Source organism: Arachis hypogaea, chromosome 3, assembly GCF_003086295.3.
Source record: "Arachis hypogaea cultivar Tifrunner chromosome 3, arahy.Tifrunner.gnm2.J5K5, whole genome shotgun sequence".
NCBI classification, from domain to species: Eukaryota; Viridiplantae; Streptophyta; class Magnoliopsida; order Fabales; family Fabaceae; genus Arachis; species Arachis hypogaea.
The window spans coordinates 112,244,765-112,313,296 of NC_092038.1; the positions used below are offsets into that span (position 1 = coordinate 112,244,765).

At 37.3% G+C, this 68,532-nt stretch overlaps 1 long non-coding RNA gene and 2 other non-coding genes across 3 annotated transcripts; 1 reads left to right on the top strand and 2 right to left on the bottom strand.

Annotated features, from left to right (window-relative positions):
• Nucleotides 1-21,176: 21,176 nt before the first annotated feature.
• Nucleotides 21,177-25,646, bottom strand: LOC112790920 (uncharacterized). Its single transcript, XR_003196979.1, has 3 exons — nt 24,624-25,646; nt 24,424-24,540; nt 21,177-21,507 (listed from the first exon to the last, which is right to left on the bottom strand). It is a non-coding gene; the product is annotated as an uncharacterized lncRNA (long non-coding RNA).
• A 6,780-nt stretch (nt 25,647-32,426) lies between these two features.
• LOC112793016 (small nucleolar RNA R71) lies at nt 32,427-32,534 on the bottom strand. The gene has a single exon (XR_003197728.1). It is a non-coding gene; the product is annotated as a small nucleolar RNA R71 (small nucleolar RNA).
• A 21,637-nt stretch (nt 32,535-54,171) lies between these two features.
• Nucleotides 54,172-54,275, top strand: LOC112793901 (small nucleolar RNA R71). The gene has a single exon (XR_003198588.1). It is a non-coding gene; the product is annotated as a small nucleolar RNA R71 (small nucleolar RNA).
• Nucleotides 54,276-68,532: the final 14,257 nt, after the last annotated feature.

Consider the following 68,532-nt stretch of genomic DNA (forward strand, 5'->3'; position numbering starts at 1 on the left):
GAAACTAGAAACACACTAAACAAATGCCACACGAGAGTCAAATCCGAGAGATAAAAATCAAAATACTGCCTAAGTTTTTATTTCAGGGGTGTATAGTTCTTAAAATATAACTAATTACCAAATGAAACGCAGACAACTCGTTAGTTATTCAAGAAAGTTAAACACTATCGTGTTATTTGCTTGTAGTAGAGGCTGTCGCTGTGCATGCAAATCTTGAAGAATAGAAACTCCAAGATCTTCTGTCTCAAACATTGTTCTTCTATTGTCCTCAATACATTTCTTTAATTTTGATTGAAAGAACTTTTGATGATTCTAAATTTTAAATATAGAAGTAATCAATTCATCATGACCTCTTATACTCCATACTCCAAGACTACCTATTCTAGTATAAAGTTTCTATATTCTGATTAGTTTTTTCTTAAGATGTTTCATCCTATTATATATGTGTACTCCTCCCCTGGCAGAAAATGACTTACATGTCATAAGATAGAATATATATATATATATATATATATATATATATATATATATATATATAGCCGACACAAAGCACTTACAGGCCTGATCGCCAAGAAGTCCCTTTCAATTTGAGACTTTTGGTTAACTGTTTCCCAATAAATCGAGCTTCGATGAATCATCTCCAGCTCACTTTCATTCCAAAAAATCCAAGATCAAAAGAAATACCATAGTTAATAATATAGTTTATAATAGCACAAGGTAATGAAATGTGTAAAAGAAAAATAAATCAAAGTCATACACCATTGGTGGACGAAATTGTGATACATGAGTTCCAGGCACTGTTAGAGAAGCTTTTTCTTTCCACAACTCCGTTCAACTTAACCAGCAAGTGTACTGGGTCATCCAAGTAATACCTTACGTGAGTAAGGGTCGATCCCACAGAGATTGTTGGTATGAAGCAAGCTATGGTCACCTTGTAAATCTCAGTTAGGCAGATTAAATTGGTTTATGGTGAGTTCAAAAATTAATAAATAAATAGAAAATAAAAAGGATAGAAATACTTATGTAAATCAATAGTGGAAATTTCAGATAGGTGTATGGAGATGCTGTGCTCCTCTTGAATCTTTACTTTCTTATTACATTCATCCAATCCTTCTTACTCCTTTCCATGGCAAGCTGTATGTAGGACATCACCGTTGTCAATGGCTACATCCCATCCTCTCAGTGAAAACGTTCCTATGCTCTGTCATAGCACGGCTAATCATCTGTCGGTTCTCAATCAGGTTGGAATAGAATCCCTTGATTCTTTTGCGTTTGTCATCACGCCCAGCCTTCAGGAGTTTGAAGCTCGTCACAGTCATTCAATCCCAGAATCCTACTCGGAATACCATAGACAAGGTTTAGACTTTCCAGATCCTCATGAATGCCGCCATCTATCTAACTTATACCACGAAGATTCTGTTGGGGAATCTAAGAGATATGCGCCCGGCCTAGAGTAGAACGGAAGTGGTTGTCAGTCACGCACGTTCATATGTGAGAATGATGATGAGTGTCACGGATCATCACATTCATCAAAGTTAAGTGTAACGTATATCTTGGAATAAGGATAGAAGAGAATTGAATAGAAAGTAATAATAATTGTATTGAAACTTGAGGTACAGCAGAGCTCCACACCCTTAATCTATGGTGTGTAGAAACTCCACTGTTGAAAATACATAAGTGAAAGGTTCAGGCATGGCCGAATGGCCAGCCCTCTCCATGATCAAGAGACCGAATAGTCAAAAGATTAAACTGTCAAAAGATGTCTAATACAATAGTTAAATGTCCTATATATACTAGACTAGCTACTAGGGTTTACATGAGTAAGTAATTGATGCATAAATCCACTTCCGGGGCCAACTTGGTGTATGTTTGGGCTGAGCTTGATCTATCCACAAGCTGAGGCTTTTATTGGAGTTGAACGCCAAGTTATAACGTGTTTTGGGCGTTCAACTCCGGATCATGACGTGTTTCCGGCGTTTAACTCCAGACAGCAGCATGTACTTGGCGTTCAACGCCAAGTTACATCGTCAATTTCCGAATAAAGTATGGACTATTATATATTGATGGAAAGCTCTGGATGTCTACTTTCCAACGCCGTTGAGAGCCCGCCATTTGGAGTTCTGTAGCTCCAGAAAATCCATTTCGAGTGCAGGGAGGTCAGATTCCAACAGCATCAGCAGTCCTTTTGTCAGCCTTTTTCAGAGTTTTGCTCAAGTCCCTCAATTTCAGCCAGAAATTACCTGAAATTATAGAAAAACACACAAACTCATAGTAAAGTCTAGAAATGTGAATTTAACATAAAAACTAATGAAAACATCCCTAAAAGTAGCTTGAACTTACTAAAAACTACCTAAAAGTAATGCCAAAAAGCGTATAAATTATCCGCTCATCAACCATATAACAAGAACAATTTTCACCATGTTAAAAAGATAAAGATCATTACTCTAAAACCAAAATGAAAAGAAAACCTGCCTTGTTATGCAATTCCTTGATGTGCGGAAAACGATCCGACACGAAACTCACCGGCAAGTGCACCGGGTCGCATCAAGTAATAAAACTCACGGGAGTGAGGTCGATCCCACAGGGATTGAAGGATTGAGCAATTTTAGTTTAGTGGTTGAATTAGTCAAGCAAACAAGTGTTGATTGTGTGAATTTGTGTTGACAGGAATTTAAATTGCAGAAAATGTAAAGGGGAATGGGGGATTTGCAGAAATTAAAGAGAACTGAAAGTAAAGGAGCTGAATCTTAAAGTGCAAGTAATGTAAATTGCAGAAACTTAAATTGCAAGAAATGTAAATGACTTGAGAATTTAAAAGGGGAATGGGATTGGATCTGCAGGAATAACACAAGGAAATTAAAATAGAAACCAATAGATCTCAGGACCCAAGAGACTAGATAACTAAGTCTAGATCTCAATGCCTTCCTAGATCCCAATTCAGAAAACAATTGCAAGAGAAATTAAGATCAAGCAGTGGAATAAAGGAATTCAAATATCAATTTCTCAAATGTGCAGTAACTCAAAACAGAGAGATCTCAGGATGGAATTGAAACAGAATTTCTTCAATTCTCCAACACCCAAGATTCAAACAAACTTTGCAGGAAAGTAAACAAGAAAACCCAGAGGAAGAGAATTCAATTCTCTTCCCAAAAAAACTCTCTCCAATGTCCCTTGCTCTCTCCAAAAGTTTCTCAGCAAAAATCCCAAATCAAAAAGCTATCTAAAACTTTAAATCCTAAGCTATTTATACACTTTCTTCTAATGATCTTCAAGCCTTGAATTGGGCCTTGGCCTTGATGGAATTGGGTTGCTAGTGGCCTCTGTTGATTGCTCTAGATGCTGGGAAGAAATCCACTTGTGAACCGGGCCATGTAACTTTCACGTTTGAGCCAACGTCTGAGGTCAAACGTTGACTCAAACGTTGCCTTGTGAACAATGATGCAGAGGCCCAAAATGCTGTCATCCACGTTTGGCTCAACGTTTGAGGTCAAACGTGAGCTCAAACGTGGATCTCCCCATGCCTCTTTTTGGCCAACGTTTGGCCCAATGTTTGAGGTCAAACGTTGGCGCAAACATGGCTCAATTAGCTCATCAATCAGGGGTGTTCTTTCATGCTCCTTTTTGCCAAAATGTAGCCAACGTTTGACCCAACGTTTGAGGTCAAACGTTGGCTCAAACGTCGCTGCCAAAAGCTCACTCTGCCTCCTCTTAGGTGCCAACGTTTGCCTCAACGTTTGAGGTCAAACATTGGCGCAAACGTCACCTTCAGGAATGCCATTTTTCTTCTTTTTAGCGCCAACGTTTGCCTCAACGTTTGAGGTCAAACGTTGGCGCAAACGTTGCATTGGCTTTGGCTTTGCATGCTTTAATGCATTTGGCAAAGAAAACTTAATAATGCATGCATCATTGGCTTTGTTAATTAGTTGTTAATGCATTGGCCAATTTGTCTTAACGGCATTAAAATGAAATGCATGCTTTCATTAGCTTTACTAATTAAATATTTCAAGCATGCATTCATTATGTTTTAATTAATAAAGCCAATTGCATTAACGTTGAAAAATCATTAAATGCATGCTTTCATTCGGCCATAGTTAAATGCATGTATGCATAAGCATTAATGCATGTCAGTTCATGATGCCAAGGAACAAATGGTCATAGGCCACGCTTTTTCCTTCCTTAGGCCACGCTTCCCTTGTTTCTTTCTTTTCTTCACCTACAAGTAATCAAAACAACCAATCAAAGTATCACAAAATTCATAAAGCTTAAAATTCATTTAAAAACCAATTAATTTTAGCTTAAACCTCATGATTTTGTGTCAATTTAAAGGATGGTTGATTGAATCCAAGTACACATGAAATTCTACCCAAATGGCTTACTTATGGCTCAAGAAAGTGCATAAAACCTATTGAAAACAAAGGAAAAAGACTAGTGAAACTAGGCTAAGATGACCTGTCATCACAACACCAAACTTAAAGCTTGCTTGTCCTCAAGCAAGTATTGAATTTATTAAGAAGAAATAATGAAATAGAAGAGGATGTTTATGCTAGCAGAGTATTATTGGTAGCTCATGGGGTTTTATGCATATATGTGGCTACTCACTTCTTATTGACAATTAGGCCTAGAAAGTCTCCTCCAAGTATCAAGCAACACACTGCTATGACCTCTCATTATTCCTTTGTCCTTGGTTACTATTTTTTTCTATAAGCTTTAGTTCAGTGTCATGTGTAGCAAGCTCTTTTTTTTTTCTTTATTTATGCTTGACACATTATTCACTATAGACACTTGGCTCACATTCCTTCTTAGAACATTGATGCCCAGCACCTCTTTGGGTTACTAAATGCCTTGTAGTTAGGTTGCTCTTAATAGTGGACTTTCAGTTGATAATCCCGGGTTAGTTAACCCAAGTTACCAAGTGTTGATGCACTCCAAAGAACTTAATAATCCAAGCAGATCCTAGTACAAAAACACCACAGGCATATATTCTAAGGTTCAAGCTATTGGTGTCTAGCTTTATTCTTTCTTCTTTTTATTTTTCTTGCTGCCACTTTTGGCTTTTCTCGTTACTACTTGTTTTTCTTTTCAACCAATGGACTTTTATTTTCGAGATTCATAGACAATGAGCTACTTTCTACTTAAAAGGAGAATAGTCTAGTTCTTTTATTCACTAAAAGTGAGCTACCATACAATCACACATACATGCCACCACTTACTATTATTTGACTTCTAGCTAGCAATGAACCATCTTACTTCATGTTTCAAACATTTCTTTTTATTGAATTAAAGATGCAGGGGACAAAGCATGCATTTAGTTAAGTGAAAGTAAACACACAAGCACACACTTAGACTAGCTTACTTGTTGCAAAGAGTGATTCTACTTGTACTAAATGAACACTTTAGCAAGACATAAGTCAAAACATTTCTCAACAGCAAGAGTTAAGTATAGATACAACCTATTGGTTTGGAGTCCTCTTGTCCTTCCTTCTGTTGTGCTCCTTTTGAGTTATGATGCATAATATCTTCAAATGGTTGTTAGTTCCCTGTACAATTCTCAAAAGTTGCTTGCTTCTCAAGCCCTTAGGTGACTGGTTAGTATGCATGAATTGAATGTGACTTTTGGATTTAATTTGGTGTGGGAACACCAAACTTAATTCCTTGCCACTTCCTTTGATGCAACAGATTAACTATATGTAAAATCTTGTGTCCTTGCTAAAGGTTATAAAACTAAAACTAGAAAGCAATTAAATGGTTGAATGATTTGTCTGATTGCTTGGAGCTAGCTTTGTGCAGGAAGTGAGAATGTGCTTTTAAGTGAGATTTTGGTGGAACACCAAACTTAGAATGCTTCATTCTCTCTTAATTTGTTTTGGTGTGGAACACCAAACTTAGCTCCTTGCGATACATATCAATTATTCAACCTTTTTATTGAAAAAGCTATGAAAAGAAAACTACCTCATGTTGGGTTGCCTCCCAACAAGCGCTCTTTTAATGTCACTAGCTTGACATCCTTCATTCTTTGATCATGGAGGTTGAAAATCATAGTGCCTCAGCTTTTCTCCTCTTACTGTGAACTTCCTTCCAGTCTCCTCTTTGATGATCTCTAGGTGTTCAAGTGAAAGGACTCGGTTCACAGTGTAGTATTCAGATAATTGTGGAGACACCTTTATTGGTTGGGTGTTTAACACCACTTTATCCCCTGGTGAAAAGCCTTCAGTAGGGATTTTCTTGTTTCTCCACCCTCTTGGCCTCTTCTTCTTTTCTTTCTCAGAAGATAATTCATGCATTGGTGGTTCTTTATTTGGGGTGTTGAGGTTCTCATCTGGGGGTTTTGGATCTAGTTCCTCCCTGATTTCTTTGGTCTGTTGCACCATCTCTACTTCTTTCAATTGTGGATTTAGAAGTCTTGGATTTGACTCATTGAATGCCTCCTTCAAGCTTTGATCTCTGGCCTTATCCTTCATACAATCTTCTTCTTGAGTGGGCTCATGCAGGGTTTTAAAAACATGGAATGCTAGGTGCTCATCATGCACTCTCAGCAACAATTCCCCTTTTTCAACATCTATCAATGCTCTGCCCGTAGCTAGGAAAGGCCTCCCCAGGATGATGGGAGTGTCAGGGTCCTCTTCTATATCTGAGATAACAAAGTCAGCAGGGAGAAAGAATTTTCCCACTTTTACCAACACATTCTCCACAACTCCCAATGCTTGCTTAGTGGATTTGTCAGCCATTTGGAGAACTATTCATGTGGACTTTAGCTCAGAAATTTTAAGTTTCCTCATTAGAGACAAAGGCATCAAGTTTATGCTTGCACCGAGGTCACAGAATGACTTCTCAATTGTTATGTTTCCTATGGTGCAAGGTATGTAAAAATTTCCAGGATCATCTTTCTTCTCTGGCAACTCTCTTTGGAGGATAGCACTACATTCCTTTGTCATCTCAACAATTTGTCCTTCCTTCAGGGATCTTTTCTTTGTGAGTAATTCTTTCATAAATTTGGCATACAATGGCATCTGTTCAAGTGCTTCTAAAAAAGGAATATTGATGCTGAGTGTCTTGAATATGTCTAGGAATTTTGAGTATTGCTTATCCTCGTTTTCTTTTTTAAACCTCTGAGGGTATGGAAGTTTGGGGACACAAGGATTCGCTTCTTCCCTCTTCTCTTGTAGTTGTGATTCAAGGATGTTCTTGTATCCCTTTGAAAATTGTGCATTTTTGGTTTCTTGATCCTCTTTACTTTTCCCCTCTGTCTCTTCTTGTGGAACTTCTTTGTTGTGTTTGTTCTGATTGATGGCTTCCTTCTTCATAGTCTTCTCACTTCCCACTGTGATTGCTTTGCACTCCTCCCATTTTGTAGCTTTTCCTTTGCCCCTTGGGTGGTCTTGAGTAGCAATAAGGGATGTATTTGATTGCTTCTCACTCGTCTCTGCAATTTGTTTAGCCATTTGTTCCATATTCTTCTCAAGATTTCTGATTGAAGCCTCTTGGTTTTTGATTATAGCTTCTTGGTTTTTGCTTGTTATGGCTTGATCCTTCCGTGCTGCTTCCTGATCTTGTTTTGCCATCTCTTGATTTTTTATGAGTTTCTCCATCATTATCTCTTGGTGCTTCATCATCTTTTCCATCAATAACTCCAAATTGGAGATTCTTTGAGTGTCTTGTGACGCTTGTAGCTGAGTGTGAGATGTTGAAGGTTGATGGTAGGTGTTTTGGTTAGTGGTTTGGTTATTGGGTGGATAGTAGCTAGAATTTGGGTGGTTGTTTTGGGGTTTTTTATATGGATTGGGGTTAGTGTTCTGCTGGTTGTGGTTTTGGTTATTTCTTGAGTTGTTTTGGTTTGAGTTTCTTTGCCATGGTTGCTGGTTTTGAGTGTGGTTATCTCCCCATCTTATGTTTGGATGGTTCTTCCAAGATGGATTGTAGGTGTCACCATAGACTTCATTTTGGCCGGAGCTTTGGTTGTGCACATATTGAGGTTGTTCCTGCTGCTGATCTTCTTGGTTTTCTTCATTTTGTCCCCATTTGGTTGATGATTGGCTTGTGTTGACTGCTGCAACTTGGAGGCTATCAATCCTCTTGGCCATTTGCTCAAATTGTTGTTGAATTTGCTGCTGCATTATTTTGTTTTGAGCTAGAATTGAGTCCACTACTTCCAACTCTATCACTCCTTTCCTTTGTGATGGTTGGCGTTGCCTTTGGTGAGCAAAGAAATACTGGTTGTTAGCCACCATATCAATGAGATTTTGGGCCTCCTCTGCAGTTTTCATGAGCTGCAAAGAGCCTCCAGCTGAGTGATCCAATGCTTCCTGGGATTTCAATGTCAAGCCTTCATAAAAATTCTGCAATCTATCCCATTCATTGAACATTTCAGGAGGACACCTCCTGATTAGAGCCTTGTATCGTTCCCATGCCTCATATAAGGGTTCAGCATCCATTTGTGTGAATGTTTGTACTTCAGTCTTCAATCTAATAACCCTTTGAGGTGGGTAAAATTTGGCAAGGAACTTGCTCACTAAATCATCCCAGTTGTCTATACTGTCCCTTGGGAAGGATTCCAACCATTGAGTAGCTTTGTCTCTGAGAGAAAATGGAAATAATAGCATCTTGTAGATGTCAGGATGCACTCTATTGGTTTTGACAGTGTCACAAATCCTCAAGAAAGTAGACAAGTGTTGATTTGGATCTTCAAGTGGTCCTCCTCCATAAGAACAATTGTTTTGAACCAAGGTGATGAGTTGTGGCTTTAACTCAAAATTATTTGCATGAACGTTAGGAGTGAGTATGCTACTCCCGCAGTTTCTTGCATTGGGGATAGTGTAAGAGGCCAACACCCTTCTTACAGGCTGTGTATTGTTGCTTACTCCCTCTTCACGCACCTCAGCCTCCATGACCTGCAAGAATCACAAACAAACCAAATGAAACATGGACATTCTAATGCTAGAATGTGGTTAGAGGGTTAGGTGACACAATATGTCAAACAGTTAGTGGGTTAGTCAAAAATAAAGAAAAAGTGCTTGATCTAAACTACCACCTCACTTAATCATTGTCAATCTATTTCAATCCCCGGCAACGGCGCCAAAAATTTGATGTGCGGAAAACGATCCGACACGAAACTCACCGGCAAGTGCACCGGGTCGCATCAAGTAATAAAACTCACGGGAGTGAGGTCGATCCCACAGGGATTGAAGGATTGAGCAATTTTAGTTTAGTGGTTGAATTAGTCAAGCAAACAAGTGTTGATTGTGTGAATTTGTGTTGACAGGAATTTAAATTGCAGAAAATGTAAAGGGGAATGGGGGATTTGCAGAAATTAAAGAGAACTGAAAGTAAAGGAGCTGAATCTTAAAGTGCAAGTAATGTAAATTGCAGAAACTTAAATTGCAAGAAATGTAAATGACTTGAGAATTTAAAAGGGGAATGGGATTGGATCTGCAGGAATAACACAAGGAAATTAAAATAGAAACCAATAGATCTCAGGACCCAAGAGACTAGATAACTAAGTCTAGATCTCAATGCCTTCCTAGATCCCAATTCAGAAAACAATTGCAAGAGAAATTAAGATCAAGCAGTGGAATAAAGGAATTCAAATATCAATTTCTCAAATGTGCAGTAACTCAAAACAGAGAGATCTCAGGATGGAATTGAAACAGAATTTCTTCAATTCTCCAACACCCAAGATTCAAACAAACTTTGCAGGAAAGTAAACAAGAAAACCCAGAGGAAGAGAATTCAATTCTCTTCCCAAAAAAACTCTCTCCAATGTCCCTTGCTCTCTCCAAAAGTTTCTCAGCAAAAATCCCAAATCAAAAAGCTATCTAAAACTTTAAATCCTAAGCTATTTATACACTTTCTTCTAATGATCTTCAAGCCTTGAATTGGGCCTTGGCCTTGATGGAATTGGGTTGCTAGTGGCCTCTGTTGATTGCTCTAGATGCTGGGAAGAAATCCACTTGTGAACCGGGCCATGTAACTTTCACGTTTGAGCCAACGTCTGAGGTCAAACGTTGACTCAAACGTTGCCTTGTGAACAATGATGCAGAGGCCCAAAATGCTGTCATCCACGTTTGGCTCAACGTTTGAGGTCAAACGTGAGCTCAAACGTGGATCTCCCCATGCCTCTTTTTGGCCAACGTTTGGCCCAATGTTTGAGGTCAAACGTTGGCGCAAACGTGGCTCAATTAGCTCATCAATCAGGGGTGTTCTTTCATGCTCCTTTTTGCCAAAATGTAGCCAACGTTTGACCCAACGTTTGAGGTCAAACGTTGGCTCAAACGTCGCTGCCAAAAGCTCACTCTGCCTCCTCTTAGGTGCCAACGTTTGCCTCAACGTTTGAGGTCAAACGTTGGCGCAAACGTCACCTTCAAGAATGCCATTTTTCTTCTTTTTAGCGCCAACGTTTGCATCAACGTTTGAGGTCAAACGTTGGCACAAACGTTGCATTGGCTTTGGCTTTGCATGCTTTAATGCCTTTGGCAAAGAAAACTTAATAATGCATGCATCATTGGCTTTGTTAATTAGTTGTTAATGCATTGGCCAATTTGTCTTAACGGCATTAAAATGAAATGCATGCTTTCATTAGCTTTACTAATTAAATATTTCAAGCATGCATTCGTTATGTTTTAATTAATAAAGCCAATTGCATTAACGTTGAAAAATCATTAAATGCATGCTTTCATTCGGCCATAGTTAAATGCATGTATGCATAAGCATTAATGCATGTCAGTTCATGATGCCAAGGAACAAATGGTCATAGGCCACGCTTTTTCCTTCCTTAGGCCACGCTTCCCTTGTTTCTTTCTTTTCTTCACCTACAAGTAATCAAAACAACCAATCAAAGTATCACAAAATTCATAAAGCTTAAAATTCATTTAAAAACCAATTAATTTTAGCTTAAACCTCATGATTTTGTGTCAATTTAAAGGATGGTTGATTGAATCCAAGTACACATGAAATTCTACCCAAATGGCTTACTTATGGCTCAAGAAAGTGCATAAAACCTATTGAAAACAAAGGAAAAAGACTAGTGAAACTAGGCTAAGATGACCTGTCATCACTCCTCTTGCCATGGTAGATGGCAAATATAAGGATTCCACTGAGAATCCTGCATACAGAGAGAGATATTTTAGACATACAAGCAAGCTTCTAGATTTTACCAAGAGCAAAACTCAAAAGTTTGCAAAAGTTTAACAATTCCCAAATTTCAGATGAAACCTTTTACAGGAACATGATAACAATGGTACCTGACCCAATTTTCCCTGAATTAGAAGAAGAACAGCAAGTTTTGCAACATTTGCAACTTCCTCACTGATCAGAGATTTGATCTTAGCAGGGAGATTATCTGCTGTTATTTGCTACAAAACCAATTACAAATACTATGTTATCAAGAGTGACTTGTCATTGTGACATATAAAAAGCAAGCCATAACATATAGTTTGAGGAAAGATTAAGAGTGGATGCCTACCACTCTATAAGGAACCTTCAAAATATAATCTCCTGCTTTTATCGCCTTAGAAGCAAACAGAGACCTAGATGCAAAATACAAATTAATAGTTACTAAACCACCATTAATTAATATAATAATATATAATATAAACAGAGAGATGTTCCATCTTCATCATATCATTCTGTGTTGTGACTTATGTGGAATATTAACCAATAAACTACGCCTAAATTCACAACCATTCTTACTATTCGATTTCACGAATGAGGACCAAGGAATTAATAAGCTTGCAGTTAAGAGCTAGAACCTGGTAGGTTTTCATTTCTTACATTACAACATCAATCTTTTTCCAACTAAAGTGAGAGTAAAGTATGAAGCGTTCTATTTCCAACATATAGAACAATAAAAACCATTGCTACTACTAGCAGTCTAATATGAACAAAGAATTCAATGTTATGGTGTCATGAAAAGTCAATTATACTCACTCTAACAAACAAGTATCAATTTGTGAACTGAGCCTATTCAAATATTCAGTAGGGCTACGTTTCATATTCTTTTCCAGCTAATGCAATTCCTGATTTGAAAGAAACTTCCCTAGCATTAGTAATTAGGAATGCACAAATAATATTGCTAGCTAGCTTATAATCATTCACCTTAAATATCTCATAATAGCAATTAGAATCAATTTGGTTCATATATAGATCAAGGATATAGGCAATAATTAACTTCATTATGATGAAATTTTAAACAGCAATAGCAGTTATATATATCTTTATGCTGGTAGATTGAATAAAATTAATCAATTAATTCAGTTAAATATGAGTCCCCTTTTTCAAGTGTTCTTAATACCTCCTTTGCAGCTTTATACTTCTCCTGGGCAATTTCTTCACATCGGACAGTAGCAAGCATAACCTACAAGTTGATCAAGCGATAAAGCTTCAACAGAGATTAGTCCTTGAGAAGAGTTGGACCAACAGCAAGGAAACTCTTTCAACCTGAATCAACAAAAGAAATTACCAAATCGTGAGAAGAGTTGGACCAACAGCTCGGATAGTAGGTAAAAAACAATTCAAATAAAGTAAGCAGGGGATTTCAATTATCTTCAATTTAAACGTGTTGTAATGACTTTTTAAGTTACTCATCTACAACAGAACAAAAACAATCAAAGATGATATGACTACAACTTCCATCAAAGCATTTTTATTTTTTATACAATGATATATTAAAGATCCTAGTTCAGTTCATGAAAACCTTTACAAAGTAGGAACAAATCCTCACCTCAATGACTCGAAACGACATGAGAATTAGTTCCACAAGATTTAATAGCTTCGATCGCACTATTGCAGCTTTAATCAAAGTTTCCAAAGTCTTTCGCTCGCTAGCCTTACAGATCTACTCAGCCAGCGCCACCGAGTCCGCGCCCAAACTACTCTCTGAGTGCTTCAAGCCGCTGGAGCAAAAGCAGAATCAGCGGCAGTACCCGCCGTGAAAGACGACACAGAAATGGAAGATCTGAAGCATTACTATCCCGAGAGGCGAGAGCTCCAGGAATTGAGAAGCTCCACGATCACCTCATCCTCATAACTCCACCAGCGATGCTTTAATGGAGGAGATATGGCGGCAACGACGGTGAGGAGATGAATGGCAGTGGATGGAATCGATATTTTAGGGTTCAAACCTTTCGTTCTCTCTCTCTCTTTCAGAACTCTTCTGATTTTTTTTGTATGTTCAGTTAATATTTGTTTGGTTTGGCCTTTTAATAATTAATTGGGTTAAGAGTATTATAATAGTGGGAGTTTTTGTTTTATTATTTAAAATTGTCACAAATAAAATATACTATGGAGGTTTTAATAACTACTACTAAAAAACTTCCACAAACAAATAAGAATTTTATAGTGAGTATTCTTCCTGTATGGTTATGGTGGGACTGGAAAAACTTTTGTTTGGCAAACATTAGCTTCTGCATTGAGATCTCGATCACAAATTGTACTCACTGTTGCATTGACGATCGGATTTCTGCTAGTAAAGAATTCACAATAAATTCTCGTTGAAAGTATAGTTTCTAAACTAACAAGAATCCTTTCGTACAAAAGTTTGGTTGTCACAAGTAACAAAACCCAATAAAAAGTAATAACCGAAGTATTTAAACATCGGGTCATCTTCTCAAGGAATTGCAGGGAAGTATGATTTATTATTGGTTATGAGTTTTCTGGGAAATTTGGAGTTTGGGTAATGGGCACAGATATAATTATAAATTAAAGCAATATAAATTAAAAGATATATATATATATATATATATATAGGTTTATATATATATATATATATATATATATATATATATATATATATATATATATATATATATATATATATATATATATAAACCTTGACTGGTAGAATGATTAATTGGAAGTTCTATCCTTGTTAGATTTTTCAAGTGTAATGGTAATTGGTTGTTGTTCTACTTGGTTATCCTTTACTAAATAAAGGAAAATTAAGTTAGGAGCCAACTTCTAGTCACAAGTCCTAATCCTCTCCATTGGGAAGGATTAGTGTTAGTCGCCAGAGAGCCAATCACCAATTAACTATTGAGTCTTCCAACTCAAGGGTCTCCAATTTATCAATTCATCAATTAAAGCCAAGAATATAAAAATCTAAGTAAAAATCATAAATCTGAAATACCTCAATTTGCATTAATAAAAGAAATCAAATCTAACATGGAAAAGTTCATAAATTAAATTGGGAAAATAAATAAAAGGAACATTAAACCTGGAAATTGAGAAGAAGAAATCCTAAATCCTTTAAGAGGAATTCTAATCCTAAAACCTAAAAGAGAGGAGAGAACCTCTCTCTCTAAAAGCTACATCTAAAACCTAAAATTGTGAATTATCAGCTTATTTGATGAATGGATACATTCTCCTACTTTATAGCCTCTAATCTGTGTTTTCTGGGCCAAAAACTGGGTCAAAAATAGCTCAGAAATCGCCCTCTGGTTCGTATAGGTCGCTACAAAGTCACGCGGAAGCGTCGTCCATGCGTTCGCGCAGATTGCATTTTTTCCAGGTCATGCGTTCGCGTGATTCACGCGTGCGTGTTGCCTATCTTCGAAGCAACTATGGCAAATTATATATCGTTGCAAAGCCCCGAGTGTTAGCTTTCCAACGCAGCTAGAACCGACACATTTGGACCTCTGTAGCTCAAGTTATGACTGTTTGAGTGCGAAGAGGTCAAGCTGACAGCTTTGGCAATTCCTTCAGTTTCTTGTATTCCTTCCAGTTTTGTATGCTTCCTTTCCATCCTCCAAGCCATTCTTGCCCTGTAATCCCTGAAATCACTTGACACACATATCAAGGCATCGAATAGTAATAAGAGAGGATTAAACATAGCAAAATTAAAAAGCCTAAAGAAGCATGTTTTCAATCATAGCACAAAATCCAGAAGAAAAAAGTAAAACCATGCAAATAGTATGAATAAGTGGGTAAAGAGTTGATAAAAACCACTCAATTGAGCACAAGATAAACCATGAAATACTGGTTTATCAACCTCCCCACACTTAAACATTAGCATGTCCTCAGGCTAAGCTCAAGAGAACTATAAGAGAGTGAAGAGGAATGGTAGAATGTATGAAATGCAACCTATTTGTATGAATGCTATGCTAAAATGTTATTACCTACTTGGTTAAAAGTAAATAAATCTTTCAAGAACAAATAAGGACTGGATTTCACTAATTCAAATAAAAATGAAGTACAAATAACTTGCAAGAAGAATATAGCTCATGAAAGTTGGGAACAAAGAATCGAGCATCGAACCCTCACTGGAAGTGTATGCACTCTAATCTCTCAGGTGTTTAAGGTTCGATCTCTCAATTCTCTTCTAACCTTGCTTTCTAAAGCTTGCTTTTTATCTAACAATCAACAAAAATTTAATGCACAAAATACACATATCAAGAGGTCTTTTAAGGGTCTCTTCTATCTCCACATTGTGGGACTCCTCTTGCTCCTCTAGAAATAAGGCTGCGTGCAACCGATCCATTGCGTCCCTAAGACAATCCCTTTTCTCTTGTTCTATATCAATAGCATCATTGGGATCATGTTGCTCTTGGATTGATGGATGTGGGTGCTCTTTCATGGAGGGTGGTGATGGGATGGGTGGATCATTATGTGGTTGAGATAGAAGTGTACTGGAGCTTGGGGGTTGAATATTAGAGGTAGAGGGTTGGTCCATGTGGGATATAAGATTTTGGAGTTTAGAGGTGAGACTAATAAGAGAGGTAAGTGTGTTCTCCATGGAGGTTTGGGGTGGATAGGAGGGTTCATTATTTTGGAGAAAGGGTGCATGGTAGGAAGGTGGTTTTTCTTGGTAAGGATATGGAGATGGTGTGTATTGAGGTGGTGGTTCTATGTATGGTTCATATGGTTCGTATTGTGGTTGGTGTGGTGGATAAGGGTTAGGGTCATATGAAGGTGAATGGTGAAAAGGGGCTTGTGAGTACGGTGGTTCAAAGCTATGCTGATGAAGGGGTTCATAGGCGTATAGTGGTGGTTGTTGATAATCAAAAGAGTGCTCACCGTAGCTGTCATCTTGGTATGCCTCTTGTAAGGGCTCTTGGTTATAGTATGTTGGTAGAGGTTGTTGCCAAGAGGGTTGATCAAATCATTGTGGCTCCTCCTATCCTTGGTTGTCCCATCCTTGATGCATGTTCTCATTGTAATCTCCTCTCCCTGCAACATAATTGTAACCAGACTCATAGCCAAAGTTGTGAGAGTTCATGGTAGCTAAAGGAAATAAAAACTAATAAAATTTAATGAAAATAAACTCCTAAAACTAGAAATACTAACAATAAAAAATTTGAAAAAGGTTTAAATTTTGAAAAGGTTTGATTTTTAAAATTTTAAATTTAAATTTTGAAATTTGAATTTTGAATTTTGGAATTTAAATATTGAAATTTGAAATTTTGATTTTGAAATAAGATAAGATAAGATTTTAAAAAAGATATGATTTTTTGAAAAAGATTTGAATTTCGAAAAAAAAAACTAAGATAAGATAACATAAAAATTTTAAAATAAAAATATGAATTTTTTATATAATTTTCGAAAAAATCAATTAAAATAAAGAGAAAAGATATTTTTGAAATTAATGAGGAAAGAGAAAAACAATAAAATGACATTAAACTTAGAATTTTTAGATCAAAGCAAAGAAAACAAACAAGAAAATATTTACAATAACCAATAATAAGGCACACGTTTGCAATTCTCTCGCAACGGCGCCATTTTGATGATCGGATTTCTGCTAGTAAAGAATTCACAATAAATTCTCGTTGCAAGTATAGTTTCTAAACTAACAAGAATCCTTTCGTACAAAAGTTTGGTTGTCACAAGTAACAAAACCCAATAAAAAGTAATAACCGAAGTATTTAAACCTCGGGTCGTCTTCTCAAGGAATTGTAGGGAAGTATGATTTATTATTGGTTATGAGTTTTCTAGGAAATTTGGAGTTTGGATAATGGGCACAGATATAATTATAAATTAAAGCAATATAAATTAAAAGAGATTTATATATATCTAAATAAAAACCTTGACTGGTAGAATGATTAATTGGAAGTTCTATCCTTGTTGAATTTTCCAAGTGTAATGGTAATTGGTTGTTGTTCTACTTGGTTATCCTTTACTAAATAAAGGAAAATTAATTTAGGAGCCAACTTCTAGTCACAAGTCCTAATCATCTCCCTTGGGAAGGATTAGTGTTAGTGGCCAGAGAGCCAATCACCAATTAACTCTTGAGTCTTCCAACTCAAGGGTCTCCAATTTATCAATTCATCAATTAAAGCCAAGAATATAAAAAGTTAAGTAAAAATCATAAATCTGAAATACATCAATTTGCATTAATAAAAGAAATCAAATCTAACATGGAAAAATTCATAAATTAAATTGGAAAAATAAATAAAAGGAACATTAAACCTGGAATTTGAAAAGAAGAAATTCTAAATCCTTTAAGAGGAATCTTAATCCTAAAACCTAAGAGAGATGAGAGAACCTCTCTCTCTAAAAGCTACATCTAAAACCTAAAATTGTGAATTATCAGCTTATTTGATAAATGGATACATTTCCCCACTTTATAGCCTCTAATCTGTGTTTTCTAGGCCAAAAACTGGGTCAAAAACAGCCCAGAAATTGCCCCCAGTGATTTCTGGTTCGTACAGGTCACTGCAAAGTCACACGGAAGCGTCGTCCATGCGTTCGCGCGGATTGCATTTTTTCCAGGTCACGTGTTCGCGTGATTCACACGTGCGCATCATCTATCTTCAGAGCAGCTATGGCAAATTATATATCGTTATGAAGCCCCAGATGTTAGCTTTCCAACGCAACTAAAACTGCCTCATTTGGACCTCTGTAGCTCAAGTTATGACCGTTTTAGTGCAAAGAGGTCAGGCTGACAACTTTGGCAATTCCTTCAGTTTCTTGTATTCCTTCCACTTTTGTATGCTTCCTTTCCATCCTCTAAGCCATTCCTGCCCTGTAATTCCTGAAATCACTTAACACACATATTAAGGCATCGAATGGTAATAAGAGAGGATTAAACATAGCAAAATTAAAAGCCCAAAGAAACATGTTTTCAATCATAGCAAAAAATTCGGATGGACAAAGTAAAACCATGCAAATAGTATGAATAAGTGGATAAAGTGTTGATAAAAACCACTCAATTGAGTACAAGATAAACCATGAAATAGTGGTTTATCATGCATCAAGTGGGATAGCATCACTTCTATTACCCGTTGGCAGGACAGCACATTCACGTTTTGCAATCCCACTCAATTTGGATGAATTTTCCACATGCAATATAAGACAGGGGAGCGCCTTAGCTGAATTGTTGATAAAGACAAAACTAATAATTTGGGATGAGGCTCCTATGATAAATAGGTACTGCATTGAAGCTCTTAACAGGACGATGTGAGACATTCTAATATTCAAGAATGTGAATAGTGAAATAGAGCCATTTGGAGGAAAGACAGTGGTATTTTGAGGTGATTTTTGACAAATACTACCAATGATCCCAAAAGGAACTAAGCAGGAAATTGTTAATGCCACAATAAACTCAACGTATATTTGGAATAGCTGTCAGTTGTTTACCCTCACAAAAAATATAAGATTGAGAGTAGGTGATTCCAATGAAAGGTTGCATGACTTGAAGCAATTTGCTGATTGGATTCTAGGTATTGGTGATGGAAATTATGGTACACCTAGAGATTCAGGTGAAAATTAAAATCCCATATGGCATTCTGGTAAAGGACTGGGATGTCCCAATAGAGGCAATCTGTAAGGTGACCTATCTAGAACTATTTTCAGGGGAAAATCTTGATCAACACATAAAAGACGAGCGATACTTGTAGCAACATTGCAAATTGTGGATGAAATAAATAATTACATAATGAGCTTAAATCCCACTGAAGCACATACCTATTATAGTTCTGATAAGGCATGCCCAACAGAGTCTAATAATGATTTACTGGAATCCATACACACTCCCGAGTTCCTGAACATAATCAATTGCTCGGCTGTTCCAAACCATCAGTTAACATTAAAGGTTAGAACCCCTATAATGCTATTTAGGAATATTGATCACTCGGCAGGATTGTGCACTGGTGTGCACTTAGTTGTCACCATGCTTGGAAAACACATCATAGAAGCACGAAGCAGCATAGGAAAAAAACAAAGGACAAAGAGTGTTCATCCCAAGGATGACTTTAAGTCCATCCGATCATCGAATACCATTTAAGTTCCAACTGAGACAGTTTCCTATAATGGTATCTTATGCAATGACTATAAACAAAAGTCAAGGTCAATCATTGTCAAAAGTTGGGCTCTTACTTAAAAAGCCTGTTTTTACGCATGGTCAGATATGTGTTGCAGTTTCTAGAATCACAAAAAAAAGAAGGACTTAAGATACTACTGAGTCATGATGAGAAGAAAAAGAATGAGACGGATAATGTGGTATTCAAAGAAGTATTCAGGAATGTTTGTTGAATGCATCAACAATTATCTTTGATATAAAGATGAGTTTTAGAGTTATTTTTGATATAATGTAATCAAGTTGAAACATGGATCTTCAGCACTGTCTGGCGGTAGAGAATGTTTCTTCAAGACACTAATCAGTTTGAATTATTTCCATGCACAAATTAGGTACTTAATACCATTTTGTCAACATATTGTTAGTATGACCATTAGAAACATTTTCCTTAAATCCAATTATTTGTTAAGACTTTCATGTTTAACCACTAAAAAGGAAGAAACTATGTCTAGGTTGCACATATTAGATTATATGTCTTATATCTAAAAAGGATAAATGAATTATAATTGACATTTACTCAATAATAAGAATAACACCCTAAACATAAGTATCATCACAAAAGAGATATAACACAACAAAATAAAAAACTAAATAGTTTAAACTAACCTTAATCCGGATCATCAATTACAAAGGTTGCTCCCAACAAGATATTTTAGTCTTCATGAATTAAAAAACCAACTCATAATTAAATATATGAACTTGAAAAATAAATTCATATCAGAATTACATTTAAATATTTTCTTTTTCTGATCCCTGAGTCACACATCATTGATTAGCAACATTGTAACCAATAAACTTGCAAAAGCAATAAACTGCAGTAACCAATAATTTTGATTTCTAATGTTAAATAAATATATTTGTACTTGAAAGATAACAAAGATAAACATGAATAATATCAAATAATCAAAATCACTATAAGGAAAATTTTATCCTTATTCTTAGGTAAGTGAACAATGTGAAACTTGAAAGTTGTCAACATAAATAGTTGCCTAGATTGTGATTTTGCAATATATATATATATATATATATATATATATATATATATATATAATATATATATATATATATATATATATATATATATATATATAAATTTTAAGCCACTGAATGTTTTGAGGCTAAAAGGATTTACATTAAAAAAAGAAAAAAACTAATGAATATCATGTACAGAAGTTTTTCACCACTGTAAATTAAGACGACTCATACATCAAATTAAAGAGCCTCAGGCCCAAAACAACAATAAAATGCAAGAAATATAATAAAACAATAAAATGCAAGAAATATAATCAAGCATATATTGCAATTAGAACATCTTGCTAAAACATGACAAAAGATTATATTCTTTCAAAAAAGAAGTGGAAAAAGAATATCTTACTAAACCAACCTGTTATTCTCCCATTAGTAACAGATTCATATAGAAAGACATGCTCACTAAATTTAAGAAATGCTCACTAAATTTAAGAAGTAGAAGAATCTTTTCAGGATTTGAAACAAATCAACTACGATTTGTAAATTCTTATTGAAATTAAAAGTATACAAATGGGCGGCATTCACCATATCAAAAGAAATAAGAATATTTCACAATGTTTAAATTCATATGAAAGGAAAATCAAATGGCATATAGGAGACAACTCATTTTTTGAAGTTTTCATTTTCTCAACTGAGTAATCATTACAAAATTGAAGACCAATTACAAGATTGTCAGTAAGTATCCTATTCTGCATCTAAAAATTTAGTCTCTATCAAGTTGGCTTAGCAGAAGTTATCAAAAGAACACTAGAAAAATCATAAAAAAATTAATATAAAAACCAATGTGCTTTATAGCATTCCTAACACTTTTAACATAGTCAGCCCAAAATGAAAAACATAGAAATCCAAAATTGTAACAAAGAAAATATACACATAAAAATATTGAAAATTAAATAAAATATAATAGGAAACCCGTGAAAGGTACACCCGGTTGATATAATAGGCACCAATAAAAAAGCAAAATTGATTCCCTAACCAAGGATCAAAATAAAAAGCTTTTAACATAAAGGCTTCGTGCAAAGTTCAAAATAACACATAAAATTAAAGTCCAAAATGTATAAAACTTTTGGATAAATATACAAATCACTCATTTGGATCTTAAATCTTCTTGAAGATCTCAACTTCGGCCTCCAGAACATTATCTTTTTGGATTTTACTATCTCTTGCAAGTCCTCTAATTAGAAAAATATGAAAAGTCCCTGCAAAATTACCAAGTGTCATAACAGATTTTCACTTTAAATATTAAAAGAAAAAGCATATACAAAAGTGGCGCAGATAATATTCACGACCTCATAGTGGTTGGATTCAGTATAAGGGCTCAAATCTCTCCCATTTTGTTGATGTTAGCACTTTGAAGTAAGTCTAGAATGATATGCATATAACTATACATTAAGCTTATTACTAAAATATAAGTTTTTTAACACCCTAACTATCAAAATCTCACGCTTTCGACTGCGCCACTCTGATAGCTCGGGTATTACAACAACTCTTAAAATATTTAATACTAAAATATGAGCCTGTTTAAAACTTTAAACTGTATAACCGCTCCAAAATACTTTTTGATAGGTGACATACATCCATACATACAATACAACTTATAAAACTCACAAAAAATACATACATACATACATATATATATATATATACACATACACTAATAGTCTTACAAGCATTAACTAATATAATTCCTATCCCTCTTATAGAATGTATAAAGACTGAGGCAAGGAAACAATAAATAATGACTAAATCAATACAAAACATCACGACAACAACAACTAGGTAAACTCTTCGTGACTTATGCGTCCTTATCTTGAAAAGGGAAATTTGTAGGGGGTGAGAACGTCATCCTCGAAAGGGTTCTCAGTAGAGGGTTTTTTAAAAATTACTATAATAGGATATGTAAAGGTAAAACTGTTACAGTGATTAATAACCATCTTATGCATCTTTCCAAAACCAAAGGTTTAATATCAAAAATCCAAAATCCTCTCTGAAAGAGAAAACTGTTAATTCCTTAATAAAATAAACCAAAAGCCTTTTTGAAAGTTTTTCTCACACAGTATGAATGATCAAACTGTTCCAAGCATAGGTTCATTAAGCCTATGCTGAACTAGTTTAATTTTTCATACTTTTCTAAACCAAAAACACAAAATCAAACACTACCTTCATCCCATCTCATAATCAATCATGGCCCTAGGCCCAAATAATCCAAACAGTAACCAATCCACCATAATACAACCAACTTTCAGTCACAAACATAAGTAAAAGGTTCAAGTACAATCAAGCAGTTACTTTAAGTAGAGCAATTAGCAATTAAACACAATTAATCACATAGGCAAACCAAGTACAATATGCACACCCAAACAATGTCACATAGATGCATATGATAAATTGCCTGTCGTAGTGGCTGATGAGTCTCATCTGTCGGTTATAAAGCCAATCCGACAAGTCCTAGTAGCTAATCATTGCAATGTCCATCTGTCGTGCATCCCCAACTCGAGTTATTCACAATCATAATCATAATCACACAACACTCGCACTTGTGTTTATCCATAGGGACGAGCTCATCCAAAACTTTTACAGTGTCCAGCCACACTAACGACATAGGGTCAGCAAAGTATCGAGTCTTAACTTGGAGCACGTGGTAGCTAGCCACTGCTTCTACCTAGGGAAACTCGTATCTCAGATAATTGAAAGTGCAACATTTACTTTATCAACTCAATAATCATCCATATTCATACTCAGCCATCTGGCTCATAACATATTCCACAATCAGCCATGATTCATTATCATATACAGCTATTCCGACTCATGACATAATAGCACTTTCACCATCCAACATCATAAATCTCATAAAATCATCATTCAAGCCATAAATCACTTTTCTCAAATCACTTTTCTTTGAAATCAAATTCAATTCATCCAGTCTTAACTTCAAAAATTCACATTTTTCAAATCACTTATAGCTTATAAGCCATCTTTCTCGAAAGAATTTTTCTCTTTCAAAACAAGCCATACTTCCACAACATCCTTCTAAAACTTCCAGACGATTTGGCAACTAGGCCAAATTAAAAATCTCTTTTGAAAGATCCAAACAAATAGTCATCCAAAAATAGAGTTTGGTAATAGAAATTTCTCAGCAGCGTCTCAAGACTTTAGGGAAGGACAATCTATCTCAATTTCTTAAAAATTTATTGAACTCTTAAAATCATAGGTTCTTGGTTTAAGTAAAAAGAAACAAAATTTATTATAAAACTGAATCGTATAAAGTCACAAGTCCCAACCCAATCCAAAACCAATTCACTTGAAATGGAGCCAATCCATTTAAATAAAAACCACTTTCAGGTTCCTTCTTAAAACCAATTCTTTGACTTCTTCCAAAATTTCACAAACACAATTATTCAATCAAAAGTCCAATTTCTTTTAGAATCACTAAAAGCTCCTCTGAACGAAATCCTTAAGTCTAACTAAATGCATAAGACCTTTTTTATATTTAAAATCAATATTAGAACATAATACTTTTCTTTAGTGATTCAAAATGGTAAAGTGATTCCTTTCTAAATAAATCGAACTCAAGACATATAGTTTTCTTAAATAAATTAAACTTGAAAACATAACTATTTTCTTAATAAATCAAATAATACAATTTCTTAAATTCCAAGCCTTTCTAAATAACTTTTCAAACAAAGTATAAGATTTTTTATGTAAATTTCGGCAGCACCTCCCCTAAAACTTGGACTTTGCCACCCTTTCCGGGTCCCAACCAAACCATTCCACAACCCCTTCCATGAGTTCAAAACCAAATCAGTTTCAAATCAAACTAATTCCGAAAATTCATTCCATTCTCATCTTTCAAGAAAACAAATTCAAACTCAATTCATTTCCAATAGATTGAACTTGATTTCAACAAATTTTAAGAAATAACTTTAAAGAAGCACTTCAAGAACAATCTGTTTTACAAAACCGAATAATAATCTAGTCACACAAGCATTCATATTCTTCCAAGACAACCAACATTTCATAAGACATATACAATCACTCAAGGATACATTTTTACCACATAATATCCATATATAATAATTCCAATTTATAATATGCTTTTCTGAAAAGGCCCATACCTCATGAAGCGAAACCACTAACCAGAAGCGTCAGAGAATTCCTTTTCTTCTTGGCCAGCAACGGCGGCAGCTGCAACCTCAGCAACGGCACGCAAGAACCAAAACATAATCCTAAAGCTTAACATTGCAAGGACCTTAGAAACACATAACAGAATAACTACTATAGAGGTTTGGGATGAGGAACAACTTATTGTACTTACGAATAAGCCCGAGAACAGAGCAGTGGCAGCTCCGGTGACGACGCAGCAGCTTAATGTCGCGTGCAACATTCATAGAACTCAACAATCAAGACCCGTAACTCGATCCTATGACACCAAGACCTCAATCCTTAAACAACTTAAAACAAAAATACCGATTCTAAGGTTCCGGAATGAAACGCTTATCCAAACAGGGAAGAACGGCTGAACTGAAATAGCTATAACTCTGATGGTGGTTCCGATGATCACAGTCACATTCCCAGTGACCCGAAGGATGGTGGAAGAGCTCAACGGCGACAGCGCCTACAGATCGGCGACAGCGGCGGGGTTTCGGGCAGCAGAGGCGGTGTGGAGCTCCCTGGCGATGGCTGGGTTCGGGTCTCCCCTCTCTCTCTTCTGCTCTCGAGATCTCTCTCTCTCTCTGGCTCCACCATAGGTGACGACAACTGACTCCACAATGAGGACAACAATGATGCAGGCTTTTGGTGGTAGCGGCGATAGCCCAGCAGCATGGTGACAGATTGGCGGAGCAAACGGAGGCTCTTTCAACGGCACAAAGGCATGACGATGATAGATCTAACAGGACTGGGACCCTCGGTGTAGAACGCGGTGGAGTTGGCAGCACAGGCGGCGTCTTCAGTGGCGAGCTCGACAGTGACCAGACGTGATGGCGGCGATAGTGGGACGCGGTGCGGCGGTGAGGCACGATGCCGGCACGGTCCTTTCTCTCTCCTTCCCTTCTTCCTCGCGGCTTTCTCTCTCTCACCTTGAATCTGACTTGCGATGGCGGCTTGTGGTGGATCGACGGTGACAGCTCAAAGGCATGGCCTCCCTCCAAGACCCAACGATGACGCGGCAGCGGTGATAGTGGGCTCCTCATTGGCGCCGTTCCTCCTCTCTTCCCTCTCCTTCTTCCCCGTTTTCCTCCTAATCCTTTCTTTCTTTTTGTTTCATTCTAATAGCAGCTGCTGCTGCTGTGTGGGTTTGGGGGGTGGCTAGGGTTTGGTGAGTGTGTGTGGGTGTTGGGTTAGGTTTAGGGTTAGGGGTAGTTTAAGTAATTTCAAATAAAAATAGGGATAATATAGTAATTTGAAATAAATTTTAATCCAACAATAATTATGTATAAAAATACTATTTTTTTATCAATATTACAAATTTTTTTCAACTAAATGCTAAAATCCAAGAATTAGAAATAATATAATTAATTTTCTTTATTTCCCAAAACATAAGTATTAAATTCAAAAATATTAATTATTTAAGTCGAATCATATAAAATTATTATTATTTCATAACTACCAACTTTATAATTTAGATATAGAAAATAATTCAATAATTATAAAATTGGATAATAATCTTAATTCAATTGTACTTAATTGTCAAAAACATGCTTTTTGTTCTCTAAATTGTCAAATTAATCCCACTTTTATTTTATTTGATGTCTTGATATATTTGTTGAGTGATTTCAGGACCAATAGCAAGGATGACTTTGAAGGGGTGGAAGAAAAGTATGCAAAGTAAGAAAATTCATAAAGAAACAAAGGAGAAGGACACCCGGATACGTGCGTACGCACAAGTGCGAGTGCTTGTCTCATTTAGAAAGTCACGTGTTGAGCATTTTGGGGGGCTCTTTAGCCCAATTTTGGAGGTTCTGAAGCCAAAAGGAAAGCTCACTCAAGGGGGAAGAACACAACATACTCATTCATTAATTTTACAAGTTTTAGTTAGTTTTTCATTGTTTTTTCTAGAGAGAAAGACCCTCACTTCATTAGCTTATCTTAATTGGATGCTGCTCTTAATTTTTTCACCCCTTGCACTATACTTGAATTTTCTTATAATTAAGGTTATTTTGTTAGTATATAAACTTGTGAATCCTTGAGTTTCTTGTTAATGAATTTGATGTTTTGAGATTTATATATGCTTGATTGAATTATTAGTATTGATTGTTAGCATTGTTTGGCTATTGTTTCCATTAGATTTTGCAATTTACTATGCTTTCCACCAAGTGTTTGTTGAAATGCTCATTGTGAATATGGAGTAGATTTTCATTTCTTAGGTTGAAGTTTGAGTAAATAGGATCCTAGAGTCATTAAAGTCCAACATTGAATGGTAGTTTTGGATTGTTAGTTGATCTTGTTTCTACTAACGCTAACTTTTTACTAAGCTTAATTAGTAAGTTAGCTAGGATTCGTAAATTAAGACCAATTATGCCTACTTGACTTTTCCCATTGTTTAGGGGTTAACTAAGTGGGATTAACTCATTATAATTTCCATGGTTGTGGTTATGACAAAGATATGATTCCTTAACTCTCAACCCCTAGTCAAAGTTCTTTCATGCATTTGAATAACATTCTTCACTAGCTTATTACTTCAATCCTTCATAGTGATTTAATTATCTTTTAATATAGTTGATGAGCATATATTTTATATGCTTTTTGATGCTATTCTCTTAGTGTTTTTTGCATATTTTGTTAAGTTTTATTATGTTTTAGTAGGTTTTAGTGAAAAAGTCACTTTTGGATGCTAATTTGAGCTTTTGTGTTTTTCTTAAGATTCTAGATGATTTTTGGGTGAAATTGACAAGTTTTGGCAAAGTCTGATTCAGAGGCGAAAGGATAGCAGATGCTGTCAAATCCGGACATCCATGCATTCAAACGATCATTTCTGGAGCTACAGAGGTATAATTGATGCATTTTTAATGGCATTGGAAAGCTAACTTTCAAGGCTTTCCAGCAATATATAATGCTTTATACTTTTCTTTGAAGAAGACTGCCCAAAATAGGCGTTGAACGCCCAAACTACCCCCCTCTTTCTGGTGTTCAACGCCCAAACAGGACCAACCTCCCAGGTTGAACGCCCAAACTGGTGTTCAACGCCACCAAGGGAGCAAGGAAGCAGCGTAAACACTCCCTAGCGGGCGTTCAATGCCCACTCAACCAAGTTGGACACCAAGCTCAGCCCAAACACTCACCAAGTGGTCCCCAAAGTGGATTTTAGCACTTCTTAGCTTATTTTATTTCCTTTTTGTAATTTAAAACAATATCTTTTAGGTTAAGTCTTAGAGTTTTTATTATAAATAAGGGACTTCCTTCCTTCTGAGGATTATGCCTCCCAGGAGGGGAGATGCACAGACACACTACTTCTGTTTTCTCTGCAAATTATGAGCGGCTAAGCTCCTAGGTTAAGGTTAGGAGCTCTGCTGATTCCTATGTTTAATGTAATTACTTTTCTACTTCAATCTATGTTTGATTCTATTCTGTGATGCATTGTCGTTCTTCATCCTTATGAATTTTGGATATGACTCCCTTTTCTACATGAGTTCTTTACGAGTCCTAGCCCAGATAGTATTGAGCTAAAACTTGAGAGTGCATCACGGGTTCCAACAAGTTACTTAGGCTAATTGGGATATGTGACATGAAATCCAGTCAGTCAAAGGTAATTGAGGTTCCTGTGGCTCTAAAGGATAGAATCATAGAGCATCATTCTCTAATCCGGAAGATCCGACCTTGTCTGTAGCGTTTTGAGTAGGATCATCAAGAGATTGAATTGCGTGCGCTTCACCGTCTCCTAGATTGGTCTAGCCTGTTCGGGTGTTTGGTTTGGATCTGAGGAGATTAATGACCGCAACCAATGGCTTAATCACTTACAGCCTTGCCATTGAAGGAATCATTCATCGTTTGAGTAGTTAGTATGACGTGTTAATCTGGAAGAATAAGCATCTCTGAAGCCTTAACTGATGTCTCATTACTGTTTCTACGTTTTATTGTTATTGCTTGTTTATGCGCCCACAACAAACAACAACTATCTTTCTATTCTCCTAACACATATCTACAGGATAACCACAGCTTGCTCAATTTGAATATCCTCGTGGGATTCGACCCTCACTCACCTGAGGTATTACTTGGACGACCCGGTGCACTTGCCGGTTCAGTTGTGCGAGTCACAAATTCGCACACCAAGTTTTTGGCACCATTGCCAGGGATCAGGCATGGCAATTTTCCCCAGTGGGGCAGGTATCTGCGGGGATTTACCCGTCGAGGGACAGATTTGAGGAGCTATTTTAACCCGCGGAGGGCGGGGATGGGTGATGAGTGGATAATTTATACGCTTTTTCGCATTGTTTTTAGTATGTTTTTAGTATGTTTTAGTTAGTTTTTATTATATTTTTATTAGTTTTTAGTTAAAATTCATTTTTCTGGACTTTACTATGAGGTTGTGTGTTTTTCTGTGATTTCAGGTATTTTCTGGCTGAAATTGAGGGACCTGAGCAAAAATCTGATTCAGAGGCTGAAAAGGACTGCAGATGCTGTTGGATTCTGACTTCCCTGCACTCAAAGTGAATTTTCTGGAGCTACAAAAACCCAATTGGCGCGCTCTCAACTGCGTTGGAAAGTAGACATCATGGGCTTTCCATCAATGTATAATAGTCCATACTTTCCCTGAGATTTGATGGCCCAAACAGGCGTTCCAAGTCAGCTCAAGAATTCTGGCGTAAAACGCCGGAACTGGCACAAGAATGGGAGTTAAACGCCCAAACTGGCACAAAAGCTGGCGTTTAACTCCAAGAAGTGTATCTACACGAAAATGTTTCAATGCTCAGCCCAAGCACACACCAAGTGGGCCCGGAAGTGGATTTTTATGTCATTTACTCATATTTGTAAACCCTAGGCTATTAGTTCTCTATAAGTAGGACCTTTTACTATTGTATTTTCATCTTTTGATCACTTTAATCTATTGATCATGTTTTTATGATTGAACCCTCCTTGGGAGGCTGGCCATTCGGCCATGCCTAGACCTTGTTCTTATGTATTTTCAAAGGTAGAGTTTTTACACACCATAGATTAAGGTGTGGAGCTCTGCTGTACCTCGAGTATTAATGCAATTACTATTGTTCTTCTATTCAATTCAACTTATTCTTGTTCTAAGATATTCATTCGTACCCAAGAACATGATGAATGTGATGATTATGTGACGCTCATCATCATTCTCACTTATGAACGCGTGCCTGACAACCACTTCCGTTCTACAAGCAAACAAGGCTTGAATGTTTATCTCTTGGATCCCTTAATCGGAATCTTCGTGGTATAAGCTAGAATTGATGGTGGTATTCAAGAGAATCCAGAAGGTCTAAACCTTGTCTGTGGTATTCTGAGTAGGATTCAAGGATTGAATGACTGTGACGAGCTTCAAACTCGCGATTGTGGGGCGTTAGTGACAGACGCAAAAGAATCACTGGATTCTATTCCGACATGATCGAGAACCGACAGCTGAATAGCCGTGCTGTGACAGAGCGCGTTGAACATTTTCACTGAGAGGACGGGACTGTAGCCATTGACAACGGTGATGCCCAACATACAGCTTGCCATGGAAAGGAGTAAGAAGGATTGGATGAAGACAGTAGGAAAGCAGAGAGACGGAAGGGACAAAGCATCTCCATACGCTTATCTGAAATTCTCACCAATGAATTACATAAGTATCTCTATCTTTATTTTATGCTTTATTCACAAATCATTCATAACCATTTGAATCTACCTGACTGAGATTTACAAGATGACCATAGCTTGCTTCATACCAACAATCTCCGTGGGATCGACCCTTACTCGCGTAAGGTTTATTAATTGGACGACCCAGTGCACTTGCTGGTTAGTTGTGCGAAGTTGTGATAAAGAGTTGAGATTGCAATTGAGCGCACCATGTTGATGGCGCCATTGATGATCACAATTTCGTGCACCAAGTTTTTGGCGCCGTTGCCGGGGATTGTTTGAGTTTGGACAACTGACGGTTCATCTTGTTGCTTAGATTGGGTATTTTTCAAAATTTTTAAGAATGAATTCTAGTGTTTCAAGGTGATGTTCTTATCATCACCAAAGCTGATTGATTTTCATCAATTTAGCTCTTGAATGCAATGTCCTGTTGAAGCTTGGCTAGCCATGTCTAATTTCTTTAGACTGAAGCTTTAGACTAACATTGCATGATTCCTAGAATTCTTATTAAAAGTTTTGATCCTCTTTATTTTCTTTTTCCACTCAATTTTCGAAAAATCCAAAAAAAAAGTACAAAATCATAAAAATCAAAAATATTTTATGTTTCTTGTTTGAGTCTAGTGTCTCATTTTAAGTTTGGTGTCAATTGCATGTTTCTGTTCTTCTTGCATTTATCATGTGTCTTCATTGATCTTCAAGTTGTTCTTGATGATTTACTTGCTCTGATCTTTAAATTCTCTTGTTTTGTGTGTTTTGTTGTTTCTCATATGCATTCTCAATTTGTTAGTGTCAATAGTACACAAACTTCTAAGTTTGGTGTCTTGCATGCATTGTTTATTTAATTTTAGTTGCATTTTGATTTTTCCTCATCATTAAAAATCCAAAAAAATTTTTAATTTGTGTCTTTTCAAGTCCATAATACAGAGAATTGAAGATTCAGAACATACAGCAGAGGAATTACACAGAAAAAGCTGGGCGTTCAAAACGCCCAGTGAAGAAGGAAAACTGGCGTTTAAACGCCAGTCAAGGCACCTGGCTGGGCGTTTAACGCCCAAAAGGGTAGCGTTTTGGGCGTTAAATGCCAGAATGTATACCATTCTGGGCGTTTAACGCCAGGATGGCACAAGAGGGAAGATTTTGTTTTCAATTCAAATTTTTTCAAGTTTTCATAATTTTTCAAAATCAAATCTTTTTCAAATCATATCTTTTCAATCATATATTTTCAAAATCAATTTCTTTCCATTTTCAAAAATACTTGCTAACAATTAATGATTTGATTCAACATTTCAAGTATGTTGCCTTTTCTGTTGAGAAAGGTTTAATGTTTGAATCATATCTTTTCTTGTTAGCCAAGTCATTGAGTTTAAAAATCAAATCTTTTTAAATTGTTTTTCCAAATCATATCTTCTCAATCATATCTTTTTAAAACTATATCTTTTCAATCATATCTTCTTAATTACATCTTTTTCAAAAATAGTTTTCAATCAAATCTTTTTTATTTCTAATTTCAAAATCTTTTTCAAAAATCACTTTACTTCTTTCTCAATCTTAGTTTTCGAAAATCATCAATCAATTTTCAAAATGTTTTTAAAATATTTTTTATTTATTTCTTCCCCTCTTCTCACATCCTTCTATTTATGGACTAACATGTACAATTTGAACTATATCTTTCTAAGTTCGAATTCTTCTACCTCTTCCTTCTATCTTTCTTTTCCTCTGACACCTCAAGAAATCTCTATACTGTGACATAGAGGATTCCATATTTTCTTGTTCTCTTCTCTTTCATATGAGCAGGAGCAAAGACAAAAGCATTCTTGTTGAGGCTGACCCTGAACCTGAAAGGACCTTGAAGCGAAAGCTAAGAGAAGCTAAAGCACTACTCTCTGTAGAGGACCTAACAGAAATCTTCAAAGAAGAAGACATGGCAGCCGAAAACAACAACAATGCCAACAATGCAAGGAAGGTGCTGGGTGACTTTACTGCACCTACTCCCGACTTCTATGGGAGAAGCATCTCTATCCCTGCCATTGGAGCAAACAACTTTGAGCTTAAGCCTCAATTAGTTTCTCTAATGCAATAGAATTGCAAGTTCCATGGACTTCCATTGGAAGATCCTCATCAGTTTTTAGCTAAATTCTTGCAAATCTGTGACACTATTAAGACCAATGGGGTTGACCCTGAGGTCTACAGACTTATGCTATTCCCTTTTGCTGTAAGAGACAGAGCTAGAATATGGTTGGACTCACAACCTAAAGAAAGCCTGAACTCTTGGGAAAAGCTAGTCAATGCCTTCTTGGCAAAGTTCTTTCCACCTCAAAAATTGAGTAAGCTTAGAGTGGAAGTCCAAACCTTCAGACAGAAGGAAGGTGAATCCCTCTATGAAGCTTGGGAAAGATACAAACAATTGATCAAAAAGTGTCCGTTTGACATGCTTTCTGAATGGAGCATCATAGGTATCTTCTATGATGGTCTGTCTGAACTGTCCAAGATGTCATTGGACAGCTCTGGTGGAGGATCTCTTCATCTGAAGAAGACGCCTGCAGAAGCTCAAGAACTCATTGAAATAGTTGCAAATAACCAATTCATGTACACTTCTGAAACGAATCCTGTGAACAATGGGATTAATCAGAAGGAATGAGTTCTTGAGATTGATACTCTGAATGCCATATTGGCTCAGAACAAAATATTGACTCAGCAAGTCAATATGATTTCTCAAAGTCTGTCTGGAATGCAAGCTGCACCAGGCAGTACTAAGGATGCTTCATCTGAAAAAGAAGCTTACGATCCTGAGAACCCTTCAATGGAAGAGGTGAATTACATGGGAGAACCCTATGGAAACACCTATAATCCTTCATGGAGAAATCATCCAAATCTCTCATGGAAGGATCAACAGAGACCTCAACAAGGTTTTAACAATAATAATGGTGGAAGAAACAGGTTTAGCAATGGCAAGCCTTTTCCATCATCTTCTCAGCAACAGATAGAGGATTCTAAGCAGAGCCACTCTGACTTAGCAACCATGGTCTCTGATCTAATCAAAACTACTCAAAGTTTCATGACTGAAACAAGGTCCTCCATTTGAAATTTGGAGGCACAAGTGGGTCAGCTGAGTAAGAAAGTTACTGAACTCCCTCCTAGTACTCTTCCAAGCAATACAGAAGAGAATCCAAAAGAAGAGTGCAAGGCCATCAACATGGCCAAAATTGGAAAGGAGGAAGAGGCAGTGATCGCCACTGAGGAAGACCTCAATGGACGTCCACTGGCCTCCAATGAGTTCCCTAATGAGGAATTATGGGAATCTGAGGCTCACACTGAGACCATAGAGATTCCATTGGACTTACTTCTGCCATTCATGAGCTCTGATGAGTATTCTTCCTCTGAAGAGGATGAAGATGTCACTGAAGAGTAAGTTGCTAAGTACCTTGGAGCAATCATGAAGCTAAATGACAAGTTATTTGGTAATGAGAATTGGGAGGATGAACCCCCTTTGCTCACCAAAGAACTAGATGACTTGACTAGGCAGAGATTACCTCAAAAGAGACAGGACCCTGGGAAGTTCTCAATACCTTGTACCATAGGCACCATGACCTTCAAGAAGGCTCTGTGTGACCTAGGGTCAAGCATAAACCTCATGTCTCTCTCTGTAATGGAGAAGCTAGGGATCTTTGAGGTGCAAGCTGCAAGAATCTCACTAGAGATGGCAGATAATTCAAGAAAACAAGCTTATGGACTTGTAGAGGATGTTCTTGTAAAGATTGAAGACCATTACATCCCTGCTAATTTCATAGTCCTAGAGACTGGGAAGTGCATCGATGAATCCATCATCCTTGGCAGACCCTTCCTAGCCACAGCAAAGGCTGTGATTGATATTGACAGAGGAGAATTGATCATTCAAGTGAATAAAGAATCCTTTGTGTTTAAGGCTCAAGGATATCCCTCTGTAACCATGGAGAGGAAGCGTGAAGAGCTTCTCTCAAAACAGAGTCAAATAGAGCCCTCACAGTCAAACTCTAAGTTTGGTGTTGGGAGGTTCCAACATTGCTCTAAGTACCTGTGAGCCTCCATGAGAGCCCACTGTCAAGCTAATGACATTAAAGAAGCGCTTGTTGGGAGGCAACCCAATGTTATATTTATCTATTTTCCATTGTTATTTTATGTTTTCTGTAGGTTGATGATCATGGGAAGTCACAAAATCAATTGAAAAAGCAAAAACAGAATGAAAAACAGAAAGAAAAATAGCACACCCTGGAGGAAAGCTTGCTGGCATTCAAACGCCAGTAAGAGCAGCAAATGGGCGTTTAACGCCCAGTCTGGCACCATTCTGGGCGTTTAACGCCAGAAAGGGGCACCAGACTGGCGTTAAACGCCAGGAAGGGGCAAGAAGCTGGCGTTAAACGCCAGAAATGGGCACCAGCTCGGCGTTTAACGCCAGAATTGGCATAAAGAGCATTTTTGCTCGCCACTTGGTGCAGGGATGAATTTTCCTTGACACCTTAGGATCTGTGGACCCCACAGGATCCCCACCTACCCCACCACTCTCTCTCTTCTTCACCTATTCACCAATTACCTCAACACCTCTTCCCCAAAAACCCCTCACCTATCAAATCCCATTATTCTCTTCACCACTCACATCCATCCTTCATAAAACCCCACCTACCTCACCATTCAAATTCAAACCACTTTCCCTCCAAACCCACCCATACATGACCGAACCCTACCCCCCTCTCCACTCCTATATAATCCCATCTTCACTCCTTCATTTTCACACAACCTAAACACTACTTCTCCCCCTTGGCCGAACCACAAAGCCACCTCCATCTCCTCTATTTCTTCTTCTTCTACTCTCTTCTTTCTTCTTTTGCTCGAGGACGAGCAAACCTTCTAAGTTTGGTGTGGTAAAAGCATTGCTTTTTGTTTTTTCATAACCATTTATGGCATCTAAGGCCGGAGAAACCTCTAGAAAGAGGAAAGGGAAGGCTAAAGCTTCCACCTCCGAGTCATGGGAGACGGAGAGATTCATCTCAAGGGTGCATCAAGACCACTTCTATGAAGTTGTGGCCAAGAAGAAGGTGATCCCCGAGGTCCCTTTCAAACTCAAAAAGAGTGAATATCCGGAGATCCGACATGAGATCCGAAGAAGAGGTTGGGAAGTTCTTACCAACCCCATTCAACAAGTCGGAATCTTAATGGTTCAAGAGTTCTATGCCAATGCATGGATCACCAAGAACCATGATCAAAGTGTGAACCCGGACCCAAAGAATTGGCTTACAATGGTTCGGGGGAAATGCTTAGATTTTAGTCCGAAAAATGTAAGGTTGGCATTCAACTTTCCCATGATGCAAGGAGATGAACACCCTTACACTAGAAGGGTTAACTTTGATCAAAGGTTGGACCAAGTCCTCATAGACATTTGTGAAGAGGGCGCTCAATGGAAGAGAGATTCAAGAGGGAAGCCGGTTCAACTAAGAAGGCATGACCTCAAGCCCATCACCAAGAAAAGGGTGGAGCAAACAAGAGATCCCACTCATCATGAAATCCTGAGATGCCTCAAGGGATGCACTTTCCTCCACAAAATTATTGGGAGCAAATCAACACCTCCCTAGGAGAATTTAGTTCCAACATAGGACAGCTAAGGGTGGAGCACCAAGAACATTCCATTCTCCTCCATGAAATTAGAGAAGATCAAAGAGTCATGAGAGAGGAGCAACAAAGGCAAGGAAGAGACATTGAGGAGCTCAAGCACTCCATAAGATCTTCAAGAAGAAGAACAAGCCGCTATCACTAAGGTGGACCCGTTCTTTAATTCCCTGTTTTTCGAATTTTTATGCCTATGTTTATCTATGTTTGTGTCTTATGATCATTAGTGTCTTAGTGTCTATGCCTTAAAGTTATGAATGTCCTATGAATCCATCACCTTTCTTAAATGATAAATGTTCTTAATTGGAAAAGAGAAGAATTGCATGAATTTTGAATTTTATAACAGATTAATTATTTTGATGTGGTGGCAATACTTTGACTTCTGAATGTATGCTTGAACAGTGCATATGTCTTTTAAATTTGTTATTCATGAATGTTGGCTCTTGAAAGAATGATGAAAAAGGAGACATGTTACTGAGGATCTGAAAAATCATAAAAATGATTCTTGAAGCAAGAAAAAGCAGAGAATTCGAAAAAAAAGGAAGAAAAAGAAAAAAATAAAGTTGTGATCCAAGGCAAAAAGAGTGTGCTTAAGAACCCTGGACACCTCTAATTAGGGACTCTAACAAAGCTAAGTCACAATCTGAAAAGGTTCACCCAGTTATGTGTCTGTGGCATGTATGTATCCGGTGGTAATACTGGAAGACAGAGTGCTTTGGGCCACAGCCAAGACTCATAAAGTAGCTATGTTCAAGAATCATCATACTTAACTAGGAGAATCAATAACACTATCTGGATTCTGAGTTCCTATAGAAGCCAATCATTCTGAATTTCAAAGAATAGAGTGAGATGCCAAAACTGTTCAGAGGGAAAAAGCTAAAGCCCCGCTCATCTAATTAATACTGATCTTCATAGATGTTTTTGGAATTCATTGCATATTCTCTTCTTTTTATCTTATTTGATCTTCAGTTTCTTGGGAACAAGCAACAATTTAAGTTTGGTGTTGTGATGAGCGGATAATTTATACGCTTTTTGGCATTGTTTTTAGTATGTTTTTAGTATGTTTTAGTTAGTTTTTATTATATTTTTATTAGTTTTTAGTTAAAATTCACTTTTCCGGACTTTACTATGAGTTTGTGTGTTTTTCTATGATTTCAGGTATTTTCTGGCTGAAATTGAGGGACCTGAGCAAAAATCTGATTCAGAGGCTGAAAAGGACTGCAGATGCTGTTGGATTCTGACCTCCCTGCACTCGAAGTGGATTTTCTGGAGCTACAGAAGCCCAATTAGCGCGCTCTTAACTGCGTTAAAAAGTAGACATCCTGGGCTTTCCAGCAATGTATAATAGTCCATACTTTGCCCAAGATTTGATGGCCCAAACAGGTGTTCCAAGTCAGCTCAAGAATTCTGGCGTAAAACGCCGGAACTGGCACAAGAATGGGAGTTAAACGCCCAAACTGGCACAAAAGCTGGCGTTTAACTCCAAGAAGAGTCTCTACATGAAAATGCTTCAATGCTCAGCCCAAGCACACACCAAGTGGGCCGGAAGTGGATTTTTATGTCATTTACTCATATTTGTAAACCCTAGGCTACTAGTTCTCTATAAGTAGGACCTTTTACTATTGTATTTTCATCTTTTGATCACTTGAATCTTTTGATCATGTTTTTATGATTGAACCCTCCTTGGGAGGCTGGCCATTCGGCCATGCCTAGACCTTGTTCTTATGTATTTTCAAAGGTGGAGTTTCTACACACCATAGATTAAGGTGTGGAGCTCTGCTGTACCTCGAGTATTAATGCAATTACTATTGTTCTTCTATTCAATTCAACTTATTCTTGTTCTAAGATATTCATTCGTACCCAAGAACATGATGAATGTGATGATTATGTGATGCTCATCATCATTCTCACTTATGAACGCGTGCCTGACAACCACTTCCATTCTACAAGCAAACAAGGCTTGAATGTTTATCTCTTGGATCCCTTAATCGGAATCTTCGTGGTATAAGCTAGAATTGATGGCGGTATTCAAGAGAATCCAGAAGGTCTAAACCTTGTCTGTGGTATTCTGAGTAGGATTCAAGGATTGAATGACTGTGACGAGCTTCAAACTCGCGATTGTGAGGCGTTAGTGACAGACGCAAAAGAATCACTGGATTCTATTCCGACATGATCGAGAACCGACAGCTGAATAGCCGTGCTGTGATATAGCGCGTTGAACATTTTCACTGAGAGGACGGGACTGTAGCCATTGACAACGGTGATGCCCAACATAAAGCTTGCCATGGAAAGGAGTAAGAAGGGTTGGATGAAGACAGTAGGAAAGCAGAGCGACAGAAGGGACAAAGCATCTCCATACGCTTATCTGAAATTCTCACCAATGAATTACATAAGTATCTCTATCTTTATTTTATGCTTTATTCACAAATCATTCATAACCATTTGAATCTGCCTGACTGAGATTTACAAGATGACCATAGCTTGCTTCATACCAACAATCTCCGTGGGATCGACCCTTACTCGCGTAAGGTTTATTACTTGGACGACCCAGTGCACTTGCTGGTTAGTTGTGCGAAGTTGTGATAAAGAGTTGAGATTGCAATTGAGCGCACCATGTTGATGGCGCCATTGATGATCACAATTTCGTGCACCAATGGGGACCCGCGAAATAAACGCCCCCCGCCCTGTGGGGACCCGTATAATACCTGTATAATACCCTAACTCTCCTAACCCTTATTTAGTTTCTCTATCGTCACTCTCCTCAGACTCTTTGCCTTTTTTACTCCTTCTTCTTCTCTCCGCCACCCTCCTCTAATCTCACCACCATCTGCCAGACCGCCACCCTCGTTTCCTCTCACAGCTTTCACCTTTCACTCTCAACGTCACTTTAGAAGGTAGAGTTGACATCGCGTGCCTGACACCAACGCACCCCGAGGAGAACCGTCATCGCCAGTGTTGTGAAGAGCTTGAAGCATCTTTGTCTTCTGCCTCACGTTGTCGTCTTCGGCCTCGCATCGTCGTCATCTTCTTCTTCGAGAGCCAGAAGTGTCATCGTCTTCGGAAGAAGTGTTCTTGGTCGTCGCCGTCTTCGTCTTTGGCAAGGCAGTCTGATCTCCATCATGTCACTGCCTCTGTCTTTGGTAAACGTATTTCTATTTTTCCCCTCAAAATAGAATTTATTTTATTTTATTTTTCTTCTTTTCAGATTGATTTATTTTCTCAACAAATATAGTTCTAATTTTTTTTAATCCTGCTTCTATTTTTTATGAAGGTTTAAAGTGGGTTTGCAAAAACATTTCGTGGTTTTTGATGGTTGATGCGCTTTATATAACTGTACAAGGCAATGTGGTATTTGGTGAACAGTTTTACTATTTTAGGTTTGGTTTAATTTTCTTGGGTTAGTGATGGCTGCCTGGATGAATGTAAACTGGTGTTTGATACATTTGGTTGATTAATTTTGTATGTGGTTGTGTTTGGCAGAAGTATATTTGAAACTGGATGAATGCATCTGAAAGTTTTTATGGTTAGGTGTTTTATGGTTTGGATTGATTTGGTATAGGTATGGATTGTGAATTTTTTAGTTAATGTTGTTGGTGATGGAGATTATTGTAATGTTAATTGAGGATTGTTTATGTTTACAATTTTTTTTCGATTTTTTAAAAATTTGTGGATATTCATGCAGACCCCGATCCCTGGCGGATATGAGGTCCCCGTTACCCATCACGGAGATGGGGCAGGGACGGGGATGGATTATGGGTGACGGGGTGGGGGCGGGGGGCATGTCACTGCCCCATGGAGACCCGTTGCCATCCCTACCGGAGATTGTTTGTGATTGACAAACTAACGGTTGTCTTGCTCCTTAGATCAGGTACTTTTTACTAGTTTTCTTTTATTTTCTTTACTTGTTAATTTTCGAAAATTCTTTAAAATCTTTTTCAAGGAAAAAATTTTTTGTTTTTAGTCATCATTGTTTCTCTTTTGTTAAAGTCTTCTGTCAATTCTTAAGTTTGGTGTCCCTTTGGTTTTTGTTTCTTTTCTTGAATCTTTGAAAATTGTTCTTACTTTTTTTCTGTGTTCGAACTTTTCTTGGTATTTTTCTTTGTTTGATCTCAAAATCTTTAAGTTTGGTGTCATTTAGTGTTTTTCCTTCAAAGTTTTTGAAAATAATATCTTCGATTTCAAAATCTTTTAGTTTAATGCCTTGTTAGTGTTTGTTTCTCCTTTTTAAAATTTTCTAAAATTTTTCAATTTAAATTCAAAAATTTTAAGTTTAGTGCCTTGTTAGTTTTGCTTTCTTTTAAAAATTTGAATTTTAAAATTTTTTAATTTTCAAAAAAACTTATCTTATCTTTAACCTAAATTCAAATTTTAAAAGTTTAGTATTTTGTTTGTTTTTCTTTTCTTTTAAATTTAAATTTTAAAATCTTTAAATTTTTTAAAATCTTATCTTTTTTGTTTAACTTTTTCTTTCCAAATTTAAATTTCAAAATTTCTTATTGACTCTCCATTTTTAATTTTCAAAATTTTTCAAAATATCTTAATTTTCAAATCTTATCTTTTTCCTTGATTTTCAAATCTTGTTATTTTATCCTTAATTTCAAAAATTTAAATTTTAAAAGTTGAATATTTTGTTAGTTGTTCTTTTGAAATTTGAAATTCAAATCTTTAGATTTTCAAATCTTATCTTATCTTACTTATTTCTTTTGACTTTTCTTTAATTTTGAAATGCAAAATCTTTAATTGACTTTGTTCTTTTTTATTTTCAAAATTTTTAATTATTTATTTATTTATTTTTGAATTTCTTTTAATAAAAAAATTTTTCTTTTGAGTATCTCACTGGGAGTCTTCTGGACTTTGACATAAAGACTCCCATTTGCTTTATCTCTTATTTGTGTATACAGGAACACCAAAGTCTTTATAGATCCGAACAGAAATACACAAATTAGGAGAACTGCGGGCTCTCCTTGCTTCTATGAATTTAAGGTCAGCATAGACCTGATCATGCTAATGCAGCAAAATTGCCAGTTTCATGGAAGCCCACAGAAAGACCCTAAAATATTCAGCTCCGACTTCCTGCAGTTCTGTGATACTGTAGAGACCAATGGAATACACCCTGAAGTCTCCAGGCTAATACTCTTCACATTTGTTGTGAAGGGTCAAGCACTAGATTGGTGGCATGCTGAACCCAGAGGTAGTTTGAACACTTGAGATAAGCTTGTTAACAAATTCCTGAATAGATTCTCTCACTCGAGGAGATTGATCAAGTTAATGACAGACGTACAGGCTTTCAGGCAGAGAGATAGTGAGTCCCTCTTTGATGCTTAGGAGAGGTACAAGTGGTTGATAAGGAATTGTCCCCCTGATATGCTCTCAGATTGGCTCAAGATAGACATCTTCTACGAAGGTTTCTGTGAGATGGCCAAAAGGTCACTGGATCACTCTGCAAGTGATTCTTTGCACATGGAGAAGATGCCTGAGGAGGCACAGGAGCTCGTTGAGAGGGTTGCAATTTACCAGTACATACACTCATTTGAGGGGACTCCAGTTTGGATAAAAGCTCAAGGAGTGGAGACTATAGCTACAATGATTGCTGAGTACGAACTTATGTTGGAACAAATGTATACTCGCATCCAACAATCGCGTAGCATGCAGAATCAAGTTGCTGAGGTTCATAGTGCTCCTCCAGATACTCCTTGTGATATGAGTAGTAACTTCCCTCAAGGGGAAACGAGAGAAGATGCACAAGCAGCAACACAGGGTACCATGAGGGGCGTTGACCGCCCAGAGAGGTATGGCACTGGCGTTCAACGTCCAGGAGGGGGTAACCCTGGCGTTCAATGCCAGGAAAGGACTTGCAGTTGTGTTGAACGCCCAGAGAGGGGAGGAGGCATAAGCACCAGTTCAGAAGACATTCCCCCCAGGCACCCTGATAACCCTTTTCCAATTACTCTGGACACTCATCATGCATTACTCAAGGCTCCAAAGTACAGAGCCAAGTTGCCTTACCATCAAACACCTCAGAGACCTCCTGACACTCTCCCCAAAGACACAAAGGTGCATCCAAGAGAAGAGAGTGAGACCCTCATCAGGACCAAAGAGGTTAAGCCTAAGGTGGTACACACTGTTAAGGAACTAAATGAAGAAGAAGCTCAAGAAGAGGCTGGAAGCACACTATTACACGCCCCTCTAATGGGAAGAAAGCCTGAAGTTCCACACCCTCAGACACCCTAAAAGGAAACCAAGGACGAGCACTACTTAAAATCCTTGGCAAGCTCTAAGAAGTTACAAATTAATATTCCTTTTGTGAAGGTTTTGGAACAAAGGTCTCTCTCTAATGGAAGACACTTCATTGATCCTAAGAGAGGCGAATTGATGCGGAGGTTACATAAGGATTACATGGTCTTCAAAGTCTTTAAACCTCCAAGACTCCCTGACAAAAGAGGTACTGGGTCGTCCAAGTAATACCTTACGTGAGTAAGGGTCAATCCCACGGAGATTGACGGCTTGAAGCAAGCTATGGTCATCTTGTAAATCTCAGTCAGGTGGATTCAAATGGTTATGACGTATTGATAATTAAAAGATAGATAAGACAAAAAATAATATAGAGATACTTATGTAATTCATTGGTGGGAATTTAAGATAAGCGTTTGAAGATGCTTTGTTACTTCTGAACCTCTGTTTCCTATTGTCTTCATCCAATCATACATGCTCCCTTCCATGGCAAGCTGTATGATCTTCTCAGTGAAAATGGTTCGGCTACGGTCTCTGTACGGCTAATCAACTGTCAGATTTCTCGTCTTTGATGAAAAATACCAGGCACAGCTACCGCAGGACTAATCATCTGTTGGTTCTCACTTGTGTCGGAATAAGATCCATTGATCCTTTTGCACACTATCACTGCGCCCAATATTCGTAAGTTTGAAGCTCCTCACAGTCATCCCTTCCTAGATCCTACTCGGAATACCACAGACAAGGTTTAGACTTTCCGGATCTCAGGAATGATGTCTATTGATTCTAGCCTATACCACGAAGATCCTAATCACGGGGTCGGATGCTCTGTTATCAGGAGAGATGATATGAATCCGTGGATCAGAGACCCAAGAGAGTATACTCCGGCTGGCGTCCAATGACTACGTTGAGCATCATGTAGACCGCTTTGTGGTTGTCAGGAACGCGAATCTTAGCTAAGCGAGTACTGAAGATAGTGGGTGATTGTCACAGGTCACCCCTTCAGTCTGACTTAACTGAATTAAGTATGAGAGTATATCTTGGAGAAGAAGTAGTAGTGAATTGAAGGAAAAATAATAGTACTTGCATTAATTCATGAGGAACAGCAGAGCTCCTCACCTTAATCTATGAGGTGTAGAAATTCCACCGTAGAAAATACATAAGAGAAGAGGGTCTAGGCATGGCCGAATAGCCAGCCTCCCAAAAGTGATCCAAAGATCAAAAAATGATCCAAAGACTCCTTATACAATAGTCAAAAGTGCTATTTATACTAGACTAGTAACCTAGATTTACAGAAAATAAGTAGATAGTGTAGAAATACACTTCCGGGGCCCACTTGGTGTGTGTTTGGGCTGAGCCTTGAAGCTTTCACTTGCATAGGCCATCCTTGGAGTTAAATGCTAGCTTAGGTGCCAGTTTGGGCATTTAACTCCAGCTTTGGTGCTAGTTCCGGCATTTTACGCCAGAAAATGGTTTCTAGTGGGTGTTTGGATGCCAGTTTGGGCCATCAAATCTCGAGAAAAGTATAGACAATTATACATTTCACTACTTTTTCTTGCTTCAAGAATCAATTTTATGATTTTTCAGATTATCAATAATATTTCTCTTTTTTTCATTATTCTATCAAGAGCCAACAATTTTAACATTCATAAACTTCACTATAAAAAATATGCACTGTTCAAGCATTCATTTAGAAAACAAAAAGTATTGCCACCACATCAAAATAATTAAACTAATTTCAAGATAGAATTCAAAATTCATGTACTTCTTGTTCTTTTGCAATTAGAAACATTTTTCATTTAAGAAAGGTGAAGGATTCATGGGATATTCATAACTTCAAGGCATAGACACTAGACAATAATGATCATCTAATAAAGACACAAATATAGACAAAACATAAAGCACAAAAAATCAAAAAATAGAAAAATAAGAACAAGAAAATTAAAGAACGGGTCCACCTTAGTGACGGCGGCTAGTTCTTCCTCTTGAAGATCCTATCGAGTGCTTGAGCTCCTCAATGTCTCTTCCTTGCCTTTGTTGCTCTTCCTTCATGGATCTTTGGTCCTCTCTAACTTCATGGAGGATAATAGAGTGCTCTTGGTACTCCATCCTTAGTTGCTCCATGTTGGAACTCAAATCCCCTAAAGAGGTGTTGAGTTGTTCCCAATAGTTGTGTAGAGGAAAATGCATCCCTTGAGGCATCTCAGGAATTTCTTGATGAGGGACTTCCTCATGCTCTTGTTGAGGTCCATGAGTAGGTTCTTTTGTTAACTCCATCATTTTTTTAGTGATGGGCTTGTCCTCTTCAATAAGGATGTCTTCCTCTATGACAATTCCAGCTAAATTGCATAGGTGATAGATGAGATGAGGAAAGGCTAACCTTGCCAAAGTGGAGGGCTTGTCAGCCACCTTGTATAGTTCTAGAGGTATGATCTCATGAACTTCCAATTCCTCTCCAATCATGATGCTTTGGATCATGATAGCCCGATCCACAGTTACTTCAGATCGGTTGCTAGTAGGAATGAGAGAGCGTTGGATGAACTCTAACCATCCTCTAGCCATGGGTTTGAGGTCAAGCCTTCTCAGTTGAACTGGCTTGCCTTTGGAGTCTCTCTTCCATTGGGCTCCTTCTACACAGATGTCCATGAGAATTTGGTCCAACCTTTGATCAAAGTTGACCCTTCTTGTGAATGGATGAAGATCTCCTTGCATCATTGGCAAGTTGAATGCCAACCTCATATTTTTCGGACTGAAATCTAAGTATTTCTCCCGAACTATTGTGAGCCAATTCTTTGGGTTCGGGTTCACACTTTGATCATGGTTCTTAGTGATCCATGCATTAGCATAGAACTCTTGAACCATTAAGATTCTGACTTGTTGGATGGGATTGGTGAGATCTTCCCAACCTCTTCTTTGAATCTCTTGTTGGATCTCCGGATATTTGCTCTTTTTGAGCTTGAAGGGGACCTCAGGGATCACGTTCTTCTTGGTCACAACTTCATAAAAGTGGTCTTGATGGACCTTTGAGATGAATCTCTCCATCTCCCATGACTCGGAGGTGGAAGCAATTGCCTTTCCTTTCCTCTTTCTAGAGGTTTCTCCGGCCTTAGGTATCATTAATGGTTATAAAAAAACAAAAAGCAATGCTTTTTCCACACCAAATTTAAAAGGTTTGCTCGTCCTCGAGCAAAAGAAGAAAGAAAGGAGTAGAAGAAGAAGAAATGGAGGAGATGGAGGTGGAGGAGTGGTTCAGCCAAGGGGGGTTTAGAGTGTTTGTGATGTGTAAAAATGAAGGACTAAGGAGGGGTATATATAGGGTAAGGGGGAGAGGGAATTCGTGTGATAAGGGTTGGGTTTGTGAGGGAAGTGGTTTGAATTTGAGTGGGTGGGGGTAGGTGGGTTGTATGATGGGAAATAGTGGATAGATGTGGGTGGTGAAGAGGTTATGAGGAAGAGGGTAGGATTTGATAGGTGAATGGTGTTTGGGGAAGGGTGTTATGGAAAGGTGTGAAGAGGAGTGAGAATGAGTTAAGGTAGGTAGGGATCCTGTGAGGTCCACAGATCTTGAGATGTCAAGGATTTCTCATCCCTGCACCTTACTGGTGTTTAAACGCCCTCTGTATGGCATTTTTGGCGTTGAACGCCATGCTGCTGCCCATTTCTGGCGTTAAACGCCAGTCTGGCTACCAATTCTAGCGTTTAACGCCCAAAATGCTGCCAGACTGGGCGTTAAACACCCATTCTGCTACCCGTACTGGTGTTTAACACCAGCCAGACGGTAGACACCCTTTTTTGGCATTAAACGCCAGTCTGTGTGCCATTTCTGGCGTTTAACGCCCAGAATGGTGCCAGACTGGGCGTTAAACGCCCACTTTGCTAGCCTTACTAACGTTTGAATGCCAGTAAGTTCGTCCTCCAGGGTGTGCTATTTTTTATTCCTGCTTTAATTTTGCAGCTATTTTTGTAACTTCACATGATCATCAACCTAAAGAAGACATAGACTAACACTAGAAAATAAAAATGAGAAAGTGATTAATATAGATAATAAAATTGGGTTGCCTCCCAATAAGTGATTCTTTAATGTCAATAGCTTGACAAGAAGCTCTTAAAGAGCTTCACAGGTGCTCAGAACATGATTGTGGCCTCCCAACACCAAACTTAGAAGTTGAGTGTGGGGGCTTTGTCTAACTCTATATTGAGAGAAGCTTTTCATGCTTCTTCTCCATGTTTACAGAAGAAGATCCTTGACTCTTAAACACAAGGTAGTCCTCATTCAATTGAAGGAGTAACTCTCCTCTGTCCACATCAATCACAGCCCTTGTTGTGGCTAGAAAGGGTCTTCCAAGGATGATGGATTCATCCTCTTCCTTCTCAGTGTCTAGGATTATGAAGTCAGCAAGGACGTAAAGGCCTTCAACCTTCACTAAGACATCCTCTACCAGTCCATAAGCCTGTTTCATTGATTTGTCTGTGCACCATTATTTTGTGGTACATCTTGTACTTAATTGAGTGGATTTTATCAACTAATCTCACACTTATTCATTGAATTTGCATGGTTTTACTTTTTCCTTCCGGATTTTGTGCTATGATTGGAAACATGTTTCTTTGGTCTTAATTTAGCTATGTTTAATTCTCCTTTATACTATTCGATACTGTGATCCGTGTGTTAAGTGTTTTAGGCTTTATAGGGCAGGAATGGGTTAAAGAATTGTGAGAAAGCTTGCAAAAATAGAAGGAACACAAGAAACCAAGGAGATGACCAGCGAATACAGACGCGGACGCATGGCTCACACGACCGCGCGAAATGAAAAAAAATTACAATGACGCGTTCGTGTGCCTGACGCGAACGCGTGGACTGGAATCTGCACAAATGACGTGAACGCGTGGACGACGTGTACGCGTGGCAAGGAAAATGCTGAATGATGCGCACGCGTGGGCGATTTGTACGCATGACATGTGCGATCTGTAGAATTAACAGAAATCGCTGGGGGCGATTTTTGGGCTGTTTTTGACTCAATTTTCGGCCCAGAAAACACAGATTATAGGCTACAGAGTAGAGGAATCCATTCATTCAATCACACAACATTCATTATACACAATTTCAGTTTTAGATGTAGTTTTTCTAGAGAGAGAGGCTCTCTCCTCTCTCTTAGGTTTTAGGATTTAGGATTTCTCTTAGGTTAGGTTTACTTCTTCTTCATTCCAGGTTCAATATTCCTTTGCTTTGGTTTCTCTTCTATTTTTATTTATTCTATTACTTTGATTCATGAATTCTCATGTTTAATTTGATTTCTCTATTTAATGCAATTTGAGGTATTTCATATTTATGATTTTAATTTAGCTTTTTACATTCTTAGCTTGTGTTGAGTAATTGGAGACACTTGAGTTATCAAACTCCTTGTTGATTGAAAATTGGAATTCTTTGTTGTTTGATTTGGATTCCCCTAACTCTAGTCTTTTCTTAGGAATTGACTAAGACCTGAGGAGTCAAATTGATTTATCCATTTAACATACCTTCATAGTTAGAGGTTGACCAAGTGGGAGAAAAAACCAATTCTCATCACAATTGATAAGGATAACTTGGATAGGACTTCCAATTCTCATACCTTGCCAAGAGTTTTTATTGTTATTATTCTATTTTCTCTACAATTTACTCTTCTTATTTCTCATCCCCAAAACCCCAATTTACACAACTCATAACCAATAATAAGAACACTTCCCTGCAATTCTTTGAAAGACGACCCGAGGTTTGAATACTTCGGTAATAAATTTTATTGGGTTTTGTTACTTGTAACAGCCAAACTTTTGTACGAAAGGATTCTCTGTTAGTTTAGAAACTATACTTACAATGCGATTATATTCTTGTGAATTTCTTTACCGATAGAAATCAGTTCGTCAAAATGGTGCGGTTGCTGGGGAATTGCAAATGTGTGTCTTATTATTAGTTATTGTAAATATTTGCTTTTGCTTTCTTGTTTTTGTTAGCTTTAGGACTTAGTTGCTTATTTTTATTAGTTTTTTGTTTTTATTTTCTCTTACTACTATGAACTCTCACCCCTTTGGCTATGAGTCTAGTTACCATTATGTTGCAGGAAGAGGAGATTACAATGAGAATATGCATCAAGGTTGGGACAATCAAAGATGGGAGGAGCCACAAGGATTTGATCAACCCTCTTGGCAACAACCGCCTCCAATGGACTATCAACAACCATTCTGTGATGATTATCAAGGCAATGGTTATGGTGGACCTTTCCGTGACAATCAACGCCCACCACACTATACCTATGAGCCCCCTCTTCAACTTAACTTTGGACCACCATACTCACAAGCCCCTTTCCACCAATCACCTCTACATGACTCTAATCCTTATCCACCATACCAACCACCATATGAGCCGTACTTAGAACCACCACCTCAATATACACCATCTCCATATTCTTCTCAAGAGAAACCACCTTCCTACCATGCACCTTTTCTCCAAAATAATGAACCCTTCTATCCACCCTAAACATCCATGGAGAACACACTTACCTCTCTCACTAGTCTAACCTCTACTCTCCAAGCTCTTATATCCCGTATGGACCAACCCTCTACCCCCAACAATCAATCATCAAGATCTAGTGCACTTCCTTTTCAACCACAGAATGATCTCTCCATCCCATCACCACCATCCATGGAAGAGCACCCACATCCATCAATCCAAGAGTAACACGATCCCCATGATGCTATTGACATGAAACAAGACAAAAGGAAGCGTCTTAGGGACGCAATGGATCGGTTACACGCGGCCTTATTTCTAGAGGAGCAAGAGGGGACCCAAAAGGTAGAGATAGTAAAGACCCTTGAAGATGAAGGAGTAGTTGAAGGGAGTTGTCATAGACAGGAAATCATCAAGGAGGAGTATGATTTTATGCTAAAATAACTAGAGGAAGTCGTAATTATTGAAGAGGAAGAAGTGGTTGAAGACTTAGGAGATGTTGAACCTCCATGGGAAAGTCAAGTCATAGAGCCTCCTTCAAAGACGTTTGAAATTGATGTTGAGGAGGGTGTACAACCTCCAAGGCATATCATGGTTGAATCCTTTGAAGAGGTTAATCAAGAGATAGAGATTAAAGAAGAAGAAGCACAACCTCCTATGCCCTTGGAAAGCAGTGAAGAGGAGATTGAATTGGAAGAAAGCTACCAAGAGGAAGAGGTTGAAATTGAGAGTTGTGCGGGTGCGACGCTCCTCTCGCACCAATGGCACAAATCAAGTCACGCGTACGCGTCATCAAAAAATTTTGCAACTCATGCGAACGCGTGCTCCACGCGTCCGCGTCGCCTGCGCCGCACAGCTTATCCAAATCAGCGCCAGAAATCTTATATTTTCTTCACCAATCCTAATTTTTCCTTCCTCCTCTCTTCCTTACTTCTTCTTCCTTTCTTTCACTTCTCATTCTTCACTCTCATTCTATTTTACTTAATTTATTTGCATACTTTCGTTCATTACATTTTAATTTTGTGCATATTTTTATTTTCTTTTCTAAATTTATTATTTTTTCATTGGTGTTAAATTTTCTTATTCAACTGTTGCGTATTTTCTTGAATTATTCCGGTGCTTCATGACTTATTTTATTCTGATTGGGTATTATTATTCATAAGACAATGCTAACTTTTATAATACTAGTATTTCTTTTGCATTGATATGCACTTATACTACCTTGCATTACCCACACACTCCCTCTCATTGTTGCAAATTCTGCACCATTGGTATGCCTTGTACTTCTATTGCTTTCTCATGTACATGTTGTAGCTACCATGTAAATAAAACCCTTATTATTTGGCATTAACCCACCCATACTTTATTTATTTTTTTATCTTTATTTTTGGATTACTTTTCTTCTTTTTCTCTTCTTTCAGGATGGCCACCAAAGAAGGGAAAGGGAAAGCTCTAAATGGGGAGACAAACAAGTCCATCTGCACAATCCTTGGAGAAAGCGTCAGTTGTAGCAACCCATCCACTTGCACATCTTAGCATGCACCGAGGACGGTGTAATCTTTAAGTGTGGGGAGGTCGATACCTACTTCCGTGGGTTAGTTGTTTTCTTCTCAACACCAATGTTTTATTTTCTATGTTAGTTCATTGTTGCATTTGCATGTTTGATTGCATATTTTCTTGATTTTGTGCATGTTTTACCACTTGGTTGAAGTAATATTTTCTTTTTCAAGAAAACTTTTTATAGCATTTCACTAATTTGAATTAAACTTTTTGAAAAGCTTGTTTGAAGAAATATTATTTTGGAACATGGTTTAGAGCTCGAACACACAAAACTAGTGAGATTTTGAGCCTAATTGATTGGTTGCATTTTATCAACCAATATTTTGTTGAGGTGTGTGTTGTTCTCTCTAAAATTGTGATCTATATCTTGCTTAATTCTATATTTCCATGGTTTGATGTATGCATGCACTTATATGATTGAGGCCTTTGTTTCACTTAGCTTACATACCCATATGGCCTTACCCTTCCATTATCCTTTGCAAACCAATTTGAGCCTATTTTACCCCTTTGTTCTTTACTTTAGCACATCACTAACTCTAAGTGAAAAACAATAATGTCCTTAATTTGAATCCTTGGTTAGCTTAGACTAGTGACAGTGCTCACAAATTAAGTGTGGGGAAATTGGGTTTACTAATATTTGGTTTGAGAATTGGGTGTTGTGTATTCTTGAGAAAATATGAACAAGAATGTTAAGAACATGTTTATGCATTCAATACCTTAATCATATGCATTGAAAAAGAAGAAAAAAATTTTAAGAAAAGAAAAATAGAAAAAGAAAAAAGAGAAAAAGAAAAGAAAAAGTGCAGAAAAAATAAAAAAGGGACAAAATGTCCCAAAGTAAATGGCGATAGCAATGCACTCAAAACTTGGAATGCATAAATATATAGCAAAAATAGTTAATGGGTAGTTAGGCTTTATATTATGATTACATGGATTGTCTTAAGTTAGGTGAGAAGTTTAGGTTAATTAAGGATTCAGATTTTAGTCCACTTAACCAAATGCAATCTACCTTGACCCTAACCCCATTACAACCCTTAAAAGACCTCTTGATATGTGTATCTGTGCATTAATTCTTTGTTTATTGTTAGATGAAGAGCAAGTCTTAGAAAGAAAGATTAGTAGAGAATTGAGAGAATCGAACCTTAAACACTTGAGCGATTAGAGTGTATACACTTCCAATGAGGGTTCGATGCTCAATTCCTTGTTCCCGGCCTTCATGAGCTATCTTCTTCTTGCAAGTCTGTTTGTACTTCATTTTTGTGATTTGAATTAGTGAAATCCAGTTCATAATTCTTCTTGAAGGATTTGTTTACTTTTAACCAAGTAGGTAGAAACATTTTTCATTTAGTTGCATTCATATAGATAGGTTGCACTTCATACATTCCACCATTCCCCTTCACTCTCTTATAATCTCTCTTGAGCCTAGCATGAGGACATGCTAATGTTTAAGTGTAGGGAGATTTGATGCACCATTATTTCGTGGTACATGTTGTGCTTAATTGAGTGGATTTTATCTACTAATCTCACACTTATTCATTGAATTTGTATGGTTTTACTTTTTCCTTCCGGATTTTGTGCTATGATTGGAAACATGTTTCTTTGGTCTTAATTTAGCTATGTTTAATTCTCCTTTATACCATTCGATGCCGTGATCTGTGTGTTAAGTGTTTCAGGCTTCATCGGGCAGGAATGGCTTAGAGAATGGAGAGGAAGCTTGCAAAAATGGAAGGAATACAAGAAACCAAGGAGATGACCAGCGAACACCGACGCGGACGCATGGCTCACGCGACCACGCGAAATGGAGAAAATCACGGTGACGCGTTCGCATGCCTGACGCGAACGCGTGGACTGGAATCTGCACGAAAAACGTGAACGCATGGACGACGCGTACGCGTGGCATGGAAAACGCTGAATGACGCGCACGCGTGGGCAACGAGTACGCGTGACAGGGGCGATCTGCAGAATTAACAGAAATCGCTGGGGGTAATTTTTGGGCTATTTTTGACCCAGTTTTTGGCCCAAAAAACACATATTAAATGCTATAGAGTGGGATAATCCATTCATTCAATCACACAACATTCATTATACACAATTTCAGTTTTAGATGTAGTTTTTCTAGAGAGAAAGGCTCTCTCCTCTCTCTTAGGTTTTAGGATTTAGGATTTCTCTTAGGTTAGGTTTACTTCTTCTTCATTCCAGGTTCAATATTCCTTTACATTGATTTCTCTTCTATTTTTATTTATTCTATTACTTTGATTCATGAATTCTCATGTTTAATTTGATTTCTCTATTTAATGCAATTTGAGGTATTTCATATTTATGATTTTAATTTAGCTTTTTACATTCTTAGCTTGTGTTGAGTAATTGGAGACACTTGAGTTATAATACTCCTTGTTGATTGAAAATTGGAATACTTTGCTGATTGATTTAGATTTCCCTAACTCTAGTCTTTTCTTAGGAATTGACTTGGACCTGAGGAATCAAATTGATTTATCCACTTAACATACCTTCATAGTTAGAGGTTGACCAAGTAGGAGCAAAAGCCAATTCTCATCACAGTTGATAAGGATAACTAGGATAGGACTTCTAATTCTCATACCTTGCCAAGAGTTTTTATTGTTATTATTCTATTTTCTATACAATTTACTCTTCTTATTTCTCATCCCCAAAACCCCAATTTACATAACTCATAACCAATAATAAAAACACTTCCCTGCAATTCCTTGAGAGACGACCCAAAATTTGAATACTTCGGTTATAAATTTTTTTGGGTTTTGTTACTTGTGACAACCAAACTTTTATACGAAAGGATTCTCTGTTGGTTTAGAAACTATACTTACAACACGATTATATTCTTGTGAATTTCTTTACCGATAGAAATCAGTTCGTCAGCCATCTCTAGTGAAATTCTTGCAGCTTGTACCTCAAAGATCCCTAGTTTCTCTATTACAGAGAGTGGCATGAGGTTGATACCTGACCCCAGGTCACACAGAGCCTTTTCAAAGTTCATGGTGCCTATGGTGCAAGGTATTAAGAACTTTCCAGGATCCGGTTTCTTTTGAGGCAATGTCTGCTGAATCCATGTATTCAGTTCATTGATGAGCAATGGAGGTTATTCCTCCCAAGTCTCATTACCAAATAACTTGGCATTCAGATTCATGATTGCTCCTAGATACTGAGCAACTTGCTCTTCATTAGTGTATTCGTCCTCTTCAGAGGAAGAATATTCATTAGAGCTCATGAATGACAATAGTAAGTTCAGTGGAACTTCTATGGTCTCTGTATGAGCCTCAGATTCCTCTAGTTCCTCAATAGGGAACTTATTATTGGTCAGTGGACGTCCCTTGAGGTCTTCCTCACTGGGAATCACTGCCTTTTCACTCTCTCCAGGTTCGGCCATTTTGGTTATAGTTATGGCCGTGCACTCTCTTTTGGGATTCTCTTCTGTATTGCTTTGGAGAGTACTAGGAGGAGTTTCAGTAACTCTTTTACTCAACTGACCCACTTGTGCCTCCGAATTTCTGATGGAGGACCTTGTTTCATTCATGAAACTGAGAGTGTTCTTAGACAGATTAGAGACTATATTTGCTAAGCCAGAGAAGCTCTGCTCAGAATTCTTTGTCTGTTGCTGAGAAGATGATGGAAAAGGTTTGCTATTGCCCAACTTATTTCTCCTACCATTATTTTTGTTGAAGCCTTGTTGAGGCTTCTGCGGATCCTTCCATGAGAAATTTGGATGATTCTTCCTTGAAGAATTATAGGTGTTTCCATAGGATTCTCGCATGTAATTCACATCTTCTATTGCAGGATTCTAAGGGTCATAAGCTTCTCCTTCAGAAGAGGCGGCTTTAGTACTGCCGGATGCAGCTTGCAATCCAGTCAGATTTTGAGAAATCATATTGACTTGCTGAGTCAATATTTTGTTCTGAGCCAATATGGCATTCAGAGTCTCAATCTCAAGAACTCCTTTCTTCTGAGTCATCCCATTGTTCAAAGGATTTCTTTCAAAATTGTACATGAACTGGTTATTTGCAACCATCTAAATGAGTTCCTGGGTTCTGTAGGTGTTTTTAGATGAAGGGATCTACCAGCAGAATGATCCAATGACATCTTGGACATTTTTGACAGACCATCATAGAATATACATATGATGCTCCATTCTGGAAACATGTCAGAAGGACACCTTTTGGTTTATTGCTTGTATCTTTCCTAAGCTTCATAAAGGGATTCACCTTCCTTCTGTCTGAAGGTTTGGACGTCCACTCTGAGCTTGCTCATCTTTTGAGGTGGAAAGAATTTGGTCAAGAAGGCGTTGACCAACTTGTCCTAAGAGTTTAGGCTTTCCCTAGGTTGTGAGTCCAACTATGTTCTAGCTCTGTCTCTCACAGCAAAGGGGAAAAATATAAGTCTGTATACCTTGGGATCAACTCCATTGGTCTTAACAATATCACAAATCTGCAAGAATTCAGCTAAGAACTAATGAGGATCTTCCGATAGAAGTCCATGAAACTTGTAATTCTGCTACCTTAGAGAAACTAATTGAGGCTTAAGGTCAAAGTTGTTTGCTCCAATGGCGGAAATTGAGATGCTTCTTCCAAAGAAATTAGAAGTTGGTGCAGCATAGTCACCAAGCATCTTCCTTGCATCTCTGGCATTGTTGTTGGGTTCAGCTGCCATGTCTGCTTCTTTTTTAAAATTCTCTGTAAGGTCCTCTCCGGAGTATTGTGCTTTAGCTTCTCTTAGCCTCTTCTTCAGAGTCCTTTCAGGTTCAGGATCAGCTTCAACAAGAATGTTTTTATCCCTGTTTCTGCTCATATGAGAAAGAAGAGAACAAAGGGAGTAGTGGAATCCTCTATGTCACAGTATAGAGATTCCTTGATGTGTCAGAAGAAAAGAAGAATAGAAGAATAAGGTAGAAAGAGAATAAGAAGAATTCGAATATAGGGGGAGAGAGAGGGTTCGAATTATAAGTAAAAGAGAAGTGTTAGCAAATAAATAGAAAGAGATGTGTGAGAGAGAGAGAGAGAGAGAGTATTCAAAAATTGAATTTAAAACAAGTAGTTAATTAAAAAGATTTTTGAAAAAGGGGTTAGTAATTTTCAAAAATTGGAAGTGACAAAGTGGTTAGGTGGTTTTGAAAAAGATAAGAAATAGTAATTAGTTTGAAAAAGATTTGAAAATAATTTTGAAAAGATAAGAAGTTAGAAAAAAAGATTTTGGAATCAACATAAAAAAATATGATTGAAAAGGATTTGATTTTTAAAAAATATGATTGAAAAAGATTTGATTTTTAAAAAGATATAATTGAAAAAAAATAGGATTGAAAAAGATTTGATTTTTAAAAATATATGATTGAAAAAGATTTGATTTTAAAAAGATATGATAGAAAAGATATGATCGAAAAAGAATTGATTTTTTAAAATTGATGACTTGACTAACAAGAAATTAAAAGATATGATTCTAAAATTCAAAGGTTGAACCTTTCTTAACAAGAAAGTAACAAACTTGCAATTTTTTAATTAAAACATTAATTGTTAGCAAGGATTTTTGAAAGTGTGGAAAGATAAGATTTAAAAATCATGATTTAAAACATGAAAATTTGAAAAAAAAAATTGAATTGGAAATGAAATTACCTCCCTTGTGTCATCCTGGCGTTAAACGCCTAGAATGCTATCTATTCTGGCGTTTAACGCCCACTTGGCTGCCTATTTGGGCGTTTAACACCCAACCAGATGCCCTGGCTGGCGTTAAATGCCAGAAATCCTTCTTTACTGGGCGTTTTTTCAAACGCCCAGAATGTTGCCATTTCTAGCGTTAAACGCCCAGAATGTTGTCCATTCTGGCATTTAATGCCCAGAATGATAGCTTTACTGGGGTTAAACACCCAGAATGATAGCCATTCTAGCGTTTAACGCCCAAAGTGCCTCTTTACTGGCATTTTATTGCCAGTGAGCTTTTTTTCTGTGATTCTTCTGTTTTATGTTCTGAATTTTCATTTCTCTGTATTATTTACTTGAAAAGATATATTTTTTATTTTTGAGTTTTTAATTAAGAGAGAGAAAAACAAAAAAATGAAATAAAACATAAAAATGCAAGATCAAAACAAGTAATGCATGCAAGGACACTTTGAATGTCAATATGAACACCAAGAACACTTTGAAGATCATGATGAACATCAAGGACATATTTTTGAAAATTTTTAAGAAAAGAAAGACATGCAAGACACCAAACTTATAAATTTTGAATGTTCAAACACTATGATTTTGAAAATGCATATGAAAAATAACATAAAACACAAAACAGGAAAATCATAAGATCAGACAAAGGAAATCATAAAGAACCACTCGAAGATCACAGAAGAACACAATGCATGAACTTTTTTTGAAAACTTAAGAAAATTAAAAACAGGCAATTAACATCAAACTTAGGATTTGACACTAGACTCAAACAAGAAACACAAAATATTTTTTGATTTTTATGATTTTTTAAAATTTTTTTGTATTTTTCGAAAATAAAAATAAAAAGATTAAACATAAAATAAAATTACGCAATCTAAGCAACAAGATGAACCGTCAATTGTCCAAACTCGAACAATCCCCGGCAGCGGCGCCAAAAACTTGGTGCACGAAATTGTGATCACACTTTTCACAACTCCGCACAACTAACCAGCAAGTGCACTAGGTCGTCCAAGTAATGCCTTGAGTAAGGGTCGATCCCATGGAGATTGACAGCTTGAAGCAAGCTATGGTCATCTTGTAAATCTCAGTAAGACAGATTCAAATGGTAATGAGGTATTGATAATTAAAAGATAGATAAGATGGAAAATAACATAGAGATACTTATGTAATTCATTGGTGGGAATTTAAGATAAGCGTTTGAAGATGCTTTGTTGCTTCTGAACCTCTGCTTTCCTATTGTCTTCATCCAATCATACATGCTCCCTTCCATGGCAAGCTGTATGATCCTCTCAGTGAAAATAGTCCGGCTACGGTCTCTGTACGGCTAATCAACTGTCGGATTTCTCGTATCGGATGAAAAATACCAGGCACAGCTACCGCAAGGCTAATCATCTGTCGGTTCTCACTTGTGTCGGAATAAGATCTATTGATCCTTTTGCACATTGTCACTGCGCCCAACATTTACGAGTTTGAAGCTCCTCAAAATCATCCCTTCCCAGATCCTACTTGGAATACCACAGACAAGGTTTAGACTTTTCGGATCTCAGGAATGCTGTCTATTGATTCTAGCCTATACCACGAAGATCCTAATCATGGGGTTGGATGCTCTGTTGTCAGGTGAGACAATGCGAATCCGTGGATCAGAGATCCAAGAGAGTATACTCCGTCTGGCATCCAATGACTACGTTGAATATCATGTAGACCACTTTGTGGTTGTCAGGCATGCGAATCATGGCTAAGCGAGTACTGAAGATAGTGGGTGATTGTCACGGGTCACCCCTTCAGTCTGACTTAACTGAATTAAGTACGAGAGCATATCTTGGAGAATAAGTAGGCATGAATTGAAGGAAAAACAATAGTACTTGCATTAATTCATGAGGAACAGCAGAGCTCCTCACCTTAATCTATGAGGTGTAGAAACTCCACCGTAGAAAATACATAAAAGAAGAGGGTCTAGGCATGGCCGAATGGCCAGCCTCCCAAAAGTGATCCAAAGATTAAAAGATGATCCAAAGACTCCTTATACAATAGTCAAAAGTGCTATTTATACTACACTAGTAACCTAGGTTTATAGAAAATGAGTAGATAGTGCAAAAATCCACTTCCGGGGCCCACTTGGTGTGTGTTTGGGCTGAGACTTGAAGCTTTCACGTGCATAGGCCATCCTTGGAGTTAAACGCTAGCTTGGGTGCCAGTTTGGGCATTTAACTCCAGCTTTGCTGCCAGTTCCGGCGTTTTATTCCAGAAAAGGGTCTCTGGTGGGCGTTTGGACGCCAGTTTGGGCCATCAAATCTCGGACAAAGTATGGACTATTATAAATTTCTGGAAATCCCAAGATGTCTACTTTCCAATGTAATTGAGAGCGCACCAATTAGGCTTCTGTAGCTACAGAAAATCCACTTTGAGTGCAGGAGGGTCAGAATCCAACAGCATCTGCAGTCCTTTCTCAGCCTCTGAATCAGATTTTTGCTCAGGTCCCTCAATTTCAGCCAAAAATACCTGAAATCACAGAAAAACACACAAACTCATAGTAAAGTCCAGAAATGTGATTTTTGCATAAAAAATAATAAAAATATACTAAAAAGTAACTAAAACTTACTAAAAACTACCTAAAAATAATGCCAAAAAGCGTATAAATTATCCGCTCATCACCTACCCTAATAAGCAAGAAAAATCAAGCTGATAACAATAAAAGAAAGCTTATTAGGAGGAATTCACATCCAAGGGCACTATTCTTCTCCTCTTCTTGCTTGGAGTCATTTCTTTTAACCAACTAGAAGAAAAGGAAGAAATTTAACAATCAAATGTCAAGCTAGTGACAGTAAAGAAGCGCTTGTTGGGAGGAAACCCAACCATGAGTAGAGTACTATTGTTTTTTGTTCCTTTGTTTATTCTCATTTGATTTCATTTTAGTTATTTTCTATCAAATTACATAGTTTTTCCCTTGATTTTTTTATGTTTGTGATCATGTGCAGCACTTAAAACAGAGACAGAGACATTCAGAAGAGAAAATAGAACACCCTAGGGAGAGCCCTTTGCTAGCGTTGAACGCCAGGCAAGGAGGGACGTTGGGCGTTCAATATCACTGGTGTTGAACGCCAGAATGGGAGCAATCTGGGCGTCCAACACCCATACAGGAGGAGGAAAGGCCACCTTTTTGACCCCCAATAGGCGTTCAACGCCCATGGATGAACACTTGCTGGTGTTGAATGCCAGACTAGAGAGGAGTTGGACATTCAACGCCCAGGCAGGGACAGGAGACTTCATATTTCGAAGTCACAAGCCAGTGGGTCCCCCCAACTCTCATCCTCCCCACCTATCCTACTCACCCTTCCCTCTCTAGCTTTATTCTCCCTCCTTTTACTATTTTTCTCTTCTTTTGATATTCTTTACTCGAAGAAGAGCAAAGTTCTTAAGTTTGGTATTACAGAGCAAGCTCTGGGTTTATGATATCATCAATAGCACCAAAGGAAGGAGAATCATCTTCTTGGAAGATCAACAGCCACCATAACTGAAGTGGTTAAGTTTCATTATCCTTTCCTTTATCTTATTTCCTATTTTCTATTCTAACTTTCGCATGATCACTTTTAGAATCCCATTGATTTAGTAGTTCATTTTCTTTGTTTTGTTTCAGTTATAGGATATCCTATGCATCCCCCACCATGCTTAAAAGAAAATTTTTGAAAAAGAAGTAGTAAAATACATGAGATCTTGAGTTACATCATAAGTTATTCTAATTATTTAGATGTGGTGACCTTTCCTTTACCTTTTGAATGTATGAATTAACTGTGCATAATTGATATTGAAGTTGAGCATATTGGTTCTTAAAGAACAGTGAATTTAGAGAAGTATTATTGGTTCGTTGAAAAATAAAAAATATTGATTCTTGAAGCAAGAAAAAACAGCAAACAAATTATATATAAAAGAAAAAGAAAAAAGTAAAAAGCTCAAAAAAGAAAAGAGCAAGGATCCAAGGCTTTGAGCACCAATGGTTAAGAGGGTTAAAATTGGCCTAGACAGCTCAATTGAGTTGCTATCCCTAACTATATGCTTGTGGTGTGAAGGTGTCAAGTAAAACGCTTGAGAATGAGCAGTTAAAGTCGTGATCCAAAGCTAAAGAGTACGCTAAAGAAATCTGGTCACCAGTGTCTTGAAATTTAAGCAAAGCTGAATTCGAATCCAAAGGGTTCCCTCAGTTAAGTGCCTGTGACGTTTATGTATCTAGTGGTAATAATACGGGAAAACAAAATGCTTAGAGTCACGGCTAGGCTCAATTGGTGCAAAGCACTAAAAAGAAGCTATGTTCAAGAATCAAGAAAAACCAAAAGAAGAAAACCAATAATTTCATCCGGATTATAGTTCCAAGGAATGTCAATATTTCTAAGTTTCAAAGGAAAATGAGATGCAAAAACTGTTCAGAACTCAGAAGTAAAGAGCTATCAGCCCCATTCAATACTTGAAACTGAGCTTTATTGAAAACTTTGAGACTTATTGTATCTTTCTCTTATTTTTTGTCCTACTTGTTTTTTGGTTGCTTGAGAATAAGCAACAGTTTAAGTTTGGTGTTCTGATGAGCGGATATTTTATACGCTTTTTGATGCTATTTTCTTACTATTTTTAGCATATTTAGTTAAGTTTTATTATGTTTCAGTAAGTTTTAGTGAAAAAGTCACTTTTTGGATTCTACTTTGGGCTTTTGTATTTTTCTTATGATTTTAGATTATTTTTTGGTGAAATTGACAAGTTTTGGCAAAGTCTGATTCAGAGGTGAAGAAAGGATAGCAGATGTTATCAAATCCTGACCTCTATACATTCAAATGATCATTTCTGGAGCTACATATGTCCAATTAAAGCGCTCTCAATGGTGTTGGAAAGCTAACGTTTAGGGATTTTCAGTAATATATAATGGTTTATACGTTTCTTTGGAGACGACTGCCCAAAACGGGCGTTGAACGCCCAAACTACCCCCTTTCTGGCGTTCAACACCCAAACAGGACCAACCTCCCAAGTTGACCGCCCAAACTGGCATTCAATGCCACCAAGGGAGCAAGGAAGCAGCATGGACACTCCCTAGTGTGCGTTCAATGCCCACTCAACCAGGTTGGATGCCAAGCTCAGCCCAAACACTCACCAAGTGGGCCCCAAAGTGGATTTTAGCACTTCTTAGCTTATTTTATTTCCTTTTTGTAATTTAAAACAATATCTTTTGGGTTTTGTCTTAGAGTTTTTATTATAACTAAGAGACTTCTTTCTTCTTGAGGATTATGCCTCCCGGAGGGGAGAAGTACAAACACACTACTTCTGTTTTCTTTGCAAATTATGAGAAGCTAACCTCCTAGGTTAAGGTTAGGAGCTCTGCTGATTCCTATATATTAATGCAATTACTTTTCTACTTAAATCTATGTTTGATTCTATTCTATGATGTTTTGTCTTTCTTCATCCTTATGAATTTGGGGTATGACTCCCTGTTCTACATGAGTTCTTTATGAGTCCTGACCCGGATAGTATTGAGCTAAAGCTTGAGAGTACATCACGGGTTCCAACAAGATACTTGGGCTAATTGGGATATGTGACATGAAATCCTGTTAGTTAGGGGTAATTGAGATTCCTGTGGCTCTAAGGGCTAGAATCATAGAGCGTCATTCTTTGATCTGGAAGATCCGACCTTGTTTGTGGCATTTTGAGTAAAATCATCAAGAGATTGAATTGTGCATGCTTCACTCTCTCCCGGATTGATCTAGCCTGTTCGGGTGTTTAGTTTGGATCTGAGAAGATTAATGACCACGACCATTGGCTTAATCACTTACAGCCTTGCCATTGAAGGAATCATTCATCATTTGAGTAGTTAGTATGACGTGTTAATCCAGAAGAATAAGCATCTCCGAAGCCTTAACTGATCTCTCATTATTGTTTCTACATTTTATTGTTATTACTTGTTTATGCGCCTACAACAAACAACAACTATCTTTCTATTTCCTGACTAAGATCTGCAGGATAACCACAGCTTGCTCAATCTGGCAATCCTCATGAGATTCGACCCTAACTCACCTGGGGTATTACTTGGACGACCCGGTGCACTTGCCGGTTCAGTTCTACTAGTCACAAATTTGCGCACCAATAGTGGTAGCTTAGTTATTACTTTCCATTCATGCTTCCTTACCTAATTAAGTACTGGAATTTGTAGAGCTTGTCGCTGTGGACGCGTGGCCATAAACAATACAGTGATCGAGCTCCGGATCAAAAGTTATGCGATGTTGAATTATTGAGTGAAGGTTTGGTCTTCTTCCTCCTCTCTCATCCAAGCTTTTAGCATTGGTTTCATTTTGGAGTTGGGCTTTTTCCTCCTCCCTTATTGAGTTGGGCTGGGCCTTGGGCCTAATACGGGCCTGGTTCGCCCGGTTCGGCCGTTCGATCCAATCTTGGGCCAAATTCTTTAAAATTAGTGTCAAAATATTTATCTTAATTAGCACTATCTCATTAAACTATAAAATTTAATTTTCTAATCTCTTGGATTAATAATTAATTTATTGGCTAATTATTTACTAATTTTGCGAGTTTTACATCCTACTCCCCTAACAGAAATTTTTGTCCTCGCAAATTCGTTCTCAAATCTTCATATACACTCCCTCAGATTCAATCGACCTCATATCATTCATTCTATTATTCACCAATATCAATTCAAACACTAGTTCACATTCTCCATTTTCATGTACAAGATCATAAACTTAACTAAATCCAGGCCTAAATCATACCATTTGTTTCACTCTTACCTTCGTCTAACTCTTCCTCGATGACTACATATTTTCTTATCCTTTAAGGGTGTTGTCTAAATCAAATTAAATCCCGAATCCTTCCTACCATCTCGAACACTAAACAATTTTCTCAATCTCTTTATCTAAGTTAACCCATTATAACCTGAACCACTCACTCATACTTTCCATCCCTCGATCCTATGTCAATCCTTAAATCATTCTCTTATCCTAAGACTGTTTCCTCATGTCTTTATAGTTCTAGAGCCACCAAAATGACCGCCTTCCACATCATCACTTTGATTATAAGCTACTAAGACCTTAATTACGCTCTTACTCTGCTAGAACACTCCTTGAATCTCTTCATCTCTCTAACTAAATGTCATCGACCTTTACTCCAACTGCACAAGTTCTAATCCTTGGCTTTCTCCACCACCTAATCTATTACTGCCTCCATCACAATCCCTAGGTTATTCGCTCCACCCCTTCAGTAGTAGATCGCACAGCAGCAACCACAAATTCAGCTGTACCACCTCACTCGCATCCACGAGACGTACTTTGGCTCCTGTCCACACCGAACAATCGATATTAAGGTGATCAGTCTTAATATCTCAGTCTAGTGTGATCAGTCTTAATATCTCAGTCTAGTGCGTCGAATCTCCAAAGGTAATGCTCATGAACATTTATGCTATGTATGTCAAGCAGACATCCTAAATAGATATGCACACAGCCAAAGTATGCTCAGAAGCATAGTCAGTCCATCCCTCAGGCTCTACAGGAACGAACTGCTCTAATACCATAATGTAACACCCTACCATACAGAGCTTTACACCTAGGATGTAAAATAGAGGTGGTGAGGTGCTACGACCTCTAAAAGTAAAATTATATATAATATAGATGGACAAGGTTTTATCTAAGAGCCTTTGAAGAAAAGTTATTGAACGAAATACAAGCAGAAGATCGGATAAAAGTAGAAAGGTGGATAAGATTGAATGGAAAAGATAATATAAATATATAAGATCAAAGTTCCAAAAATGCAATTAACAAGCTCATGGCTTGGCCTGCAAAGCAAAGACCGACCAAAGTATACATATACCTATATATACACCCCAAAGTAATCCAAAATAGAAAACCGACAACCTGTTTCTCCAAAATTACCTCAAAGAGGGACAAACATAAAATACAAGGTGGAGAATCTATATACATGTATAAATATAAATAAAATACAACCCTGAATCCCAAGAGTTCTTCGCTTCCTCAAAGTCTCCAGAATATACAGTGTGATGCTTCTTAACCTGCATCTGAAAAAAACAACAACACGTACGGAATAAGAATTGGAGGTTCTCAGCATGGTAGTGGTGAGCAATCCTAAAACTCCGACACTTATATTATAAAACTTAAAGAACTAAAACAGAAACCATAAGTGGGTGGTCCTCTAATGTTCTAACTTAACTAAAACCGTACTAACACCCCCAAGTCCTCCGCCTTTCCTCCAATCCTCCAACACTGGTGGAACCACACAGACAAACAAGCAAACAATGGTAAACACAGGTAGAGTACAAGTACTACAGATAGAAAATATAACAATTAAGCATATTAAATTCACTTAGACATTCCAAATTAATGCACAAGAAAGCAATTCAAATAATATGCATATGATGTATGCCTATCCTACTAGCCATGAGCTCACGTGTCAGTTGAATCGCCAGAACTCGACACATCCGGTAGCTAACCCGGATATGGCCTCTAGGTTGCGCATCCCCAGGAGGAACACAAACGAATGAGAGTGCCTTTCCACCTTCTCTTGGGGGAATTACGAAGGAGAGTGCATTTCCACATCGAAGGAGTGTGTCTTTCTACCTTGAAACTAGAGAAGAATGTGGGGGAAACAAAACGAAGGAGAGTGTCTTTCCACCTTCCCCACATTCACATCACGACAAGAGAGAGAATCCTCCATCCTCAACTTGCCACCCTATAAAGTTTTCAGTTAACACGCAAGCGGGATCACACCCAGACCTTGCCATCTCGGCCATTCCAACCAAACTCAGTCCTCAGCAACCTCAATCAGACTTCAATTATCATTTTCATTAATTGATTCAATATCATTATTACCAAATTCATCAATTATATAGCACTTCCAAACCCACAATTCATCACTCTAAACCTTTCTTCTCTTCCAAGCAACCCCCTTTTTACAGCTTAATCTCATCACTAGGCACATCACTGAGGTCTAGGGGCTAAAAGAGTAAAAATAGAGGTTTAGAGGCTCAAAATTAGGTTTTAAAACATAAAATTCACTTTGTTGAAAACAGGGGTCACGCATACGCGTGGGCACGCATTTTTCCCTGCTCACGTACGCAAGATATGTAGAGTGGCAAAAATGCTGAATGCTGTAGAATTTCAGTTTTTCACTCCGAAATTCCAACGTGCATAACTTTTTTATTTTAAAACATTTTTCATCCGTTCTTCGAACGGCATAAACTTCACAGACTTAATTTTATATGAAATAAGTTTAAAATAATTTGGGGGTCTGAAAGTCGAGTTATGGCTCACGGAAATTTGACCAAAAATCATATTTTTGCAAAAATCCTCAAACCTCTATTTTCATCAAATCACAACACAAAACCAACTTTCTATGCTTATAAACAACACTAAAACATATCATATTATAGCAACACAGCCCCACATCCTATCATAACCAATCATACCTCAATTTTTAAACAATCTCATATAAATTCATCAAGCTCAACTTCAAGAATCAACAAAACCTCATATTCAAGGATTTCATAATCAATACCACCTCATATTCAAACATTAATACATCATTATCATTCATTCAATTCATCATCTCGTCAACTATCCACCACACATTCATATCATTAGCCAACACCCAATTATCCACAACCAAACTCAACACACAATGTATTAACCAAAGTCACTAAACATGCATCAAACATACAGTTCAACTTATCCTATGTCATCTAGCCTAAGTTTTTATGACACCGTACATATTATATACGGGAAACTAAAGCCATACCTTGGCTGATTTCCTCGTATAGCCCAAAGACACTCAAGGTCACCGATCCTCAAAATTCCATAGCTCCAAGGTCACTCCGAACAAAATTCAGCCACCAAGATACCCAAATCAAGCTCTCAATCTCTTTAAGAGTGTTCCACAATCATATATTCACTACCTAATACACATTACCATATCCATATACAAAATTTCAACACCCAATACACAATAGTTCAAGAATACACAAGGTTTAGAGAGCCCTTACCTCACCCGTGCCTCAATTGAACAAAATATGTTAATCCATCAAGTTAATTTGACCCTAGAACATCAATTTAACCAAAATCTCAACATCCAATTCATAGAATTTTCAGAAATTAGGGAAGGAATAACTGATATTGAAACTAATACTTTCTTACCTAATTAAGTACTGGACTTTATAGAGCTCATCGCTGTGGACGCATGGCCGCAAACGATGCAGCAATCGGAGCTCTGAATCAAAAGTTATGTGAGGTTGAATTATTGAGTGAGGGTTTGGCCTTCTTCCTCCCCCCTCATGCAAGCTTTCAGAATTGGTTTCATTTTGGAGGAGAGAAGAAGAGCTGAAACTCTTTTATGTTATTGAGTTGGGCTAGGCCTTGGGTCCAATACGGGCCCGGTTCACCGATTCAGCCCGTTCGTCTAATCTTGAGCCAAATTCTTTAAAATTAGTGTCAAAATTATTATCTTAATTAGCTCTATCTTATTAAATTATAAAATTTAATTTTCTAATCTCTTAGATTATTAATTAATTTATTGGCTAATTATTTACTAATTTTGTGAGTTTTACAGCTTTGTTGTTAAAGGAAAGGAAGGTCTTGTGTGTAAGCTTAAGAAGAGTCTTTATGGGTTAAAGCAAGCTCCAAGACAATGGTACAAGAAGTTTGAATTCATTATAGGGGAGAATGGTTACCATAAGACAACTTCAGATCATTGTGTATTGTGGAAAAGTTTTCTAATGATGATTTTATCATTCTTTTACTTTATGTGGATAATATTTTGATTATGGACAAGAATGATTTGAGGATTAATGAGTTGAAGATTTTGGGCATGACTATTACCCGTTATAGAGATTCCAAGAAGCTTTATTTGTCACAGAAGAAGTACATAAAGAAGGTGCTTCAAATGTTTGGCATGAATAATACCAAATGTGTTGCTAGTTCTTTTGCTCCTCATTTTTAGTTGAGTACCAAGCAGTGTCCAACCACTGACGAGAAGAAACAAGCTGTGGATGAAATTTCTTATGCCTAAGTGGTTGGAAGCTTGATGTATGCTATGATGTGCACTAGACCAGACATTGATCATGTGACTGGTATTGTGAGTCGTTTCCTCTCTAATCCAGGTAAAGAGCATTGGAATATTTTTAAATAGATTATGAGATATCTCAAGGGTACAACTAACTTGAGTTTGAGTTTTGGTGGTAAGAAACCTTTGCTAGTTGGGTTCACTAATGCAGACATGGCAGGAGATGTTGATTCTCAAAAGTCTACTTCAAATTATTTGATTAAATTTGCAGGGGGAGCTATTTCATGGTAGTCAAGGCTACAGAAGTGTGTTGTACTTTCTACCACAGAGGCAGAGTTTATTACATCAACTGAAGCATGTAAAGAGTTGTTGTGGATGAAGAAGTTTCTTCGAGAGCTTGGTTTCAAGCAAGACCGTTATGTGTTGTTGCGTAATAGTCAAAGTGCTATTCATCTTACTAAAAATTCTACTTTTCATGCAAGATCTAAATATATTGATGTTAGGTATCACTAGATATGGGATGTGTTAAATTCTAAGTTATTGGAACTTGAGAAAGTTCACACTGGTGATAATGATAATGGTGCTGATATGATGACAAAAGTATTGTCAAGAGATAAATTTGAAACTTTATTTTTGGTCTTGAAACATGTTGTTTAATTGATGGAATGGCGAAGGCCTCCACCTAGATGAGAAGGGAGAGATTTGTTGGGCTTTTTCTTTCTTTTGTGAAGCCTAAGCCCAATTTTTTTGGGGTGTCTCCTTCCACCCTTGTGCCACTACCTTAATCAGATTTTTTCAAGCAATAGAGAGTGAGAAAGAGCGGCCAAAAAGTGAGAGAGAAGAGAAAAAATAGAATTTTCATTTCTGTATAGAGCAATAGATTTCAAATGACAGTTTTTCATTCGTTCACCGTTGGAGCAGCTTGAAATTTGTACTGCAGGTTCATCTCATCTTGTTCTTCATTATGGATGGTGGAGATGTTGATTAAAGGTCTATAGTGAAAGGAATCAGTTTCAAACAACTCCGTTATTTTTTGGGCATTTTTCATCTTCTTGTACTCATTTGTAAGCTTTGGTGCTTTGATGTATTGGCTGATTGTATACACGATTTTTGCTTTGTTTAAGACTCTATTGTACCTTATATTTGATTATAGTGAACTATTTCATTGGTCTGGATGGCTTGTGATTTTTACCTCTTACCTTGAGGGGATTTTCCACATTAAAATATCAATATGTTCTTGTTATTGCTTTACTTGATATATTTGCTTGCTCATAATTTCTGCCATATTATTCTTATATTAAACATTTGTATTATTTTCGCTACTAGACTCTTTTAGTATAGAGAATAATAAATGTTTAGGAATAAAAAATTATTAGTTATTGATTATTGGAGTCTTAAATTGTTTATGAAATCAGAAAGTAGTGGTATATATATATATATGAGTTCTATAGTATTTTTTACTATGATGCCTAAATTATCTAACTTGCTTTTAAAGGTAAAAAATAAAATATTTAAAGTAAAAAATAAAAGAGGCCTGCTATACATATAAGTCTTTTTGGCTTACAAGTCTTATAAGTCCAATAAAATACACGCATTACACACTTCCATATTCAAGAGTAAATAAAACGCACGTTATTCAACAACTTCCTATTTCCAAAACGCGCTAATCACCATGCATTATGAACGATTCTTCTTCTTCCTCCATGAAAACAATTTTCTTGCCAAATTTGAAGATAATGGAACTTTAGAAATACACCCAAACAATTACAGAAATACACTCCAACGATTACAGAAATACACCCAAA